Source organism: Thalassophryne amazonica, unplaced genomic scaffold, assembly GCF_902500255.1.
Source record: "Thalassophryne amazonica unplaced genomic scaffold, fThaAma1.1, whole genome shotgun sequence".
NCBI lineage: Eukaryota > Metazoa > Chordata > Actinopteri > Batrachoidiformes > Batrachoididae > Thalassophryne > Thalassophryne amazonica.
Genome location: NW_022986232.1, coordinates 223390 through 295478, shown reverse-complemented (window position 1 = coordinate 295478; position 72089 = coordinate 223390). Strand labels below are relative to the sequence as shown.

The 72089-nt window shown below is 40.7% G+C and overlaps 1 protein-coding gene and 2 long non-coding RNA genes across 4 annotated transcripts in view; all 3 read left to right on the top strand.

Moving 5' to 3' along the window:
* Positions 1 to 47, top strand: part of LOC117505623 — a 30891-nt gene extending 30844 nt beyond the window's left edge. For both annotated transcript variants that reach the window (XM_034165206.1, XM_034165205.1), the window contains one exon: positions 1 to 47. This exon is cut by the window's left edge and continues 12 nt beyond it. The gene's annotated coding sequence lies outside the window, so the exon portion shown is untranslated.
* A 39347-nt stretch (positions 48 to 39394) lies between these two features.
* On the top strand, positions 39395 to 39948 carry LOC117505633. The gene is made up of 2 exons (XR_004559187.1): positions 39395 to 39450; positions 39806 to 39948. It is a non-coding gene; the product is annotated as an uncharacterized LOC117505633 (long non-coding RNA).
* A 7181-nt stretch (positions 39949 to 47129) lies between these two features.
* On the top strand, positions 47130 to 69663 carry LOC117505626. The gene is made up of 3 exons (XR_004559178.1): positions 47130 to 47140; positions 52918 to 52923; positions 68919 to 69663. It is a non-coding gene; the product is annotated as an uncharacterized LOC117505626 (long non-coding RNA).
* Positions 69664 to 72089: the final 2426 nt, after the last annotated feature.

Genomic DNA, 72089 nt, shown 5'->3' with positions numbered 1-72089 from the left:
CATGTCTGAAGTACAGCAGCTGAGGGACATGTTGAAACTACAGCTAACACCTGCTGATGAAGGAATGATCACAGACCAGGAAGAAGAAATGAGCCATTTAAAAGAAGAGAACAAAAGAGGTAAAGGGCTGGGTGCTGTTTTTAATCCTGTTTTAAATCTCTTATACAGAACCGGTTTGTTCACTCAGCTTTGTTTGTGTTACTGATAATTTAGAACATGTTGTTGTAACATTCAAATATTTTCCTCATCTGTTATTCCTCCAGTAATTCTGTCAAGACTTACACAACAGGATGAGGAGGATTTTGATGAAAGATACATGTAAAATTCCTCCATATTGTGTAAAATCTCTGGATAATTTCTTCCTGAAGGAAAGTGACGTCACCACCCTCAATGTTTCGACTCCCTTTGTCCAAGATCAGCAGAGACTTTGAATTTAGAAATGAACAAAGGTAGCTGAAAGGATTCTGGTGGCAGTGGTTTGTGTATTCTGGCACGTAGAGGTTTGGTTTATTTTGATCCAGCACTTGGTACTAAAAGGTCAACATCAGTAACCTGTTGTACATGAGTAAGAGCAGCTCTGGTTATGAGCAGACCAAGAATAATTATCTTTGCTCCCAGAATTTATTCATCACTACAATATTAATTCAGACCAACATGACTTCATTGAATAAAATCCATTATTTTTCTACAGCTCCCAACAATCTGGTCTTTTAAATTCACCTCTGTCCTCCAGTTGTCTTTTTAATATCAGATGGTGCGTCTTCAGTCCTCTGTGTCACAGTGTTATGAGACAAACAAACAACAGAAATTTGGTGCTTCTTCTCAAATGTTCTCCACCAATGGTGTGACACAGTGTTTGTTAAGCTCCACCTCTGTCAAAGGTTTGTCATGTTTCGTGATGAACTTGACCACTTCTCAGCCTGATTTGGTGATGTTTTCATAAGTCCACTCGAGGTAAGCAGCTCTGCTCCCTCACTGAAAACAGTCTGATCTAAGAACTGCCTCAGTTTTCTGACTTGTCTGACTGTTTCTAAAACCCCTTTAAGGCCGACTGAAAGTCATTCTCTGTGGGCTTGGTTTCCTCCCACACCTACTCAGTTTGCTTCAACAACCACTGAGTTTCTGAGGAAAATCAAGACCGGAGTAGACAATCCATCGGTTTCCTGCTGAGAACCATGGCTTCAGACTTAGAGGTGCTGATCCTCATCCCAGCCGCTTCACACTTGGATGTGAACGGATCCAGTAAGTGTTGGAGGTCATCACTTGATGAAGCCAACAGGACCACATCATCTGCAAAAACCAGTGATGAGACCCTGAGCCCACCAAACTGGAAGCCCCCCTCCCTGACTACACCTCGATATCCTGTCCATGAATACCACAAACAGGATTGGTGACAAGCTGCAGCTCTGGCGGAGGCCAACCCCCACTGGAAATGAGTCAGACTTTGCTGCCGAACACCCAAACACAGCTCTCGCTTTGTGACTACAGAGATTGGATGGCGCTGAGAAGGGACCCCCTCACGCCATACCCCCACAGCATCTCCCACAGTATCTCCCGCGGTACCTGATCATACGCCTTCTCCAAGTCCAGAAAACTTATGTAGACTGGGTGGGCATACTCCCAGGCCCCCTCCAGGATCCTCGTGAGAGTGAAGAGCTGGTCAGTTGTTCCACGACCAGGACAGAACCCGCATTGTTCCTCTTTAATCAGATTCTCGACTATTGGCCGAACTCTCCTTTCCAGCACCCTGGAGTAGACTTTACCAGGGAGGCTGAGTAGTGTGATGCTCCCGTAGTTGGCACGCACTCTGGTGCCAACAGCAACATAACAAAATATTAATTAAATTAGTTGTCATATATTTTTAATGAGTTTTAATGTCACTATAGATTTGTTTGTGTCATATTTGATGAATTCTGACATGTTGTTTGAGTCTCGTTTAAGTAATAATCCATCCATCGATTTTCTATACCTGCTTACTCCAATTAAGGGTCATGGGGGGCCGGAGTCTGTCCCAGCAGTCATGGGGTGTGACGCGGGGTACAACCTGGACAGGATGCCAGTCTATCGCAGGGCCACATATAGACAGACACATTCACACTCGCACCAAGGGTCAATTTAAAGTTTTCCATGCACCTAATATGCATGTGTTAGGAAGAAAAGGCTCTGAAGGCTGCTGACTTCGTTTTCACCCTTGAGACACAGAGTCTGTGTCCAAGGACATGAGGAGGCACATAAGACTGAACAAGTTCGACAAGATAGTTGAGTTCGTGACCGTTTAGAGCCTTAAATGTCAGCAACAAAACCTTAAAATCTGCTCTTGGAGTCACATGGATCCAGTGAAGGGAAACCAGAATGTCTGTGATCAAACCTCGTTTTCAGCAAAACTCGAGCAGCAGTATTCTGTAAAATCTGAAGACATCCTATACTATTTTGTGGCTGTCCAGAAAATAAAACATTAATAGTCAATGTGAAAGACAAATATGTGAATTAAAATTTGTGAAACAAAACAAATCCTGATGTACTTTTCCAGTTTTCAGTTCCATCAGGTCAAACTCACCACTCTGATACTTTATTTTAATGAATGTTGTTCTAACATCCATCCATCCATCCATTTTCTTCCACTTATCCTAGGTTGGGTCGCGGGGGCAGCAGCTCAAGCAAAGCCGCCCAGACCGCCCGATCCACACACACCTCCGCCAGCTCCTCCGGGGGAACCCCAAGGCGTTCCCAATCCAGCTGAGAGACGTAGTCCCTCCAGCGTGATCTGGGTCTTCCCCAGGGCCTCCACCCGATGGGACGTGCAAGGAACACCTCTCCGGCAAGGTGTCCAGGGGGCATCCGGAAAAGATGCCCGAGCCACCTCAGCTGCTCCTTTCAATGTGGAGGAGCAATGGCTCGACTCCGAGCTCCTCCCAAGTGACAGAGCTCCTTACCCTATCTCTAAGGGAGCGCCCAACCACCCTGCGGAGGAAACCCATCTCGGCCGCTTGTGAGAGCGATGTGGGCCCGCCCTCCTGTGGGTTCACCACCTGCAGAGGGGGCCATGGGGGTCGGTTGCAGAGAGGACTGGGTGGCGGTCGAGGGTGGGTGGCCCGGCGGCCCAGTCCGTGCTCACAGCCTCTGGCTGTTTGGACATGGAATGGCACCTCGTTATTCTAACATTTATTGTTAATTTGTTTCTTTGCAGACATACAGCCGTTGTTGGTGATTAAAGAAGAAACTCTCCCTGAACACCTGGAATGGAATCTGAGTGTTGACCAGGAGGACATTAAAGAAGAAGAGAAGCTGTGGATAAGTCAGCAGGGAGAGCAGCTTCAGCAGCTGGAGGAGGCAGATCTCACCAAGTTTGGTTTCACTGCCGTCCCTGTGAAGAGTGAAAATGATGATGAAAAACCAGAGTCATCACAGCTTCATCAAAGCCCAAGTGATGAGAGCACAGAGGCTGAGCCTGTAGCCAGCAGCTCATCTGTACACAGAACACTGACAGCAGAAGCTGATGTAGAGGACGATGAAGGACCACAACCAGCCAGCAACTCAGGTCCAAACAGTCATTTACATCCAGATATCAGTGGCAGGAGTTCAGACAGTTCTGGAACTAAACAGAAGAACACTCAGCTGGATAATCCACCAGATCAGCATAGTTCTGATCCTGGACTCCAGCAACAACAGCATCAATGGGCCAAAAGAAACAAGCGAAACTACACCACAGTTAATTGGACCATTGAAGAGAAAAAAAAGATCTTTCACTGCTTCACTTACTCAAGGCATGAGAAGTGGGGCAGAAAGAAAAAAGCAGTATTTGAGGAACGCATAAAAGAAGCGGATTTACCTACACAAAAGAAAGAAGCCACAACTACCGCAAAACTAGAATCGATTGCCTCACAGATCGCAAAATATCTGACGACTGAGGAAATAAAAAAAATAAAAGAAGAAGCCCAAAAGGAAGCGATAAAAGACTATCAGTTGCTGGATAAAGGGAAGCAACTACAGTTTAAAAGGAGTCAGTGGAAGAGGGAGGAAGAATGGATACTGTTGTGGGCAAAAGAATATGCCAAAATAAAATACCCCAAAAATCAGACAAAGACATCCAAAGAATGGCAAAAAATATTCCACCACCACTGCCCAAGTAAGAAAGACATCACTTGTAAGAATCTCACAACCCAAAAATCAAACTTTATCAAACAAAAACATTTCTCAGATAATGAAATAAAAACAATGCAACAGGAGGTTGAGAAAATGATAAGAGAAGGCATCTGCCCTCTGACGCAACCCATTACACCACCAAAAAATGATTGCCCTCAAAAAAAGTTTATCCCCGAAAAAACAAACCATCCACTGCCTCCCGAAAAACCGAACCATTTATTGCCTCCCGAAAAAATGAACAAGTCATTGCCCCCCGAAAAAACGAGCAACTCACTACCCCCCGAAAAAACAAACCATTCACCGCCTCCCGAAAAACCAAACCATTTACTGCCTCCCACAAAAACCGAACAACTCAATGCCTCCCGAAAAACCGAACAACTCAATGCCTCCCGAAAAACCGAACAACTCAATGCCTCCCGAAAAACCGAACAACTCAATGCATCCCGAAAAAACAAACAACTCAATGCATCCCGAAAAACCGAACCACTCACTGCCTCCCGAAAAACCGAACCACTCACTGCCTCACGAAAAACCAAACCATTTACTACCTCCCGAAAAAATGAACAACTCACTGCCCCCTGAAAAAATGAGCAACTCATTGCCCACCGAAAAAGCGAACAACTCACCAGCTCATCTACAAAATAATTCACAGGTGCACACAGACCCAGAACAGCAGGAACTAGAAGAGGAATTGGCAAATAAGATTGAAGATACAAGAAAAATGGACATGAAAGAGCGCCCAAAGCTGACTAAACTAAAAGAGAATAAAAAATTCAAAAATATCCTTCAAAAAGTTAACATAGGACTGACCAAACTGGTCCCAAGAGGAGCCACATTGACAGAGTTAAACTCTGTAAATTATGGAGCGGCATGGTACATACAAAGTAAATTAGCCCCACAAGATTTGGAGAGAAACAGTACCACAAATAAGAAAAAGAATATCATGCCACGATGGAAAAAGAAATTACAACAAAAAATCAGCTGCCTAAGAGCAGAGATCTCCCAAATGGCCACATTTTTGGGAAACAAGAACCACAAAAAGAATCTTCTAAAAAAAATAAATCGCATTAAAAGAAAATACAATGTTGAAGACAAACTTCTAGGTGGAAGGCTGGCTGAACATCAAGCCTTAGTAAAAGCTTTTGCAGCACAAATTAGGAATAAAGACAAGAAAATACAAGCAAAACAGATAAACAAACTATTTGCAACAAACCCCAGACTAGTGTACAGAAAGCTGGCAAATGACACAATAGAAGTACAACAACCACCTGAGAGAAAGGAAATTGAAAAATTTTGGAGACCACTCTTTGAAGACCCAAAACAACACCAAGAGGCTGAGTGGATTGAAAAAATACAACAGAAAAACAAAGACAAACAACAAATGCCAGCAATTGTAATCAATGAAGAAGAGATCAGAAAGAAAATGAGTGAATACAGTAACTTCAAGGCACCTGGCATCGACAAAATCCCAAATTTTTGGCTGAAAAGACTGACAGCATTACACCAACATTATGCTGTGGCTTTCACAAAAATATTGAACGGAGAAGAGGACACACCAGACTGGCTAACGACAGGGAACACAAGCCTAATTCCAAAGACCAAGGAAACACAGCTTCCCAACAAGTACAGACCCATCTGCTGCCTAACAACAACATACAAATGGCTGACAGGAATCATAGCTGATGCCATTTATGAACATCTTGACAATGGTGGCTACCTGGAAAATGAACAGAAAGGATGTTCCAAAAGAAGACTAGGAGCTAAAGACCAGTTACTGACAGACAAAGCTATCCTGGAGGACTGCAAAACAAGGCAGAGGAACCTCAGCATGGCTTGGATTGATTACAAAAAGGCATTTGACAGTGTACCACACTCCTGGATCTTGAGGTGCTTAGAACTATACAACATCAATGAGAAAATAAGAACCTTCCTGAAAGCACAAATGAACAATTGGAACACCACCATCACCCTCAATCACACAGAGGGACAAATAACAATCCCAGACGTACGAGTTCAGAGAGGGATACTTCAAGGAGACAGCCTTTCACCTCTCTTATTCTGCTTAATCATGGACCCGCTCAGCAAGATCCTGAAGGAGCAAGACATTGGATATGACTTAAGTAAAGACAAAGGAAAGGAAAACCAAAAACTTGTGAACCATCTGTTGTTCATGGATGATTTGAAAATCTATGCCAACACAAAAAACGGACTCACTCAACTCGTGGAAACTGCCCATAAGTTCTCAAAAGACATTGGCATGGAATTTGGACTGGATAAATGCTCAAAATGCACAATGACAAAAGGAAAAAAGACAAAAACCGAAAACATACAATTGGATGAAGGGAGCTACATTGCAGACCTGGCTGCAGACTCCACATACAAATACTTGGGAATTGAACAAAGTAATTCAATCGAACACAAGAAAATGAGAACAAAAACAACAAAAGAATACCTAAACCGCTTAAAAAAGATCTGCAAAACACAACTGACACCAAAAAATAAAATCACAGCCATAAACCAGTTTGCAATACCAGTGGTGACCTATGGATTTGGCATAGTGAACTGGCCACAATACGAACTTAACAAATTGGACACAAAAACCAGAAAAATGCTCACCCTCCACAAAATCACATACAGAAATCAGTGCATGGACAGAATATACCTACCTCGCAGAGAAGGCGGTATGGGTCTTACTGAAATCAACCAGGCCTACAGAGCATCGATAATAAGTATTGGCCAGTACTTAAAGAGCTCTGAAGAAGAAATCATAAAAACGGTCACACAACACCACGAGGCCATAAGTGAACGGACCTCAATCACTAAACTGGCAAAAAACTTTGGCGGAGAACTTCTACAAGAGAGAAAAAGCAACAGTCTCACGCCTGCAACAAAACTTGCAAGACAGACCAGAGAACAATACTGCAAAAAAGAAGGAAAACATCGAGTGGAAAGATGGAAACAACACAAAAGAGCCGGACGTTTCCAAGAAGAACTCGAAAAGGAATACATCGACAAAGTTGGATCAATGCAGTGGCTAAAAAATGGAAAACTTGGTTTTGATGGAGAAAGAATTCTGATTGGAGCACAAGATCAGGGACTTCTAACTAATGGCTTCAAAAAAATGGCAGGGATCTCACAAAATGATAAATGCCGATTCTGTCATACAGCTGTTGAGAGTGTAAACCATCTAACATCAGCATGCCAGATCCTCATGGCAGATGGGCATTATACATCCAGACATAACAAGATCTGTCAATATCTCCACTGGAAGATCTGCAAGGAACTGGAGTTGGAAGTCAAAGAACATGTCTGGGAGCACGAGCCAACACCAGTCTCATCCAATGGAAAAATAACGATCTTCTACGACAAAGAGATCCCAGCAGGAAGACACATAGAAGGAGGTGCAATCAAACCTGATATTGTCATCTGGAACAAGCAGGAGAAAACAGCCAAAATCATTGATGTGACAGTCCCCAATGACTACGGCCTGAATCGAGCTGAAAGGGGAAAGATCTCAAAATACCAAGACCTAAAAAATGACCTAAGAACAACATGGTCATTGAAAGACATCGATATCATTCCAGTTGTGGTAGGAGCAACAGGCCTGATGAAGAAGAACCTGAAGAAATACCTTGAGGCAATCCCCGGTCACCCAAGTGCACATGAGGTGCAGTTGTCTGCGATTAAGGGAACGATCACCATCTTGAAGAGAGCCCTTGGATACAATGCCAGATCTGGTTAAGATAACTATAGAACCTAGGATGCAACTTTAGACCCCAGGTTTGGGGCCCATTGCATTCTACTAAAAAAACATCAAAGATAAATGAAAAAACAAAAGACAAAAACAGTTTGGCTGTCCTGAATGTGGTCAAAGATTTGGACTAAAGAACTACCTGAAAAAAACACTTGATAATTCATACAGGACAAAAACAGTTTGGCTGTTCTGAATGTGGTCAAAGATTTAGACTGAAGAGCTACCTGACAAAACACATGATAATTCATACAGGACAAAAAGCATTTGTCTGTTCTGAGTGTGGTCAAAGGTTTGGACAAAAGGGCACCCTGAAAACACACATGATAATTCATACAGGACAAAAAGATGAGAGCACAGAGGCTGAGCCTGTAGCCAGCAGCTCATCTGTACACAGAACACTGACAGCAGAAGCTGATGGAGAGGACGATGGAGGACCACAACCAGCCAGCAACTCAGGTCCAAACAGTCATTTACAACCAGATACCAGTGGCAGGAGTTCAGACAGTTCTGGAACTAAACAGAAGAACACTCAGCTGGATAATCCACCAGATCAGCATAGTTCTGATCCTGGACTCCAGCAACAACAGCATCAATGGGCCAAAAGAAACAAGCGAAACTACACCACAGTTAATTGGACCATTGAAGAGAAAAAAAAGATCTTTCACTGCTTCACTTACTCAAGGCATGAGAAGTGGGGCAGAAAGAAAAAAGCAGTATTTGAGGAACGCATAAAAGAAGCGGATTTACCTACACAAAAGAAAGAAGCCACAACTACCGCAAAACTGGAATCGATTGCCTCACAGATCGCAAAATATCTGACGACTGAGGAAATAAAAAAAATAAAAGAAGAAGCCCAAAAGGAAGCGATAAAAGACTATCAGTTGCTGGATAAAGGGAAGCAACTACAGTTTAAAAGGAGTCAGTGGAAGAGGGAGGAAGAATGGATACTGTTGTGGGCAAAAGAATATGCCAAAATAAAATACCCCAAAAATCAGACAAAGACATCCAAAGAATGGCAAAAAATATTCCACCACCACTGCCCAAGTAAGAAAGACATCACTTGTAAGAATCTCACAACCCAAAAATCAAACTTTATCAAACAAAAACATTTCTCAGATAATGAAATAAAAACAATGCAACAGGAGGTTGAGAAAATGATAAGAGAAGGCATCTGCCCTCTGACGCAACCCATTACACCACCAAAAAATGATTGCCCTCAAAAAAGTTTATCCCCGAAAAAACAAACCATCCACTGCCTCCCGAAAAACCGAACCATTTATTGCCTCCCGAAAAAATGAACAAGTCATTGCCCCCCCAAAAAACGAGCAACTCACTACCCCCCGAAAAAACGAACCATTCACCGCCTCCCGAAAAACCAAACCATTTACTGCCTCCCAAAAAACCGAACAACTCAATGCCTCCCGAAAAACCGAACAACTCAATGCCTCCCGAAAAACCGAACAACTCAATGCCTCCCGAAAAACCGAACAACTCAATGCCTCCCGAAAACCGAACAACTCAATGCCTCCCGAAAAACCGAACAACTCAATGCCTCCCGAAAAAACGAACAACTCAATGCCTCCCGAAAAAACGAACAACTCAATGCATCCCGAAAAACCGAACAACTCACTGCCTCCCGAAAAACCGAACCACTCACTGCCTCCCGAAAAACCGAACCACTCACTGCCTCACGAAAAACCGAACCACTCACTGCCTCACGAAAAACCGAACCACTCACTGCCTCCCGAAAAACCGAACCACTCACTGCCTCCCGAAAAACCGAACCACTCACTGCCTCACGAAAAACCAAACCATTTACTGCCTCCCGAAAAAATGAACAACTCACTGCCCCCTGAAAAAATGAGCAACTCATTGCCCACCGAAAAAGCGAACAACTCACCAGCTCATCTACAAAATAATTCACAGGTGCACACAGACCCAGAACAGCAGGAACTAGAAGAGGAATTGGCAAATAAGATTGAAGAAACAAGAAAAATGGACATGAAAGAGCGCCCAAAGCTGACTAAACTAAAAGAGAATAAAAAATTCAAAAATATCCTTCAAAAAGTTAACATAGGACTGACCAAACTGGTCCCAAGAGGAGCCACATTGACAGAGTTAAACTCTGTAAATTATGGAGCGGCATGGTACATGCAAAGTAAATTAGCCCCACAAGATTTGGAGAGAAACAGTACCACAAATAAGAAAAAGAATATCATGCCACGATGGAAAAAGAAATTACAACAAAAAATCAGCTGCCTAAGAGCAGAGATCTCCCAAATGGCCACATTTTTGGGAAACAAGAACCACAAAAAGAATCTTCTAAAAAAAAATAAATCGCATTAAAAGAAAATACAATGTTGAAGACAAACTTCTAGGTGGAAGGCTGGCTGAACATCAAGCCTTAGTAAAAGCTTTTGCAGCACAAATTAGGAATAAAGACAAGAAAATACAAGCAAAACAGATAAACTATTTGCAACAAACCCCAGACTAGTGTACAGAAAGCTGGCAAATGACACAATAGAAGTACAACAACCACCTGAGAGAAAGGAAATTGAAAAATTTTGGAGACCACTCTTTGAAGACCCAAAACAACACCAAGAGGCTGAGTGGATTGAAAAAATACAACAGAAAAACAAAGACAAACAACAAATGCCAGCAATTGTAATCAATGAAGAAGAGATCAGAAAGAAAATGAGTGAATACAGTAACTTCAAGGCACCTGGCATCGACAAAATCCCAAATTTTTGGCTGAAAAGACTGACAGCATTACACCAACATTATGCTGTGGCTTTCACAAAAATATTGAACGGAGAAGAGGACACACCAGACTGGCTAACGACAGGGAACACAAGCCTAATTCCAAAGACCAAGGAAACACAGCTTCCCAACAAGTACAGACCCATCTGCTGCCTAACAACAACATACAAATGACTGACAGGAATCATAGCTGATGCCATTTATGAACATCTTGACAATGGTGGCTACCTGGAAAATGAACAGAAAGGATGTTCCAAAAGAAGATTAGGAGCTAAAGACCAGTTACTGACAGACAAAGCTATCCTGGAGGACTGCAAAACAAGGCAGAAGAACCTCAGCATGGCTTGGATTGATTACAAAAAGGCATTTGACAGTGTACCACACTCCTGGATCTTGAGGTGCTTAGAACTATACAACATCAATGAGAAAATAAGAACCTTCCTGAAAGCACAAATGAACAATTGGAACACCACCATCACCCTCAATCACACAGAGGGACAAATAACAATCCCAGACGTACGAGTTCAGAGAGGGATACTTCAAGGAGACAGCCTTTCACCTCTCTTATTCTGCTTAATCATGGACCCGCTCAGCAAGATCCTGAAGGAGCAAGACATTGGATATGACTTAAGTAAAGACAAAGGAAAGGAAAACCAAAAACTTGTGAACCATCTGTTGTTCATGGATGATTTGAAAATCTATGCCAACACAAAAAACGGACTCACTCAACTCGTGGAAACTGCCCATAAGTTCTCAAAAGACATTGGCATGGAATTTGGACTGGATAAATGCTCAAAATGCACAATGACAAAAGGAAAAAAGACAAAAACCGAAAACATACAATTGGATGAAGGGAGCTACATTGCAGACCTGGCTGCAGACTCCACATACAAATACTTGGGAATTGAACAAAGTAATTCAATTGAACACAAGAAAATGAGAACAAAAACAACAAAAGAATACCTAAACCGCTTAAAAAAGATCTGCAAAACACAACTGACACCAAAAAATAAAATCACAGCCATAAACCAGTTTGCAATACCAGTGGTGACCTATGGATTTGGCATAGTGAACTGGCCACAATACGAACTTAACAAATTGGACACAAAAAACAGAAAAATGCTCACCCTCCACAAAATCACATACAGAAATCAGTGCATGGACAGAATATACCTACCTCGCAGAGAAGGCGGTATGGGTCTTACTGAAATCAACCAGGCCTACAGAGCATCGATAATAAGTATTGGCCAGTACTTAAAGAGCTCTGAAGAAGAAATCATAAAAACGGTCACACAACACCACGAGGCCATAAGTGAACGGACCTCAATCACTAAACTGGCAAAAAACTTTGGCGGAGAACTTCTACAAGAGAGAAAAAGCAACAGTCTCACGCCTGCAACAAAACTTGCAAGACAGACCAGAGAACAATACTGCAAAAAAGAAGGAAAACATCGAGTGGAAAGATGGAAACAACACAAAAGAGCCGGACGTTTCCAAGAAGAACTCGAAAAGGAATACATCGACAAAGTTGGATCAATGCAGTGGCTAAAAAATGGAAAACTTGGTTTTGATGGAGAAAGAATTCTGATTGGAGCACAAGATCAGGGACTTCTAACTAATGGCTTCAAAAAAATGGCAGGGATCTCACAAAATGATAAATGCCGATTCTGTCATACAGCTGTTGAGAGTGTAAACCATCTAACATCAGCATGCCAGATCCTCATGGCAGATGGGCATTATACATCCAGACATAACAAGATCTGTCAATATCTCCACTGGAAGATCTGCAAGGAACTGGAGTTGGAAGTCAAAGAACATGTCTGGGAGCACGAGCCAACACCAGTCTCATCCAATGGAAAAATAACGATCTTCTACGACAAAGAGATCCCAGCAGGAAGACACATAGAAGGAGGTGCAATCAAACCTGATATTGTCATCTGGAACAAGCAAGAGAAAACAGCCAAAATCATTGATGTGACAGTCCCCAATGACTACGGCCTGAATCGAGCTGAAAGGGGAAAGATCTCAAAATACCAAGACCTAAAAAATGACCTAAGAACAACATGGTCATTGAAAGACATCGATATCATTCCAGTTGTGGTAGGAGCAACAGGCCTGATGAAGAAGAACCTGAAGAAATACCTTGAGGCAATCCCCGGTCACCCAAGTGCACATGAGGTGCAGTTGTCTGCGATTAAGGGAACGATCACCATCTTGAAGAGAGCCCTCGGATACAATGCCAGATCTGGTTAAGATAACTATAGAACCTAGGATGCAACTTTAGACCCCAGGTTTGGGGCCCATTGCATTCTACTAAAAAGACATCAAAGATAAATGAAAAAACAAAAGACAAAAACAATTTGGCTGTTCTCAATGTGGTCAAAGATTTGGACAGAAGGGCAACCTGAAAAGGCACATGATAATTCATATAGGTCCGAAAGACCAAGGAAACACAGCTAACCAATAGGTAGAGACCCATCTGTTGACAAAGGGTATCATTTAAATGGCTGACAGGAATTATAGCTGATGCAGTTTATGAACATCTGGACACTGGTGGCTACCTTGAAAATGAAAAGAAAGGTTGTTTCAGAAGATTAGGATCTAAAGACCAGTTACTGATAAACAAATCTATCATGGAGGACCGCAAAAAGAGGAGGAGAAACCTCAGCATGACTTAAATTTATTACAAAAAGGCATTTCACAACGTGCCACACTCCTGGATCATGAGGTGCTTAGAACTCTACAACATCAATGAGGAAATAAGATCTTTCCTGAGAGCACAAATGAGAACACGGAACATGGAACACCATCATCACCCTCAGTCACACAGAGGGACAAATAATAATCCCAGACATACGAGTTCAGAGAGGGATATTCCAGGGAGACAGTATACACATACAAATACTTGGGAATTGAACAAAATGCTACAATTGAGCACAAGAAAATGAGAAAGAAAACAGCACAAGAATACTTAAACTGCTTAAAAAAGATCTGTAAAACAGAGTTGACACCAAAGAACAAGATCACAGCCATAAACCAGTTTGCAATACCAGTGGTGACCTATGGGTTTGGCATAGTGGACTGACCACAGCGTGAGCTTAATAAGTTGGACACAAAAACCAGGAAGATGCTCAGCCTCCACAAAGTCACATACAGAAATCAGTGCATGAACAGAATATATCTCCCTCGCAGAGAAGGTCTGGGTCTCACTGACATCAACCAGGCCTACAGAGCATCGATAATAAGTACTGGACAGTACTTAAAGAGCTCTGAAGAAGAAATCATGAAAAAGGTCACACAACACCACGAGAAGACCTTATCTGAACAGACCTCAGTCACCAAACTGGTGAAAAATGTTGACGGAGAACTTCTACAAGAGAGAGAAAGCAACAGTCTGACACCTGCAACAAAACTCGTAAGACAGACCAGAGAACAATACAGCAAAAGAGAAGGAAAACATCGAGTGGAAAGATGGAAAGAGCACAAAAGGGCTGCACAATTCCAAGAAGAACTCGAAAAGGAATACATCGACAAAGTTGGATCAGTGCAGTGACTGAAAAATGGAGAACTTGGTTTTGATGGAGAAATAATTCTAATTGGAGCAGAAGATCAGGGACTTCTAACAAATGTCTTCAAAAAAATGTCAGGGATCTCACAAAATGATAAATGCAGATTCTGTCATACAGCTGTTGACAGTGTAAACCATCTAACATCAGCATGACAGATACTTATGGCAGACAGACATTATACATCTAGACACAACAAGATCTGTCAATATCTGCACTGGAAAGTATGCAAGGAACTGGAGATGGAAGTCAAAGAAAACGTCTGGGAGCACGAGCCAGCACCAGTCTCATCCAACGGAAAAGTAACTGTCTTCTATGACAAAGAGATCCCAGCAGGAAGACACATCAAAGGAGGTGCAATCAAATCTGATATTGTCATCTGGAACAAGCAAGAGAAAACAGCCAAAGTCATCGATGTGACAGTCCCCAATGACTACGGTCTGAATCGAGCTGAAAGGGGAAAGATCATGAAATACCAAGACCTGAAAAATCACGTTCGAACAACATGGTCATTGAAAGACATCGATATCATCCCAGTTGTGGTGGAGCAACAGGCCTGATGAAGAAGAACCTGAAGAAATACCTCGAGGTAATCCCCGGGCACCCAAGCACCCACAAGGTGCAGTTGTCTGCAATTAAGGGAACGATCATCTCTCAGAGAGCCCTCGGATACAATGCCAGCTATGGTTAGGATAACTATAGAGCCTAGGATGCATCTTTAGACCCCAGGTCTGGGGCCCACTGCATTCTATTAAAAATAAATCAAAGATGAATGAAAAATGAAAACAAAGCATTTGTCTGTTCTGAATGTGGTCAAATATTTGGACTAAAGTGCAACCTGATCACATTCTGGACAAGAGCCTCGAGTGTCCTTGGTTCCACTGTGAAGGGGTTTGCCAGGAGAGATCTTGGTATGAGGTTTTTTTCAAAGTAAACAAACTCCACGAAGCGCCTTGGCACCAGGGCATGTGAAGAAAGCAATGGTGCAACTTCTTCCAGTTTTGCGGGGAGACATCTCTCCTGTGGCAACATTCAGCTCGGTCCAGATTCACCAGATCAGCTTTGTTCTGATCCTGGATCCCAGCAACAACAGCATTAAAGGGCCAAAAGAAACCAGTGATAGTACACCACTGTAAGTTGGTCCATTGGGGAGAAGAAAAAGATTTTTTTACTGCTTCGCTTACTCAAGGCATTAGAAGTGGGGCAGGAGGACAAAGACAGTATTTGAGGAGAGGAAAGGTCACATCTTGAAGAGAACCCTCGGATACAGTGTCAGTAATGTCAAAGGTGCAACTTTAGACCCTATGTCTCTTGCCCACTGCACTCTATTAGACGGAAATTCAAGACAAATGGAAAAAATGAAAAGATAAAAAGCATTTGTCTGTTCTGTGTGTGGTCAAAGATTACGACAATAGCGCAACCTGAACACACACATGATAATTCAGTGTCAGCTATGGCTGCGATAACTATAGAGTCTAAGTTGCAAATTTAGACCCCAGGTCTGGGACCCACTGCATTCTATTAAAAAGAAATCAAAGATAAATGAAATAACAAAGGCAAAACCATTTGGCTGTTCTGAATGTGGTTAAAGATTTGGACAAAAGTCACCTGAACAGACACATGATAATTCATATGGGTGATTCTTAGACTACGGGCACTTATTATGTCCTTTGATCATATTGTATGAAAAACAGAACAAAGGGGAAATTTCACACTTTTATAGTTATCTTTACAATGAAAGTGTGTTAAGAAATTTGTTCTAGTAGTCTATGATGACTCTTTCACCTTTTTTCAGCATCATTATATGCAAATATTGCCGTTTTGTGCTTGTCCCACACCCAGACTTTTGATCTTCAATGATAAAAATGAATGGTAAAGAAACGTTTTTTTCTAATGTTTTAAAATATCTCTGAATAAAATATCAGTAAAATAATCAAAACATAATTGGGGTATTCAATGTCATACAACTGTTGTGATTTTTTTTTAAACAAAATGTAGTTGTCCCACACTATTGCCGTAATTTCCACCACACCACTGTAATGTCCCTTTGAACAGTTTGTATGAAAGATTGTTTTGGTAGTTTCTATGGCGATAAACAGTGACATCAGAGCACATGTATATAGCGCCAAATCACAACAAACAGTTGCCCCAAGGCGCTTTATATTGTAAGGCAATGGTGTGGTGGAAATTACATTTACAAGATGGGGTGATTCTTTAACTACGGGCACTATTGGCCTTGTAAATGTAATGTGTGTATGTGTAATGATGTCACTGTTTATCTCCATAGAAACTACCCAAACAATCTTTCATACAAACTGTTTAGGGACATTACAGTGTTGTGGTGGAAATTACAGCAATAGTGTGGGACAACTACATTTTGTTTAAAAAAAAATCACAACAGTTGTATGACATTGAATACCCCAATTATGTTTTGATTATTTTACTGATATTTTATTCAGAGATATTTTAAAACATTAGAAAAAATGTTTCTTTACCATTCATTTTTATCATTGAAGATCAAAAGTCTGGGTGTGGGACAAGCACAAAACAGCAATATTTGCATATAATGATGGTGAAAAAGTCATCATAGACTACTAGAACAAATTTCTTAACACTTTCATTGTAAAGATAACTATAAAAGTGTGAAATTTCCCCTTTTTCTGTTTTTCATACAATATGATCAAAGGACATAATAAGTGCTTGTAGTCTAAGAATCACCCTCATATGACACGCACAAAAAATACCAAGATCTTAAAAATGACCTACAAGCATCATGGTCATTGGAAAAAAAAAAGATTCCTACCATTGCTACCACTGGCAAACAAGGGAACAGCCAAAGGGACTTATATTTTTAGGCGACATTGTGATTTAGATTATAGATCGACAACATTCAAGTAATAGAAAACAGTGCAATATAACCAAATACAAAAGTTGCAGTGCAAGTTTAACTCAGTCAGTCCCAATTCAATTTAATTTCAATTTATTTTGTTTATTCAGTGACAAATCACAACAAAGTTGCCTCAAGCATGGATGCTTATTCGCCGTCTTTGGATGGATTTCCATCTTTTTGCAAAATCTCACTGTCTAAAAGAACTACCAAAACATTAATTTTTATTTCCTCAAATCCATACATGTCAACCTATACGGATTGTCCATAAATTATACGGACTTTTCAGAGTCATACACACGTACAAATAAAGTCTTACGGATATTCAGGGTTTGGTCTGCAGCGGCTCTGTAATCGTTTCTGCAGCACGACTCCACTTTGATGCGTGAGCTAATAAAGCAAAGCTTCGAACCACTGGCTCGTGGTTCTTTGATTCGCTGCTCTTCAGAAGCGGTAAGTCTGCTTCTTAACTCCTGTCAAAGCCATTAAAATATCGTGAGTCGCTTTTGTGTGGAGTAAAGTCACTAACTGGGACTCTTGTCATGTTGTAGTCAAGAAACAAGAATCGTCCTCCGTTCCGTTGACACAAAATTGCCGCTTTAAATAAAATGACACCTCTTTCCAAATGCTGTAATACAGAAAATAAACTACAATCGACTAAAACGGTTTTTCTTTTCTTCCCAAAATGAGACGTCCGGTGTTCTTTATGAATTAAACTGATGCTGACGTTCATGCCAATAATGTCTGAAAGGAAATGCTTTTGACAAAAACTACAGATTCTGTTTATTTCTATTTATGTCCAGAGATCAAGGATCCACCATGTAGAGTTTATTATGTCCAAAGTTTAAGGATCCAGTGACCAATTTCATAATTATTTACTTTAAGACTCAATAAAATGTTGTTCAATTCAATTTCAATTTAATTGGCTTATAAAGCGTCAAATCACAACAAAAGCCGTCTCAAGGCGCCTCACATAGAACCGAATACATAAAAAAATAAATACAAATTAAAAAGTTCAAATACATAATTAAAAACAGAAGTAAAAGAATAAAACAGATAAAAAATAAAAACTGTTCATAAGAAATAGAATAAAAATAGGCTTTAAGGCTTGACGCTAAAAGTTGCTGTCTCTTAATTTACCAAGACTTTGGATTGCTGTCTTTTTTTCTTTTTTTTTTCATCCTAAGCCTCCATGCTCAAGGTGCTTCACACAAGTAACATCTAACCTTACTAACCCCTAGAGCAAACACACAGGCGACAGTGGTAAAAAAAAAAAAAAAACTCCTTCCGATGATACTGAGGAAGAAACCTCAAGCAGACCAGACTCAAAGGGGTGACCCTCTGCTTAGGCCATTCTCACAATGATACAGTTTTACAAACCTGAAGAAAAAAACAAAATCAAACATCATAGTGTTATAAAGAAGATGAGAAGTCCATGCAGGCATTAGCACCACAGGCAGGGGTCATCTGGCATTTCTTGCGCCGTCACGGGGCCTGTTCCTGTGACAAGGTCGCTTTCAAATGTAGCATACAGCACCTGCTTCAGGCCTTGATCTCACGATCAGTCCAGCATCTTGCAGTTTGGATCCATCAATCCCGCAGTCCTATGTGACGTTGTCTGTACCTCGGACAGAGAGAGAAAAAAACAGCAGAATCAATCAGCACTAAGTCGACGGGAAATCAGAGAAGTTACTACGGTGATCACCGGCCACTGGCCCTGAACTTCATTAACAGACCCAGACTTGAAATAAAGTTGAGGCCAAGACCTGTTTCAAATAAAATGACTTTAAAGGGATAGGAAGCATAGTACCATACTATGCCAGTCTGCTCGTCAGACGAGAGGGAGAAGAGACATGTCTCAAGTCTGGACTTGAGAGTCTCTACAGAATCTGTTTTATTGACGCAGGGAGATCATTCCACAAAATAGGGACACAATAAGAGAAAACTCTGTGACATGCAGACAGTCCCAATGACAGCAAATGTCCTTTTTTTTATAGCAACATAAATGAAATGGTGCTACGCTTAGTGAATCCTTTGTACTTGTATTTGTAACAATGGTCCTCATAGAACCAGAATGTGCAAACAAGACAACATAAAACTACTATAATGTACCACTGAAGCTAGTCGACCTTAACTGTCTACCTGTCTTCCTGATAACAACAGCAAGGAGGTCCAGCATGGTGCCAGGCAGCTCTGGTTCACATGAAATCTCTGATTAGCATTTCCAAATCATGAGTCATCTTCAACGGCTTATCCAGGATCAGGTCGCAGGATCGTCAGGTCGCGGGATAGACAGCTCCAGTAGGGGACCCCAAACTTGCCATTTCCCAGGACACATTGACCACCTCTGACTGGAGGATCCTGAGGTGTTCCCAGGCCAGCATGGAGACATAATCTCTCCACCTAGTCCTGGGTCTTCCCCAGGGTCTCCTCTCAGCTGGACGTGCCTGGAACACCTCCCTAGGGAGGCACCCAGGAGACATTCTTACCAGATGTCTGAACCACCTGAGCTGGCTCCTTTCAGTGTGAAGGAGCAGCGACTCTACTCCGAGCTCCTCATGAATGACTGAGCTTCTCACCTATCTCTAAGAGAGACACCAGCCACCCTCCTGAAGAAACACATTTCAACCCATACAGAGGGATTTACCCTCAATAAGTATTTTTAATTTATAGTCCTTTTTAAAATAATACACCACATACTCACAGTATTTGGTGAGTTTTGGCAAAATGACTTTATTCTTAAATATTACTGTTGGAGTTATTCTGTAGATACACTGTTTTATTTTATCATGCATGTTTTGTGTTCTCTGCTCTGGTAGAATGTAGTTCTCTCTGCTCTGATAAAGTGTACTGTACTGATGTGATGGGTGAAGGTTACTTAAGATATGTGACATGACGTGCTTCTGCAAGTTGTGGTATCTCTGTGTGCACGCTAAGCTCTTTTTCAGGACATGTGAAGATGACCCAGGCAGAATGCAGCCGTAAGCGGAGCAGTGAGATAAAGAATAGAGAATTGAATGTTCCAACCACAGTGTGATTATGATACATTAGTCCTTGTGTCAGAAGAAGTGTGATTAATCGTTAGATGTCTTAAACACATCTTAATTGAGCCCAAGATTAAAAAGGTTCTGAAAGTCCTGAATGTATTGTGCAATCAGCGGTTCTGCGGCAACAGCTCACGCGCTATCACTCCTCCCCTTAGGAGCTGTACCGCCCATGTATGTAGGGAAGTCCTTAATAAAAAGAGCGGGAGCGCAGGCCAGACTTTAGTGTAGCCTTGGTGTACAGCCTGGCCGCACTCCGCGCGTGATTAATTTGACTTTCTGTCTCACTGGTGTTTCTTGACTCTGTTTGTCTTATCAAAGGTTTTAAGAATGTTTGGAGGAGAAAATACCCAACATTGACTGGGGGCTCAGTCCGGGAGCTCAACAATACCGGAGGTGTCCAGCGGAGGTCGTCAAGTCCAGACGTAAATCCTTGGCCAAGGTCCGATCGATTGATCGTGTCTGCAATTGTCGACCACCGTTGGCATCGTCTGGTTGACGAGATTTTCCCGAAGAAGACAGACAGGAAGTCGAGTCAGTGAGTAAAATTTCTTTATAAACAGTACTGAGTGAGTGGTGATCAGATCACATAAAACAGTTGAATTCCGCAAGCGATGATACAGAATCGTCTGTTAATGCAAAGCAGTTAAACTCTGTAAGGAGGGTGCGGACTCCTCTGTTTATATACGCGTACCGTAGGGGATAAAAGTGATCACATAAAACAGTTAAACTCCGTAAGCGATGATACAGAATCGTCTGTTAATGAAACACAGTTAAACTCTGTAAGGAGGGCGGACTCCTCTACGGTTGCGAGGGACGCACGTAGTTAAATTCCGGAAGGAGGATACGGACTCCTCTGTTTTAATACGTAAAGGAAATCCCGGGTAGAAATACGTGCACTGTAAAAAAGCAGTTAAATTTGGCAGGGACGGCGGAGTCCCCTAATGCAGGACATTAGTTAAATTTCACGGGAGGGCGAGCTCCCCTGGCATAAGAATACGCGTACGATTATTAAAAGTGTTTCTATGTGTAAATAGTGTTTTGTGTAAGTGTAAATAACTGTGTGAAAGTGTAATACTTTGGACAACGTTAGTGACAACCGTGCGTGTGGAAGCAGAGGCAAGTGATTCCGCTTCCTACGGGGAGGTGAAAGGAATCAACCACACGACGGCTAATTAATTGTCACGTCCAAAGAAAGTGTGAAAACTTCAGATTTAGAACACCCTAGGTGTGCCCCCGTCTGAAGTCCAAATTATAACAAGGGATAATAAAAATGGGGGGTAAGACGTCTAAAAATAAGGAAAATTTATCAACTGACGACTGGAAATTTATGGAAGCAAAAAAAATCCAAAAGCAACAAAGAAATTGGAGACCTGGATAAATAAACATGACTTTGACGGACGACTGAACCTGATCAGTATACAGAAGCTAAAGAAGGAGTTAGAACAGCAACATAAAGGTGATGAGAAAAAGATGCAGAAAGTAGGGGCAGATTTAGTGGCATTTTGGGAGGAGGAAGCAGAGAACAGACAGAAGGGAGCAGAGAAGCGACGATTAGAGAAAGCAAGGAAAAAGAAAGCTGTAGGTAAGGCAGAAGAAGATGTGATAATTCAGCACAGAGAACCAGAACAGCCTCAACAACCACCGCCGGCTGGATCGTCGGTGACAACAACACCCTTATCTCCTCTACCAGAGGATGACGATGTACCGCCACCACAGTATGATTTGGCAGTAAAACCTAAGGTAAAAAGTGAAAAACCACAAACACGCAGTCAAGCGAGAGTGCCTACAGCCCCTCCCATGGTGGAACACAGTGACCAGGGAGGTGCCTATCCTATGATAGAAGTACCAAATCCTCGTGCAGGAACAGCAGGACATCGATCAACCATGCTCGTATATCGAACATGGAATGCTGATGATATCAAAGCAGCAGTCGACATGATAGAAGTTAGAAGTTCTTACCACCTTAGTGGACCTGAAGTCCAACAGGTGTGGATGAAAGCATGTGGCCCTAAAATGGAGTCAGATACGCGGAGACTGGAATCCTGCAGACCAGGATGGCGTACCATTGCCACATGATGATCCAGTCTTGAAAACAAGAGTGGAAGCTATGATTACACGTGCAAAAGGTGTGTTAGGACCAAAGATAAATTATACTGAAATTACCAGGACAACTCAGAAAGAAGGAGAGCCATGGATAGAGTTTAGATGCAGATTTGAGAGTGTATTTAGGGTCCATAGTGGCATATTGCCAGGAACACCAGTGTATGAAAACAAATTGAAAAACATTTCACCTGTGAAGCTGACAATGACCGATTTGATTCATGATGGCAACTCAACAGCTGTCATAACAGTGACAGGTGCCACTGAAGATGTTTTAAAATTGAGATTCACAGGTATGCCATTACATGTGTCACTTTGTAAGCCATATTTGACAGAATGGCAAGAATTGGGACTGACAGTCATAACAGCTTTGTCAGCCACTGATTGGAGCAGAGTTGGACCACGAACGGAGTTCAGTCCATCAACTAAATTGTATAAAGTGCCAGTTAATGTCTCATTGGTGCTGACAGCTGGAACACATATTGATGTGCCCACTTCACAATCCTGAGTGTTTCAGTTGAGTCCTGAAGAAGATGATCTTCTTTCTTCAGTACCATCAGGATTGTGGACAACAGGTCCTTCAGACGTAGGACTGATTAAAAATGCACAACCTGTAGTTATAAGACCAAAAACAGAATACAGACCATGTGTAAGACAGTATCCATTGAAACCTGATGCAATTGAAGGAATCAGGCCAGTAATAGAGAATTGACAGGAAGGAAGCAATTTTACACGCTCCAAAACCACAAACCAAAAAGCAGATGATGTCATTTCTTGGACTGACTAATTACTGCAGGGCATGGATTCCCTGTTATGCAGAATTGACTAGTCCACTTTCTGATTTGATGTACAAGGATGATATTTCAATGTCAACCGTGTTGGAATGGAACAAAGATGCTGAGGAAGCTTTTGTCAAACAGTTGATTGTAAGAATAAGTTCATGACTAGTGTTTTGGTTCAAGTGTATGGCTCAAAATTGAGGCCAGTTGCCTACTACTCATCTAAATTGGATGCAGTAGCAAGTGCTCTACCACCATGCGTACAGGCTGTTGTTGCAGCCTCTATGGCTGTTCAAAGTAGCAGTAATGTTGTTCTATTCCATCAGCTGACACTGAAAGTTCCACATGCAGTTTCTGCACTTCTGTTGCAGACAAACATGAGCCTTTTGTCCCCAGCAAGACATCTTTCGTGCATGTCCTTGCTATTATCACAACCACACCTTACGGTAGAGCGCTGTACAACATTGAATCCCTCCACATTGATACCTTTACCTGAGGATGGTGAGCCGCACAATTGTCTTGATGTAGCAACGGTCTGTACGAAAGCACGCCTGGACCTCCGGGACACACCCATCCCAAACAGTACAATTGTGTATGTGGATGGTTCTTCCACTAAAAATGCTTATGGACAAACGCAATCTGGATATGCTGTTGTCACAAATTCAGAAGTATTGGACTCTGCTTCATTGCCATCGTCATTTTCAGCACAAGCAGCTGAATTAGTTGCTTTAACTGCAGCTTGCTATCTGTTTAAAGGTACGGCTGTAACAATTTATACAGACAGCCAGTACGCTTTCAGCACAGTGCATGTGTTTGCAAAACTGTGGGAAGAGCGTGGAATGGTGACATCATCTGGAAAGCCAGTGACTCATGCCACACTCCTAACTGCACTACTGAAGGCTGTGAAATTGCCTAAACAAATTGCTATATGCAAATGTGCGGCTCACACCAAAGGCTCTGACAGTATTTCAAAAGGAAATGATTTTGCTGACAGAGCAGCAAAAGAGGCAGCAGCAGCTTCTTCTATTTTTGTTGTACAGGAAACCACTCCAGATTTGCATTTAGGTCATACACTGCTTGCTGACATGCAACAGCAGGCAACTGAAAGAAAAACAAATGTGGATAGCTAAAGGAGCTACGTATGCAAATGATTTGTACGTATGACCACAAAAGAAACCCATATTGCCAAAAAATATGTTTAAATGGGCAGCTATTATGAGCCATGGCGTGACGCATGTCTCATCAGGGGGTATGATATCGCAATTGCAATCTATTTTTTGTCTTTATGGGTTCGATGCATATGCAAAACAGCATTGTAGAGCATGCATGACATGTGCAAAACACAATTCACAAGGCAATTTGAGACCCCAAAGAGGCAAATTTCCAACACCACAATATCCCTTTCAAGTGATTCACATGGATTATATACAGCTGAGTAAACATGAAGGGAAGGAATTTTGTTTAGTTGTAATTGATGCCTTCTCAAAATGGGTAGAATTGTTCCCTACAAAACATGCAGATGCACTTACAGTGGCTAAGGCATTGTGCAAAGACATCATTCCACGATTTGGAATACCAGAAACAGTTTATTCAGATAATGGAGCGCATTTTGTTAATACAATAGTGCAATACGTAGGAGAAGCGCTACAGGTCAATCTCAAAAATCATTGTGCTTATCATCCACACAGTGCCGGATTAGTGGAAAGGACAAAGGGCGCAATAAAAATAAGATTAAGGAAATGTATAGAAGAGACAAAACGAACCTGGATTGAATGTTGGACCTAGTAAAATTGTATATGAGAATAACACCAACACCATCAGGGTTAACACCATTTGAGATACTTTATGGACGACCATATCGTCTACCAATTTTGACATGGATACTAAAACAGCAGATGAGGAACAAACATTAGCAAATTTTATGAAAAAGACATTAACACAGAAAGAGATAACTTAAACACATTTACTGCCGAATAATTTTGATCTTCCACAGGACGGCCTTCCAGTAGTCTAGCCAGGAGACTGGGTGTTCATCAGAGTGATTAAGAGGAAGAACTGGTCCAGTCCTCGTTGGGAAGGTCCATACCAAGTGCTGTTAACAACACCAACTGCAGTAAAGATAGCGGAGAGATCAACGTGGATACATCACTGTAAGATACAGCGTGTGTTGGCGGCCTCCACAGTGTAAGGGGAAGTCTGGCTACAAAGGGAGTCTATTTAATTAGCAATAGATTGTCTCAATGCCAGTGAAGCAGGGAGATCCTTGCACTATTAGGTGAGGTGGTTAACAACACTGTATCCTAGCAATCATGACTGAACTACAGCAGACCCCGGAGCGGCGTGCTCAGCGCCGCCGCTGCCAGACTGTTGGTAGGGCAGCCGGTTGCGTTGTGATCTTAGTGTGTTTCGTGGTCCTCGGATTCCTGGCCTGGTGGTTGACCCAAGAATTGCAGCTCACTGTGGACCGAGCCAGAGAACAACGCAAGCAACGTCAGAAGAGGTTTATTCATAATGTGAACGAGACAGATGGACACCCTCATATATACCATACTAATATGTGGTACAGATATGTTCATTTATTGGCTATGGAATTACGTTACTAATTGTTATGTTTGTTCGCAAATACCTATATCCTCAACACACCCAGCTCTGACGGCTAAACCGTACCCTGCTAGGGTGACAGAATGTCTTATCATACGGATGCATAATCAAACTGTATTTCGGGGGCAGCAGTTCTCAGCAAATCTGATAAGATGTAACACCACTTGCCTCAGTGCAACCACTTATATGATAGGGATTTCAACAGAGGACGTACAAGCGTGCCCAAGTGCTGCTCCATTGACTAGACTGAAGGGAAATGCAAAAATATCATCACGTTAAATTGTCATCACAACGGCCATTCCCAATTTGCTTTTACGGGACAGGGAATAAAACTGTAGGTAAAATTAAGAAACGTCTGTGTACCCAAACGTATGTTTTATCAAATAATTTAAGCCTAACCAAAACATAATATGTGGATGGTACTTATCTTCATCACATTGGACGGGGATGTAATTATACAGGCTCCTGTCCATGGGGAACGGATGAATCATGTGCTTATGTTAGTAAGTTTTTGCTACCACCTGTAAATGGTACTCCGGTGTATGATGACATCTATTGGCTTTGTGGTTCCAGACTGTACATGAGTCTCCCACCAAATTGGGGTGGTGTGTGTGCACCTACCCAGGTGACTGACCATACATATGTGGTAGGACCTCCACAGAGAAGAATGGCAGCACCAGACGGAGGAGATCGATATACCCAGATGTGTTACCACATGATCACGTGGGGCTCGGATGTACTAAAGGACCAAAAAATTGTGGTCTGTAGGAGATAAAATAGCACATTCATTGTTCCCCTGGATAGGAGTGGGAAAAAATTCATTAATGATTGAAACTCTGAATTATCGATTGGGTCTGTTCATGAATGTAACTAAAAAAATAGTAGCAGCTCAAAATACTGAAACAGATGCTTTACGTACCATGGTGATGCAAAATCGCATGGTTTTAGACTTGCTTACTGGTTCACAGGGAGGAGTTTGTGTTCTGCTGAACACAACATGCTGTACTTTCATCCCAGACTCCATTCATTCAGTGGATGTGCAGGACGCATTGGAAGAGCTGAATAAACTTCGTGATGCAATGCATAAAGACACCCTAGCCGTGAACCGGTGGAATCCCTGGTCCTGGTTGACTTCAGGACCATGTTGGCAGTTACTATTGAAAATGGTGACACCAGTTATTATAGTCCTAATTCTGATTGGACTTTGCATGTGTTGTGTGATCCCTTATATCAAAACAATGGTTGGCAAAATGGTGTCAAATACATTTGTACAGTGTAATCTGGCCTTCCAACAAACTATGCCAAAATATCAAGCATTGAAACAGTCAGACCTTAGTGGAGAAAACTATAATGACTGTACTGAGAATTATGATGATATTGAAAAACTCCCAACTCCAGTTCAAGCTTGAACTGTTGACGTGATGAGTTAACACACTCTTAGCCTATGAAGCTTTAGCTGAAAATGTAATAAGACAAGTGGTGTAGTCGAATAATACAGAAAAATGGTTCATTTATACCAGTCAGCCGAAGTGGCGTGTGGTGGTGGTGTGGAGATAATAGAATTTTTGACAGATTGCCTAGGAATGTGTCAGGCTACTGTGCTTTAGTGTCCCTACTCCTCCCAGTAAAAGCCATTCCCATTTTAGCCAAGGACTTGTTGACGCACCTAAAGTCTGTGGTGCCTGAAAATTGCAGCTGAAAATCTGAATAAGAAGTGGTTGCTTAGTAACAATTGTTTACTTTTAGGTGAAGCTGTAATACCGTTGGAATGCATGATAAACAGAGGGGAATGTTGGAGTTATTCTGTAGATACACTGTTTTATTTTATCATGCATGTTTTGTGTTCTCTGCTCTGGTAGAATGTAGTTCTCTCTGCTCTGATAAAGTGTATTGTCCTGATGTGATGGGTGAAGGTTACTTAAGATATGTGACATGACGTGCTTCTGCAAGTTGTGGTATCTCTGTGTGCACGCTAAGCTCTTTTTCAGGACATGTGAAGATGACCCAGGCAGAATGCAGCCGTAAGCGGAGCAGTGAGATAAAGAATAGAGAATTGAATGTTCCAACCACAGTGTGATTATGATACATTAGTCCTTGTGTCAGAAGAAGTGTGATTAATCGTTAGATGTCTTAAACACATCTTAATCGAGCCCAAGATTAAAAAGGTTCTGAAAGTCCTGAATGTATTGTGCAATCAGCGGTTCTGCGGCAACAGCTCACGCGCTATCACTCCTCCCCTTAGGAGCTGTACCGCCCATGTATGTAGGGAAGTCCTTAATAAAAAGAGCGGGAGCGCAGGCCAGACTTTAGTGTAGCTTTGGTGTACAGCCTGGCTGCACTCCGCGCGTGATTAATTTGACTTTCTGTCTCACTGGTGTTTCTTGACTCTGTTTGTCTTATCAAAGGTTTTAAGAATGTTTGGAGGAGAAAATACCCAACATTGACAAACAGTAAGCCAATGATAAACTAAGTCCATTTGGCTGGTGTGACTAGTCAATAAATAGATAAATAATAAGCATGCTGCAGAGTAAATTCATCCAACAGGAATGACAGTGTTAATGAAAAGAAGAGTTTGCATTTACACTCTGTGTCATGGTGTTAAAGTGTCCGGTGAAGCTCTGCTGTTCACATTAAAGCTACTGTGTGTAGATTTGTGAAAACTGCAGCAAATTAAGTCTTGTAAAACGTTTTTGGATGAAAAAAATCTAAAATTCTACCAGTGTATGTAAATGTATGAGCACAACTGTATATGGAACACAGTAAACAAACTGAAGGTCAGAGGGTCATATTGATAATCTGGGTCAATGAGCCAGTGACCATCAGAAATATGAAAGAGATGTTAGGAACCAAGTTTAAACTGAAAGAGCTTGATAAAAAACTTCTAGGCATTAATTTCACACAAAGAAAAGGTGAAATTAAATGAGTCAGGCAAGATACGAGGTCTGTTAGAAAAGTATCCGACCTTTTTGTTTTTTTCAAAAACTATATGGATTTGAATCATGTGCGCTTGCATCAGCCAAGCTTGAACCTTCGTGCGCGTGCGTGAGTTTTTTCACGCCTGTCGGTTGCGTCATTCCCCTGTGGGCAGGCATTGTGGGAGGAGTAGTCCAGCCCCCTCAGCAGATTTTCATTCTCAGCAAACAGCTGAGCTACTGCCGCTTTGCTCCATGAAAAGTTTTTTCAGAAACGGTGTCAGACAGCCAGGTGGAAACCATTTGGAAAATTCAGATGGCTTTCGGTGAAGATTGTATTAGCATCACACGGATTAAGGACCATTACAACCGTATTAAAAACGGCCCACAGTGGCGGAAGGCGCACGGCGCTCTGAGCAGCCATCAACAGGCTGGAACGACCAGATCATTTCCAAAGTGAAGGTTCTGTTGGTCCAGGACGTCGTGTGACTAGCAGAGAAGTATCAGAAGAGATCGGGATCAGCACTTTATCGGCACATTCCACTGTTAAAGGAGATTTTGTAATGAAAGACGTGCGGACGGATTTGCGCGTCAGGATGGAGCCGCAATGGCAGAGAACAAAAGCAAGTCTGTGTTGGAAGTCTCACAGGACAAGTTGGAACATGCCCAGCTGTTACACAATTTCTCGGATACTCACTCGACTGAAAAGCCACCGAAAGCCGTCTGAATCTTACAAATGGTTTCCAACACGGACTTGCTTTTGTTCTCCGCCATTGCGGCGCCGTCCCGACGCGCGAATCCGTCCGCACGTCTTTCATTACAAAATCTCCTTTAACAGTGGAATGTGCCGATAAAGTGCTGATCCCGATCTCTTCTGATACTTCTCTGCTAGTCACACGACGTCCTGGACCAACAGAACCTTCACTTTGGAAATGATCTGGTCGTTCCACCCTGTCGATGGCCGCTCGGAGCGCGGCGCGCCTTCCGCCGCTGTGGGCCATTTTTAATACGGTTGTAATGGTCCTTAATCAATCAATCAATCAACTTTTTTTTTATATAGCGCCAAATCACAACAAACAGTTGCCCCAAGGCGCTTTATATTGTAAGGCAAGGCCATACAATAATTATGAAAAACCCCAACGGTCAAAACGACCCCCTGTGAGCAAGCACTTGGCTACAGTGGGAAGGAAAAACTCCCTTTTAACAGGAAGAAACCTCCAGCAGAACCAGGCTCAGGGAGGGGCAGTCTTCTGCTGAGACTGGTTGGGGCTGAGGGAAAGAACCAGGAAAAAGACATGCTGTGGAGGGGAGCAGAGATCGATCACTAATGATTAAATGCGGAGTGATGCATACAGAGCAAAAAGAGAAAGAAACAGTGCATCATGGGAACCCCCCAGCAGTCTACGTCTAAAGCAGCATAACCAAGGGATGGTTCAGGGTCACCTGATCCAGCCCTAACTATAAGCTTTAGCAAAAAGGAAAGTTTTAAGCCTAATCTTAAAAGTAGAGAGGGTATCTGTCTCCCTGATCTGAATTGGGAGCTGGTTCCACAGGAGAGGAGCCTGAAAGCTGAAGGCTCTGCCTCCCATTCTACTCTTACAAACCCTAGGAACTACAAGTAAGCCTGCAGTCTGAGAGCGAAGCGCTCTAATGGGGTAATATGGTACTACGAGGTCCCTAAGATAAGATGGGACCTGATTATTCAAAACCTTATAAGTAAGAAGAAGAATTTTAAATTCTATTCTAGAATTAACAGGAAGCCCATGAAGAGAGGCCAATATGGGTGAGATATGCTCTCTCCTGCTAGTCCCCGTCAGTACTCTAGCTGCAGCATTTTGAATTAACTGAAGGCTTTTTAGGGAACTTTTAGGACAACCTGATAATAAAGAATTACAATAGTCCAGCCTAGAGGAAATAAATGCATGAATTAGTTTTTCAGCATCACTCTGAGACAAGACCTTTCTGATTTTAGAGATATTGCGTAAATGCAAAAAGGCAGTCCTACATATTTGTTTAATATGCGCTTTGAATGACATATCCTGATCAAAAATGACTCCAAGATTTCTCACATTATTACTAGAGGTCAGGGAAATGCCATCCAGAGTAAAGATCTGGTTAGACACCATGCTTCTAAGATTTGTGGGGCCAAGTACAATAACTTCAGTTTTATCTGAGTTTAAAAGCAGGAAATTAGAGGTCATCCATGTCTTTATGTCTGTAAGACAATCCTGCAGTTTAGCTAATTGGTGTGTGTCCTCTGGCTTCATGGATAGATAAAGCTGGGTATCATCTGCATAACAATGAAAATTTAAGCAATACCGTCTAATAATACTGCCTAAGGGAAGCATGTATAAAGTGAATAAAATTGGTCCTAGCACAGAACCTTGTGGAACTCCATAATTAACTTTAGTCTGTGAAGAAGATTCCCCATTTACATGAACAAACTGTAATCTATTAGACAAATATGATTCAAACCACCGCAGCGCAGTGCCTTTAATACCTATGACATGTTCTAATCTCTGTAATAAAATTTTATGGTCAACAGTATCAAAAGCAGCACTGAGGTCCAACAGAACAAGCACAGAGATAAGTCCACTGTCCGAAGCCATAAGAAGATCATTTGTAACCTTCACTAATGCTGTTTCTGTACTATGATGAATTCTAAAACCTGACTGAAACTCTTCAAATAGACCATTCCTCTGCAGATGATCAGTTAGCTGTTTTACAACTACCCTCTCAAGAATCTTTGAGAGAAAAGGAAGGTTGGAGATTGGCCTATAATTAGCTAAGATAGCTGGGTCAAGTGATGGCTTTTTAAGTAATGGTTTAATTACTGCAACCTTAAAGGCCTGTGGTACATAGCCAACTAACAAAGATAAGTTGATCATATTTAAGATTGAAGCATTAAATAATGGTAGGACTTCCTTGAGCAGCCTGGCAGGAATGGGGTCTAATAAACATGTTGATGGTTTGGATGAAGTAACTAATGAAAATAACTCAGACAGAACAATCGGAGAGAAAGAGTCTAACCAAATACCGGCATCACTGAAAGCAGCCAAAGATAACGATACATCTTTGGGATGGTTATGAGTAATTTTTTCTCTAATAGTCAAAATTTTGTTAGCAAAGAAAGTCATGAAGTCATTACTAGTTAAAGTTAATGGAATACTCAGCTCAATAGAGCTCTGACTCTTTGTCAACCTGGCTACAGTGCTGAAAAGAAACCTGGGGTTGTTCTTATTTTCTTCAATTAGTGATGAGTAGAAAGATGTCCTAGCTTTACGGAGGGCTTTTTTATAGAGCAACAAACTCTTTTTCCAGGCTAAGTGAAGATCTTCTAAATTAGTGAGACGCCATTTCCTCTCCAACTTACGGGTTATCTGCTTTAAGCTGCGAGTTTGTGAGTTATACCACGGAGTCAGACACTTCTGATTTAAAGCTCTCTTTTTCAGAGGAGCTACAGCATCCAAAGTTGTCTTCAATGAGGATGTAAAACTATTGACGAGATACTCTAACTCCCTTACAGAGTTTAGGTAGCTACTCTGCCCTGTGTTGGTATATGGCATTAGAGAACATAAAGAAGGAATCATATCCTTAAACCTAGTTACAGCGCTTTCTGAAAGACTTCTAGTGTAATGAAACTTATTCCCCACTGCAGGGTAGTCCATCAGGGTAAATGTAAATGTTATTAAAAAATGATCAGACAGAAGGGAGTTTTCAGGGAATACTGTTAAGTCTTCTATTTCCATACCATAAGTCAAAACAAGACCTAAGATATGATTAAAGTGGTGGGTGGACTCATTTACTTTTTGAGCAAAGCCAATAGAGTCTAATAATAGATTAAATGCAGTGTTGAGGCTGTCATTCTCAGCATCTGTGTGGATATTAAAATCGCCCACTATAATTATCTTATCTGAGCTAAGCACTAAGTCAGACAAAAGGTCTGAAAATTCACAGAGAAACTCACAGTAACGACCAGGTGGACGATAGATAATAACAAATAAAACTGGTTTTTGGGACTTCTAATTTGGATGGAAAAGACTAAGAGACAAGCTTTCAAATGAATTAAAGCTCTGTCTAGGTTTTTGATTAATTAATAAGCTGGAATGGAAGATTGCTGCTAATCCTCCGCCCCGGCCCGTGCTACGAGCATTCTGACAGTTAGTGTGACTCGGGGGTGTTGACTCATTTAAACTAACATATTCATCCTGCTGTAACCAGGTTTCTGTTAGGCAGAATAAATCAATATGTTGATCAATTATTATATCATTTACCAACAGGGACTTAGAAGAGAGAGACCTAATGTTTAATAGACCACATTTAACTGTTTTAGTCTGTGGTGCAGTTGAAGGTGCTATATTATTTTTTCTTTTTGAATTTTTGTGCTTAAATAGATTTTTGCTGGTTATTGGTAGTCTGGGAGCAGGCACCGTCTCTACAGGGATGGGGTAATGAGGGGATGGCAGGGGGAGAGAAGCTGCAGAGAGGTGTGTAAGACTACAACTCTGCTTCCTGGTCCCAACGCTAGACAGTCACAGTTTGGAGGATCCAAGAAAATTGGCCAGATTTCTAGAAATGAGAGCTGCTCCATCCAAAGTGGGATGGATGCCGTCTCTCCTAACAAGACCAGGTTTTCCCCAGAAGCTTTGCCAATTATCTATGAAGCCCACCTCATTTTTTGGACACCACTCAGACAGCCAGCAATTCAAGGAGAACATGCGGCTAAACATGTCACTCCCGGTCTGATTGGGGAGGGGCCCAGAGAAAACTACAGAGTCCGACATTGTTTTTGCAAAGTTACACACCGATTCAATGTTAATTTTAGTGACCTCCGATTGGCGTAACCGGGTGTCATTACTGCCGACGTGAATTATAATCTTACCAAATTTACGCTTAGCCTTAGCCAGCAGTTTCAAATTTCCTTCAATGTCGCCTGCTCTGGCCCCCGGAAGACAATTGACAATGGTTGCTGGTGTCGCTAACTTCACATTTCTCAAAACAGAGTCGCCAATAACCAGAGTTTGATCCTCGGCGAGTGTATCGTCGAGTGGGGAAAAACGGTTAGAGATGTGAACGGGTTGGCGGTGTACATGGGGCTTCTGTTTAGGGCTACGCTTCCTCCTCACAGTCACCCAGTCAGCCTGCTTTCCCGGCTGCTCGGGATCTGCCAGGGGGGAACTAGCGGCGGCTAAGCTACCTTGGTCCGCACCGACTACAGGGGCCTGGCTAGCTGTAGAATTTTCCACGGTACGGAGCCGAGTCTCCAATTCGCCCAGCCTGGCCTCCAAAGCTACGAATAAGCTGCACTTATTACAAGTACTGTTACTGCTAAAGGAGGCCGAGGAATAACTAAACATTTCACACCCAGAGCAGAAAAGTGCGGGAGAGACAGGAGAAGCCGCCATGCTAAATCGGCTAAGAGCTAGTAGCTACGCAACCTAGCGGATTCCTAAAAACACGCAAAGTGAATAATGTGTAAATAATTTAGAGGTGATTCAGCAGAAGGAGTGCTTTAGTTAAGGCACCAGACAGGCCATGAAGCAGCACAAGTAACGCACGGCAACAGCGAATGCACGACAACAGTGCTAAAAAATAAAATAAAAATAAAAACGAAAGCGTTAGCAAGCTAGTTAGCTTGCCAACGCTGATGAAAGTTAGCTGATAAAAGTGCTCCGTCGCGATGTTTCGACCGTTAGAGGTCTTCTTTAGGCGTTGGAGCACGGTGAAAAAGTAAAAAAAAAAAGTAAAAAAGTCTTGAAAAAGACTGTTAGTTCAAAGTCCAAAGCAGCAGGTAGCAGTCTCTGTGTAAACAGTTCCAACAGAGAGCCAAAATTCTGAGCCAAAATCCGTGTGATGCTAATAGAATCTTCACCGAAAGCCATCTGAATTTTCCAAATGGTTTCCATCTGGCTGTCTGACACTGTTTCTGAAAAACTTTTCATGGAGCAAAGCGGCAGTAGCTCAGCTGTTTGCTGAGAATGAAAATCTGCTGAGGGGGCTGGACTACTCCTCCCACAACGCCTGCCCACAGGGGAATGACGCAACCGACAGGCTTGAAAAAACTCACACATGCGCATGAAGGTTCAAGCTTGTCTGATGCAAGCGCACATGATTCAAATCCATATAGTTTTGAAAAAATAAAGGTCTTTTCTAACAGACCTCGTACATGACAAAGATCTTGGAGAGGTTTGATATGACCAACTGCAAAACAAGGTCAACCCCATGTGAAATCAAAGTGAAAGAGGAACCTGTTGATCCAAAGAGAAACCATGAAGTTGGTTCAGATAACATTTATCTGAACCAAAAGACAATATGTGTTGAGGTATTTAAAGGGAACTGTAAACCAGGAATTGTTACAAAAGAAGTGCTGTAAATCTCCAACTTGTAGCATCTAGTGATGCTGACTGGGCAGCAGATCATGATGACAGGCAGAGTACAGCTGGGTGCTGTTTAAGTTTATCTGAGACAGGACCTGTCCTTTCCTGGAGGTCAAACAGCCCGGCAACCAGCCCTGAACTGGGACAGATACTGGCTTGTATTTTGGAGGGGGATTTCTCACTCCTAAATGACCAATAGGAGAGCAGCACTCACGCAACACAAAAGTGAGGCTGATGTCAGTGTCTCGGCCGCCAACCAGTCACAGGCTAGGGGAATTCAGGGCCGGTTGTCGGGCTAGAAGTCAAAGAAACAACCCACAGTTGCTGTATGTCATCAGAGATGCAAATATGTTGATATCAAGTATCACTTTATCTGTTGTCAATAACGGGAACATTTCTGTTGAATGTTGTCCAACAGCGAACATGATGGAACATATTTTCACTAAGCCTATAACAAAAGCCAGGATTGAGAAGTTTGTGTGTTTTATGTTTTGGCTTAAAGAGTTAAACATGGGAATAAAACACCATGGCAACAGATGTTGAACCGTGTGAGTCCCCATCTGTGATTGGTGGATGGTCTCAGGGGCGGAAACAAAGCTGTGTGTTTTCATTAGACCTTTTCTGCGTAAACCACACTGTCGCATCTTTGACTTGGAAAGTTGTCTTTTCCAGCCCGACATTTGTCTTTTGGACATTTCTAGGGCGTCTTACAGCTGACTGTATACACAACCAACTGCAACACACACCGGGTGCACTGGTTTTTATTCTGGGTGACTTTAATCACTGTAAATTGGAACTATTGCTACCGGATTATGAACAATATGTGAGATGTGCTACACGAAATAACAGCATATTAGACAAATGCTACGGAAATGTTAAAAATGCCTATACTGCCACCTTGAGACCCCCTGTAGCCAACTCGGACCATAGCACTGTTCACTTATTATCTTCATACAGGACTGTATTAAAGAGCTCTAAGCCAAAGACAAAACGGGTAACATTATGGTCTAATGACAGTATTGAGACTCTAAAAGGTTGTTTTCTCAGTACAGACTGGAACATATTTCACAGCCAGGACCTTGACTCTGCTACAGAGGCAATTACAGACTATATTCATTTCTGTATTGAAAGTGTTGTCATAAAAAAGGATGTTGTTATATATCCAAATAACAAACCCTTCATTACTAAGCAAATCAAAGACTGTATTAACAGAAAGAAAATTGCTTTTAACACTCATGATAAGGCTGCACTGATATCAGCACAAAAAGAACTTAATCAGCAATTGTGTGTAGCAAGGAGAAAACAGAAAGAGCTTTTAGAACTTAATATTTCAGACACCAAGAGAGTCTGGGATTCTATGAAGGCTGTCACAAACATGAACCCTTATAAAAAGCATTTATATCACTTGATGACTCCAAAATGGCCAATGAGTTAAATGATTTTTATTTGAGATTTGAGACACATGATTTCTCTGAAAAGTGTAACAAGGAGCTGGACTCCCTACCCCCCTCTGATAATGCGTCACACAGACTGTGGATTGATCCACAACAGGTCGAACGTCTCTTTCAGTGTGCTCCGTTAAAAAAGGCTGCAGGGCCAGATGGGATTTCATCATTTTTGTTAAAAACATTTGCACAGGAGCTTACTGCAGCTTGGTGTCCTGTTTTTCAACAGTCTGTAGACACCCATACAGTCCCTGCCCTGTGGAAACGTTCTATGATCATCCCGGTGCCCAAGAAGGCAAACCCCAGCGAAGACAATGATTTTAGGCCTATAGCATTGACATCAGGTGTGATGAAATGTTTCGAGAAATACATTGTGAGCAGGCTGAAAATAGATGTAGATGGCAAATTAGATCCATTTCAGTTTGCTTACAGACGAGGGCGATGCACAGATGATACGATTTCCACCATCATGCATCTTGTTTTAAAACATCTCGATGATAAGTCATCATATGCCCGATTACTTTTTATTGACTTCAGCTCCGCCTTTAATACGCTTCAGCCATACTTACTAATTCAGAAACTTAAAGCGTTGGATGTCAACCCGTCACTTATACGGTGGTTTCACTCTGTCTTGACAAACAGAACACAGCAGGTTAAGGTCAATTCCAGCTTCTCCCAAATCAAAGACATCAGTACTGGAGCACCACAGGGATGTGTGAGCTCACCTCTCCTTTTTACTTTATATACTAATGAGTGTTCAGCCAAGCACCCTGGGAACTATATTTTTAAATATTCAGACGACTCAGCTCTTCTGTGCTTACTTCAACAGAATGATGATTTGAATATCTATCATTCAGAGGTGAGGCAGTTTGTTGAGTGGTGTGATTCCAGTTACCTTACTTTAAATGTTAAAAAGACAGAGGAAGTCATTTTTGACCCAAAGTTAGTTGGCAATCACAACCCTGTAATTATACACCAGCAACCAATCACACAGGTGCAATCGTACAAATATCTTGGTGTCTGTATAGACAGCTCCCTCACATGGAACACTCATGTTGACTGTTATGTTCCCGCTTGAATCAACGACTCTATTTTCTACGGCGTTTGCGTTTTCATGGAGTCGACCAAAAAATGATGTTACTGTTTTATCAGGCAGTTCTGGAAAGCATTCTAAGATATGACATAACCACTTGGTTTGGGAACCTTCCTGTGTCCCTAAGATCAAAATTAAACTACCTTGTTCTTACAGCAATGAAAATCATTGGTTTGAAACAGTATAACAATCCTCAGTCAATTTTTGATCAGTGCGTGATGAAGCAAGCGGACAGAATTCTTTCTGATCCCTCTCATGTTCTGCACACGCAATGCGAGTTGCTACCATCGGGTCGGCGTTTCAGAGTCCCCCATTGCAGACTGAATAGATATAGGAACTCTTTTGTTCCTATATCAATCATAGCCCTTAACAAATATCATAATAAACACCGCTAACAATCAAGCACATTAGGAGGTTTTAGTATTTGTATGTCTTTTATTTATTTATTTTTATTCTTTATTTTTATTTATTGTTATGAACTGTTTGTCTTGTTCTGTATCTTTGTATGGGTCATGATTTTTGAGGAGTCCAAGACAAATTTCCCCATGGGGACATTAAAAGTATATATCTATCTATCTATCTATCTATTATAGGATGATTCTTTAACTATGGGCAATATTGGCCTTGTAAATGTAATTTCCACCACACCATTGCCTTACAATATAAAGCGCCTTGGGGCAACTGTTTGTTTTGATTTGGCGCTATATACATGTGCTCTGATGTCACTGTTTATCTCCATAGAAACTACCCAAACAATCTTTCATACAAACTGTTTAAAGGGACATTACAGTGTTGTGGTGGAAATTACGGCAATAGTGTGGGACAACTACATTTTGTTTAAAAAAAAAATCACAACAGTTGTATGACACTGAATACCCCAATTATGTTTTGATTATTTTACTGATATTTTATTCAGAGATATTTTAAAACATTAGAAAAACATTTCTTTACCATTCATTTTTATCATTGAAGATCAAAAGTCTGGGTGTGGGACAAGCACAAAACGGCAATATTTACATATAATGATGCTGAAAAAAGGTGAAAAAGTCATCATAGACTACTAGAACAAATTTCTTAACACACTTTCATTGTAAAGATAACTATAAAAGTGTGAAATATGCCCTTTTTTCTGTTTTTCATACAATATGATCAAAGGACATAATAAGTGCCCGTAGTCTAAGAATCACCCTATAATGTGTATTTTGATCTCTTCGGTGGACCAGCCAGGCTTAAAACGACAGCAGTGAGCAATGTCATTGGTGCTTGTGCCCTCTGGTGGTATGAAGCTGTATAATCACGGAGGCACACAGACAAGTCTCCACACAGGTTCAAATTACAGATTTAACGCGGCAGGAGTGTAGCAAAAGTCACATGTAAGAGCACATCCAATCGAGTGGCCCGATTTTCACAGACACGGAAACAGATTTTTTACGCATTTGTGGATCTGTTTACACACACACCAAAATATGCATTTGCGAATACTTTTGCTACAATAATGGCCCCATAATCAAACAAACGGAAGGCTGTGTGAGTTTGTTCCTCCATTATGTTAAGACACTGTATAACAGTTCTGTGATGATGCAACGTCAACGTCGTGTTCATACTCCAGTCCAGTAGGTGGCGGTAACGAACCCATAAAGAACTGTTTCCTGTTGTGTTCCGAGGCTAAAGCTAGTTAGCTGGAGACGCTGGAAACTCTTGTGTGAACAGATCAAACTTCACTCTGTGATCCTCGAATATGTTTTTTGAAGAGCTCCAGAAGCACAAAGGTCGATAGTAAACCGGAAGAAGAAGAAAAGGCGAAGTTAGCGCGAAAAGGTAGAAGAGCTGAGAAGGTTGTTGAAACAGCAGCTAACTGCTGCTAATGAAGCCGAGATATTTGAGTTGGTAGAAACAAACAGATCGAAGAGCAGCAAGAAGAAACGAGTGGATTTAAAGAAGAGAAGAAACTAGTTTTCAAGCCTGAAGTTCGCTGATCCACAGCAGGTTTGTCCACTAAACTTTATTTCAGACCAACTCCACCACATCCAAATGATAGCTGCTAGTTTGTGTTGGAGTTCTGATTATAGACTGAACACCAAATATCAGCAGGAATAAATAAGACAAACTGTGACTTATCATGATAAATGAAGGACAGTTCAGCTTGGTGATGGACTGATGAAGACGATCAGTCGATGCTATTGATTACAGTTTATCCTCATGTTATACACTCAAAGATGTAACATTTGCTCACAGTTAATAAAATCTGAAGCTCATGAATCAACATCATGGTTTCACTTAAACCAGTTAGAATCAGACTTAATTTATCCTGAAGCAAACTGCTGATGTTCCAACTTCACAGATAAACAGAGATACAAGTCGACATGAAGAACAGGAGACTGGATCAGAAAAATAACCATCATACATCTGGAAAGTATCCACACCACCACAAAACCTTTTCCATATTTTATGTTGTAGCCTTATTTTAAATTTGTCCCCCCCCCCCCCCCCAAAAAAAAAATAAATAAAATCGACACACAATATCCTATAATTATTTTTTACATTTTTGCAAATTTATTAATTATAATAAAAATAGAAATTGCATGTACATAAGTATTCACACCCTTTGCTCAATACTTTGTTGATGCACTTTTGGCAGCAATTCCAGCCTCAAGTCTTCTTGAATATGATGCCACAAACTTGGTGCACCTATCTTTGGGTAGTTTGGTCCATTCCTCTTTGCAGCACCTCTCAAGCTCCATCAGGTTGGATGGGGAGCGTCGGTGCACAGACATTTTCAGATTTCTCCAGAGATGTTCAGTTGGATTCAGGTCTGGGCTCTGGCTGGGCCACTCAAGGACATTCACAGAGTTGTCCTGAAGACACTCCTTTGATATCTTGGCTGTGTGTTTAGGGTCATTGTCCTGCTGAAAGATGAACCGTCGCCCCAGTCTGAGGTCAAGAGCGCTCTGGAGCAGGTTTTCATCCAGGATGTCTCTGTACATTGCTACATTCACCTTTCCCTCAATCCTGACTAGTCTCCCAGTTCCTGCTGCTGAAAAACATCCCCACAGCATGATGCTGCCACCACCATGCTTCACTGTAGGGATGGTGTCTGGTTCCCTCCAAACATGATGCCTGACATTCACATCAATTGGTTCAATCTTTGTCTCATCAGACCAGAGAATTTTGTTTCTCATGGTCTGACAGGCCTTCAGTCAATTTCAGTTTCAATTTATTCATTTTATATAGTGCCAGATCACAACAGAGTCGCCTCAATGCGCTTCACACAAAACAATTCAGAAAACCAAAAAAAAAAATTAAAAGATTTTTAAAAAGCACAGTAAAAGTGTAAAAAAGTAAAAAGCATAGTAACATGTTGTCCATTCGACTGCTCCTGTTTTGTTCGGGGTTGCCACAGCGGATACAGCCAATTCCGCAGTGATGTTTTGGCACAAGTTTTACACTGGATGCCCTTCCTGATGCAACTCCAGTGTAACCTGGAAAAACACACACAGCCACTCGTGCTCCAAAGGGGTCTCCCATCCAAGTACTAACCAGGTCCTGCACTGCTTAGCTTCTGAGATCTGACGGGATCAGGCGAAAAAGCAGAGTAACATAATATGCCAATACTTTTCCTGTGAAGCTGTCCGTTCAGAACCGTGTGGAAAAGTTTGGTTCTTTAAGACGAATTTGGACTCTTTCTGAAGTACGGACTCTGATACTAATGCCGCATTGAAAGGCCAACCTTATGAACCATTCTGGCCTATTATTTTTCTTTGTGCGTCCTCTGATTAGACTATAGCCTGTTTGGTGGTGGCGGAACTATGAAGCAGGGTAGCTATCGTAGCGCATCCAACAGCGGGGCCACGCTAAAACAGCTGATTGCCACTGATCTTATTCTCAAAATGGCCTATCCAAAGAGACACCCCTCAGAGGAGAGTGATGATATTAAAAAGTCTCTTATTTCTCAAATGTAGTGCACAAGATATATAGAGGTCTCCAAAGCAAAACAGTGATCAGCTGATTCTATGTTTATGAATAGATTCTGTCTGGGTCGGTAGTGGGTCGAGTCGGCAAAACCTGAATTTTCAGTTCGTGTGCAGTGTAAGCTTCAGTTTTTCTTCCTTGGACACCAAAACCACGTTTTCACAAAACATCTTTCAAGGAATCAACACTGCAACAGGAAAAATAATCAAAGTCTCTGTCATTCTCGTTGCTCACGCAGTCAGTCATGATGCCTCCAGACTGCAGTTTACACCTCTTGACCTTTGACCTCATCAGACCCGGAAGTGAGCGAGACTGTTAAAAGGCTTATAGTGGGCAGGAAAGGTTATAGATCTATCCTGAAGCTACAAAAGCTCTTGGTAAGTTATTCACGTCAAAGTGTAAGGTCCTGTGCTTCTTCAAATAATACATTATCTCTGAAGCACTAAGGGAGTGGTCATTATTAATTAGGGAGGGGGAAATAGGGGTTGGGGAAGGGGTGAATTTTAATTCACAGAATGCTGGGGTGGTGGGGGTTCAAATCTGGAGAACTTTTAGTTGAAAACTCTCCAGAAGATACCAGATAAAAGCTTTCCAAGTCCCCCAAATTTTTTGTTTAAGCATATTGTCTCAAACATCAAATTTTGAGCAGATGTAAGATTGTAACATTGAGTTTGAGGGAGGGGGGCTGATTCGTGTGTGTGTGGGGGGTGGGAGACTTGTTTTTCAATGCACAGGATTTGGGGGGATGCATTTCAATTTGACGGTCTTGGCAAATTGTTCGACACAGTGGCAACACTTATTCATGGACAACCACCTGTAGTTCGCTCTCCTTTTACAGCACAAGATTTCCTGGATTACTTTGAGAAGAAAATAGAAGACATTGGGTTAAACATATCCCAGCATGCCTTAACCCAGCCACTATTAATTTAATTTAATTTAATTAGCTTATAATGCACCAAATCACAGCAAAAGCCATCTCAAGGCACCTTACATAAAACAAGTCACCATAAAATTGAATAAATAATTTAAAATGAATAAAAATTCAAATACTTAAATAAAAACAGAAGTAAAAGAATGAAACAAATAAAAATAAAAACTATCCATAAGAAAGAGAATAAAAATAGGTTTTGAGTCTTGACTTAAAAATGTCCACAGACTCAGACTGCCTCACGGTCGCAGGAAGACTGTTCCACAGGGTGGGTGCACGATACGAAAAGGCTCTTTGACCTGCTGACTTCTTCTTCACCCTGGGAACACAGAGAAGTCCCGCATCCTGCGACCGCAAAGCCCGGACCGGCACGTAAAGTTCCACCAGATCAGCCAGATAAGATGGCGCCAGTCCATGAACAACCCTATAAGTCAATAACAAAACCTTAAAATCTGCTCTCACAGAGACAGGGAGCCAGTGCAAAGATGCCAAAATGGGTGTGATATGTTCAGACCTTCTGCTACGTGTCAGAAGTCTGGCGGCAGCGTTCTGAACCAGCTGAAGACCCCAAATGCTGGACTGTGGTAACCCTGAAAATAGAACATTACAATAATCTAGTCTAGAAGAAACAAAAGCATGAATCAGGGTCTCAGCATCAGCCTTGGACAGGATGGGGCGGATCCTCGCTATATTTCTCAAATGGAAAAAAGCAGTCCTAGTAACATCCCTGATGTGGAGGTCAAAAGGCAACGTGGGATCAAAAATTACCCCAAGGTTCCTCATTTTGTCCGTATGATGTATGACACAGGAACCCAGGCTGAGCACCAGCTGGTCAAACTGATGCTGATGTCTCGCTGGACCAAGAACCATCATTTCAGTCTTATTAAAGTTTAAAAATAGGAAGTTACTAGACATCCAACTTCTCACTGATAGAAGACAGTCCTCCAGGGATTTTATGAGATTTCCCGCAGTTATCGGCATGTACAACTGAGTATCATCAGCGTAACAATGAAAGGCAATCTCAAAACTCTGCAGTATACGCCCAAGGGGTGCCACATACAGGTAGAAAAGCAAGGGGCCTAAAACAGATCCCTGTGGAACCCCAAATCTCATGTCAGCAAGGTCAGAGATAGTGCCATTATACAAGACACATTGAGAATGACTGGACAGATATGACGTCAACCAGGCAAGGGCACTTACAGTAATCCCAAAAAAATTCTCCAACCTATTGAGCAAAATATGATGATCCATGGTATCAAACGCAGCACTGAGATCTAACAACACCAAAACCATAGTGGTGTCTGAGTCCATTGCTCACAGAAGATCATTCACAACTTTAGTGAGCGCTGTCTCTGTGGAGTGATATTTCCTAAAAGCAGACTGCAGCGGCTCAAAAAGATCATTCTCAGTGAGGTGGTCTATGAGCTGCCGTGAAACCACCTTTTCTAAAATTTTGGAACAGAATGATAGATTTGATATCGGCCTGTAATTTTTCAACACACTAGGGTCAAGATTAGATTTCTTAAGTAATGGTTTAATCACTGCTGATTTAAAACATTTCAGAACAGATCCAGAGGTTAATGACAGATTAATCATTTCCAGCACAGTCGGCCCAAGAGTGGGCCACAGGCCCTTAAACAGTTTTGTTGGTATGGGATCAAATAAACAGGTTGTGCTTTTTGTAGACGCCACGAGTTTCGTCAGCACGCCCAATGAAATACTATTAAATTCTGTCAGTCTAGGTAACACCTCAATGGTAGCGCCCACCTCCATAGCAGGTCTTAATGGCTGGGCCGAGGCGTGCTGAGATATGCTTAACCTAATATCTTCTATTTTCTTCTCAAAATAATCCAAGAATCCTGTGCTGAAAAGGGAGAACGCCTAACAGGTGGCTGCCCGTGAATAAGAAATGCGACCGTGTCAAACAAAAACCTTGAGTTATGTTTGTTTTTACTGATCAAATCAGAGTAATAGGTCCGCTTTGTGGCCAGTAGTACATGCTTATAATCTAAAATAGCATCCTGCCACACAAGGCGGAACATCTCTAATTTGGAACAATGTCATTTCCGTTCCAAATCTCTAGCCTTCTGCCACTACACTAAAAAGTGGTGTCACAGCAGCTCGTGGACTATCTTACTGAGAATAATCTCTTTGAGCCACTGCAGTCTGCTTTAGGGATGGGACCGATCCGATCCCAGATCAGTATCTGGTTCCGATACTGATGTAATTCACTTACCGGAAAATACTGATCCAACCCGCGACATTTTCCGATACCGGAGAAGAGCCACTGTGAATCCTCTCAACTGCTGTTGTTTACTCTCTGCTTATTTACTGCTGAGCAGGAGGAGGAGGGAGGTTTTCTGAAGCCGGACTTTTTGAGAGAGCTCTCTTCCCCAGTCTTCTAGCTGTGGTTAGCGGCAAATTTCTGCTCGGCTCTTCCCACCCGGAAGCGAACATTTGCAAACATCAAACAAATGTTCATATAATGTTTGTTTACTGTTCAGCAAGTTTGCAAACGTTCATGTAATGTTCGTGATGTTTGTCTAATGTTTGCATGGAAGCGAAAATTTGCGAACATCAAGTGAACGTTCATAGAATGTTCATTTACTGTTCAGCAAGTTTGCAAATGTTCATATAATGTTTGTGATGTTTGTCTAATGTTTGCATGAAAGCAAACATTAGACAAACATGTAAGCAAACATTTGCAAAAATCAATCAAATGTTTATAGAATGTATGCTTAATGTTCAGTGTGTTTGCAAACATTCACATAATGTTCATGTTGTATGTGTAAAGCTCGCCTCTAAATAAATGTATAAATTAAATTATTATTTAATTATTACAATTATTTTGTAAAATTTCATATTACAGGAAAACATTAAATATCATTTACTGCCTACAGAAAGTTAATGTTGGACTCCATTTAAATTATGTGTGCAAACATAGGTAGAATGAACAATAGGAAATGATTTCAACACTCATGGTAACCAATAATATGTCGATTTATGATTTATTCAGACCTACTGAATATACGAGAGTAGGCTGAAAAGTTCTAAGGCTCCCCATGAAGGAGTAATGCATTAACTGCATTATAGTGAGCCTTAGAACTTTTCAGCCTACCCTCGTATAATTTCAAGATTACTGTGATAAACTGACAGAGCTAACTCAGAAACATGTCTTGGGGCAACTTGCATAAACATGCACTCTGTTAATTGGAATATTATTTTTGCAATAAAAAAATTACATCACTACAGACTGTGACTGTCAGCTACTGAAATATGTTTTTTTATGGAAACAGATTGCAATGGCAGCTTATTATCCAGAAGTCCGACAGACCTGAGTTACATACATTTTGCCATATTTTCTAAAAGCATAATATCTTTAGCATTTTTGGAAATAAGGAAAAATACATTAAAGGTATTAAAATTGATTTACAACATAATGTTTTCAACATGCATGAGCAGGAAACATTGACATTTAAATAAAACAGCTCATAGACAATATTTTTTACTGGTCACTTCACAACTTGCAGTTCAAACATTATCAGACATGTTTTTAAACAAACATGCTGAACATGAGATGAATAGTCACACATGTCACAGTCTAACAGTGTTTGGTGGGAATTATTACCATAACAACATATTTCTTCCTTTCTGATTCCTTTAATTTCAGCTGCTCAATTCATGTTTTCAGTGAGGCATGATATTATAATTATCCAGGGTAAAACATGTACATTGTACACATTATAACACCTGGATACAATCATTTCTGAATGTAAAATGCAACATTCTCATTCTGGTTAAAAAAAAAAAAAAAAAAAAAAAAAAAGCTTGTAGTGCTCTCCACCAAACAGTTGGTGGCAGTGGTGCACCGAGTTGGGTTAAAACCCGCTGTTTAACAAAGAAGAAGAAGAACACGACTTGGCTAACTAACAGTGCTGCATGCTCTCCGCTCTCTTTTGGCAAATAAAAGGTTATGTTCAAGACGTTAATTTGCCTGTTCAGTCTCTATACTACGATTAAGAGACCACTGAGAGCAGAAGAGGAGACTAACGCTGGATGATCATCGACTGGATCACAGAAAACCAACACAACCACGAGTTAGCAGCTAGCTTCAAATGGCGAGGCCTTCCTACAGTCATCACGAGGTAATGGAACCTGATGTGAGCACAAACCCATTTTAGACAGAAAAGACAGAACTTGCTTGAAGCTTGATTATGCCAGACATGGACTAATGAGAACCAAACCAGCACATTTTTGACTAGCACGGAGCTAACGTTAGCCACAGAGAGGCACAGGCCTAATTCATATTTTGTCCATGTTTTAATATATTCTGATATTAAGCCAGAAGCCTAAAGGTGTCAGTAAGGTGTGTGTGGGCATCTCACTTCCAAGGACATGCAGGTTGGGTGAATTGGAAACTTTATAATTGTCCAGGTCACTTATAAAAGAGGTCTCGATCTCAAAGAGACTAATTTGCTTAAATAAATGCTAAATTTAAAATATACATAACTTTTTATGACCATGACTAATATATACTCTGTCTTTAAGTTTAAGTAATGTCAGTGCCCAGAAAGAGACTTTATAAAGATAAGTTTGATAATATTTGTGGATTATTATTTGTCTCTCCCCACCACAGTAACCATGCCTGCTGCTTTAAGAGTTGTTAAATCACTGAATCCTCCATCTGACCAGTCGGTTGAGTGTGTGTCTGCAGTTGATTCACATCAGCCCGATCTTTATCCCGAGGTTTGTACTATAATGGTTAAATAAGATTGTTCAGTGTCTTGTGCCAGAAGATTCTAAAAATTCACATTCAGCAAGCAAAATATTCAAAATTTCTGGCAAGAAATATTCTGTTCTATTTGGGATATAATTTGAAAATACAGTAAAATCTGCCAGTAATGAAGTTGTATATACTAACTTTCCTTATTTAAAGAAATAATTTACAGGTCTTGTTACTTAATTGACATGTTTATTTATTGCTGATATAAAGTTACAGAATTCCTTTTATAAAAACTCAGTTTCTATGTCCCTTGCATAAAGTTTCATTTGCATAGTGTGTGCATACTGTCTATGGTACCATACACTTGAAACAGGAGGACTTGTATGCTATACTACTGAGGTTTACCACCTTATCTGGTGTGGGGAAAGTGATCTGTCCAAAAAAAACAATTTTTGAGATTCTTTTGGTGGGTAAATAGACCTGAGAAAGCACCAGAATTAGGGCTGAAACGATGAGTCGAGTAACTTGAATAATTCGATTACAAAAAATGTTTGAGGCAAATTCTGTGCCTCGAAGCTTCGTTTAATGTTGTAGCACATATGTCAGGCCTGTGTGTGGCGCTGCAACGTCCGCAGAAAAAAAAACAAAAGGCGAGCATAACAGCTAATCAAATTAGCAACGATAGCTACCGCTTTCCAACGTGACACAGAGTAAAATAAAGCCTTTTAAGAGAAAGATGGTCCACACTGATCATCTGAAATAGACTTACTGTGCATTTAAAGCGAAGCAGTGTGTTTGTCTATTTTTCTGCTCTACGTGGGGAGGGACTATTGACCCGGTGGCCAGCTGCTGTCTCTCTCTGCCCAGCTGAGGAGCTCTCAGACCGGGCGAGTCACAGCTCCGTCCCCGGCTACATTGACAAACAGCAGAAGTCCACTCTTTCTTCTGTGTTTACCTCAGACTCACACTGAGTGTTTCACTTTTTAATGATGCGTTTTTGGGCAACACACAACACTTCATGAACACGGTAACTTAAATAATAAAAAACTGACTGCGATGCTGCATGTTCAACCTCCAGCTGAAATGCATCTGCTGAAGAGAAAGAGGGATAAAAAAATCACGCAGGGACCCAGTCCATCAACCTTTATTTAAAAAAAAAAAAAACTTGGTTAATTTTTACAAATTGGACAAAACAAAATAGAAGGCTACATCCCATCGCCATTTCAGCAAAATGACAGTGACATTGTGCCATTGCTTATAGACAGCCCATTGATGTTGTTTAAAACGCAAAAGTACTTTTTATCCGATTACTCGATTAATCGCCAGAATAATAGATAGAATACTTGACTGCTAAAATAATTGATACCTACAGCACTAACCAGAATGCATTTGAGATTTCACATTTTTCTGGGGGACAACCACCTGACCAACCATCAGGGCCTTGCCAAGTTTTTTTTTTTTGTTGTTGTTGTTTTTTTCCTCCATGGCTCACTCTCATCACTGAGTGGTGGCCAAGTGGTTAATGCGCTTGGTTTCAGTGCAAAAGGTTCCGGGCTCAAATCCCACCCCTGCCACATTTCTCCATGTAATGTGGAGTTGCATCAGGAAGGGCATCCGGCGTAAAACCTGTGCCAATTCAACATGCAGATCCACCTCAGATTTGCTGTGGCGACCCCGAGTGCAAACAAGGGGGCAGCCGAAGGGACTTACCTACTTACTTTCATCACTCAGTTCATTCACAGATTTGTCCGTGCTGAAGATGAAAGGTCAACAGCATTGGTTTAATCCTTTGTGGAGCATAGGATTTAATGTAAAGTGAGAACTTCTGTATTAAGGTTGTAACATATGGATCTATATACATTTTGTGTTCCAGGAGAAGCAGAATGACATTCACAGTATCAAACAGCTAAATGACAGAGTTGGTGCACTGCATCCTTGGACTGTCCCTGAAAGTGTCGGTTCCCAGACATACCAGGAGAGAGAACAATGTGGACGCTGCTAAGATGATCATCCGAAGAATGGCCAGCTAAACCAGAAGTGTGGGCTTGAAACAATTCCAAGCAGTGCCTGGAAGTAATGGGCCTTCCAGTAAAGTTACTCAAAGAAGTGAGTTAATGTGTTTTCTGTTTGTTAGATCCTCATCACCTTAATAAAGTTTTGCTGTTTCATTTTTTTTACACAGTATATTATGAAACATGCTGTATTTATGGAAATATGGTAACTAAAGCCTTTCACATTGCATGCTTTATACGCATCAGGCAACGCGTCGCGTCAACGCCTCCCACACCCCCGACGCGTTCCGTGTGGCAAGGGGACGGAGACTTTTGCTTAGATGTTTTTTTTTTTTTTTTTTTTTTTTTTTTCTTCTTCAGAGGAAAGCTGAGTGATCACCATGTTGTATGTGCGTCGATGAACCACGAAAAAGTTTTAATACAGCAGTCAAATTAATTTTGAGGTTTAAAAAAACATTTGCAAGGATTTTTCTTCAGAAAACTGCTCTGTATAAATGATCAGTCCTGTGACACCTTCCTGTTTTGTAGGCATCAGTGGTTTCTGCCGCTAGTCTTCCATGTTTGGACCCGACACATTGTTTCTTTTGGACAGTGTGAAGCTTTGTCACAGTTCAGAGCGGCAAAAGTTGGATTGGGTTGAACTTTTACCACGTCAGCCTGTTGACAAGCAGGAATGTGCACACTCCCGGCAGAAGCGATGGTTTAGCTCGGCTTTTGACGTGACGCTTCAGACGCCTCTAAAAAGCAACGCGTTTCATTGAAAATCCTTTATAGACCGATTTGTGGCGCCTCTGATGCTTCCAAAGCATGTGGTGTGAAAAGTCCTTTACACAAATAACAGTGGGTACAGAGGATTAATCATTTTTGTCTGATCTGCTTTCACCTGTGTGGTATACCTAATTGATAACTAAATTGAGAAAATTCTGGAAGCAATATAAACAGCTTGTTAAAAATATAGGGCCTGTCCAATAAGGTGCTGAGTTGAATACCAGTTATGACCATGTAGCTCAAATTATACAATATCTGAACAGGAAAGTATATATAATTGCTTGTGACTAACAAAGGACATTTTCAACTTGCAGCTCAAGAGTACTAATGACAGACTTGATGGTGAGGACGAGGGAACCAGGCACCAGAGGAATGCCCTAATCAATACCTTAACTGCATACACCCCTGGAATGGAACAAGGGAAGAATACAGTAACAATCATTGTCAGGGGCGGCTTGAACGCTACGGCTCCTGTTTATCTTTGGCAGCCAGGACAAGTCAGGAACTGTCAATTGCCAGGGACGTGCCACAAATTTAGAGTTGTCATGGCAACTGCAATAAAAATCACATCAATGGACAGTACTACCATTATTTCTACAATTGTGCCATAATCCGAAGATGTCCTGTCCGAGCAGAATCAAAGAAGTATAGACGGGACCATCCTGAACTTTTTCCTGACCCAGATTACAGGTTTGAAAAACTAACAATCTTGCAAATCTGTTTTTTTTGGGGGGGGGCAGTCACAGTAGAGAGGCACCGTGACGTCTGGTCTCTGGCTGCGAATCCAACATGGCAGAATCTACTTCAAAACAGCTTCATTTCTGTGTAAATCTAACATGTCTATCATATATTATGTAAAAGCTACTGAAAAACACTTTGAAAACTGAAAACACTGTTTTCACAACCTGATAACACCTCTGCAGTGATTTACAAGGAGCCACCAAGACACCCAGACAACTTAGGAGAAGTTAATAGGCTTACGTGGCTGTGACTGGAGAAATTGTGCACAGTGCAAGCTTTGCATTTTGCATCACTAATCTTAGCTTTATAGTGGAGTAGAGCACAGAAGGATTTTCTTTCACCAAAACAGATCAAATCCAGGCATCTCAGGTGTATCTTCTGGCAATTTGTAGCTAAAGGTTCAGGTCTTCTTTTTAAAGAAAATCCTCCTCTATACAACTTCATCATGAAGATGGATAACTGGTGATACAAAATGCAAAGCTTGAACTGTGCATAATTTCTCCAATCACAGCTACGTAAGCCTATAACTTCTGGGTTGTCTGGGTGTCTTGATGGCTTTCCTCACTCTTCTTCTTGCACACTCAGGTTTTCAGAACTGTTCATGCAGATTTACCATAGAGTGCCATATTGTTTGTATTCTTCATAATTGATGTAAATAAAGTCCAAACCATTCAGTGGCAGCTTTACCCTCAGAGAGCCTCATCCACAACCACCACAAAAGACAGGCAGTACAAGGTATTAAGAGGAGGGGTATGTAATCTTTTGATCAGGTTAATTTGAGTAGTTTGTGTTGTCATTATGATTTGAAAAGAGTAAACACTGTTGTTTGCCGGTAAATGGCTTCACCCAACCATGAACCATGAGCGAAAAAAAAGTTTTTGTGTTATTGTTCATATTCTCTGAAAAATGGCCAAAAAAAAAACTAAACTTCTGCCAGGTTATGTAAACTTTTGGCCCCACCTGTATACATATAGATTCCAATTAAATAATTATTAAGAAAACTGCACATACGGCTGAGGGTATTTTATATGATATCGGGGTTTATATTCTTTAATATCAAAGCTTATGGTCAGATTAGTAGCATTACTTAATTTGCATTGTACATGGAATATTTTTGATAAAATTTAATTTTACCTCCAGAGAACCTTATTTGGGGATTAAACATTAATTTAAATTAATAATTTTGTATTATTTTTGTATATTTTTTTCATCGTGAATTTCCTCAGGAAATTTATTGATTGTAATATGTTTGTGTTAAACTGTTCAGTTTCGCTAACTGACTAATCTGACTAATGTCATACTGAGTCTTCAAATCTGCGATTAAAAACTTCCATAGGAATTTTCTCAGGGAATTTGATAGTAATGTTTGTGTTAAAACTGTCCACAGTTTTGCTCTTAAGTATGACTTTTATTAATTGTATGTAGATGTCTAAAAGATTGTTGTTGTTTTGTTTCAAGTGGTGATTTATGTTTAAGTTGAATTTATTTTTGCTCCTAAAATGTGTATTATTGGTTGTATGTAGATAAATAGATGAATTATTATTATTATTTTTTTAAGGTTTCATTATTAATTCTAGAAGAGTTATTCTTATATCTGAACATTTTTTTGGAGTAGCGTTTGGTTTACCGCTTAAGAAATGTTTTGTAACGTTGAAAATTTTTCATTTTCTGTGGTTTTTGAGCAATGATGTTTAATTCTGTAAAGATGAATTCCTTTATCAATTAAGTGATTTCAAAAGTTTGTCCATTACTTATTTTATATGTTCCACAATATAATTCCACATTGCAAGTCACTATTGAAATAAAACCTATTGAATTTTAAAACATTTATAAAGTTTGTTTTACTTATTTTTTTTTTTTTTAGTTCTCAATAGGAACAATCACAAAAATTGTAGGTAATTGAGCAAAAACATTGCACGAACATCATATGAACAAAGAATGAGGACAGGTAATGTTCGCATGCGAACACTCTACAAATGTTCATTTAATGTTCTGCTGCAACTGTTCATTTGGTGTTTGTGAACACTTGTGAACGTTTGTATAATGTTCATTGAATGTTCGCATGCAAACATTACCTGTCCTCATTCTTTGTTCATATGATGTTCATGCAGTGTTCATGCCACGTTTGCAAACGTTCTCATGCAAACGTTCAATGAACATTCAAAGAACATTTGGTTTCTGGGTGGGTTGAGTTCAAATTGTCTCTTCGTTGAGAACGGATTTTCCGAAATATTAACTGAATTGTTGCTGAAAGTGTGTGCTAAAAAGTTAGCTGCTTCACTGTCCCGAGGCTGTGAAACTATGAAAAACAGCTCAGCGTGCAGCCAAGGAGGAGCTGAACAGAGATTCTGTCCACTGAAAGGGAAAAAGTCTCCATTACAATCCTGCACGAGCGTCGATATTTATTTTACAGTTGAAAGGCTTTGTGTTTATCAAAAGTTCTAAATTAAACAGCACTGAACAGCGAGAGAAGAAAAAGAGAGAGACGGAGGGAGAGAGAAAGTGAGCGAGAGAGAGAAAGAGAGGGAGACAGGGAGTGAGAGAAAGCGAGAGAGAGCGAGAAAGAGAGCGATTCATCAAAACATTAACTCTCGGCTTTCATCTTAGATACACCTTCTGGCAAATTGTAGCTCAACGTTCAGGTCTCTTGTTGTCTTTTTGGCTGCTCCTATTTTGTTCAGTTGCCACAGCGGATACAGCCAGATCCGCATTGGTATTTGGCACAAGTTTTACGCTGGCTGCCCTTCCCGATGCAACTCCAGTTTTACCTGGAGAAACACACACAGCCCCTGGTGTTTGAAGAGGTCACCCATCCAAGTACTAACCAGGTCCCACACTGCTTAGCTTCTGAGATCTGATGGGATAAGGCTGACACAGCAAAATGGCTGCATATAAAATAAACAATAATATAATAATATTCAAGCAAACAGAGCTCTGGTATCGGATCGGGAAAGTATCGGTATCGGCAGATATACAAATTCAGGTATCGGGATCGGATCGGAAGTGAAAACTTGTGGATCGATGCAGGCCTAGTCTGCTTTTAGAAAATATCATTCCACAGAGACGACTCTCACTAAAGTGGTTGTCAGAGTTGAAATCTGTAAAAGAGCAACTCAGTTAGCTAACACAAAGAATGATCATGCAGGAGACTGAATGTCATTTCCTGATCAGGAGAGAGCGAACGAGCATGACCCCTCACCACAAACCGTCCGCGTACGCTCTGAAGGGTCTGCCCACTCTGCTCCTGGATTTATTTGAAGCAAGTTGGACACAGACATATTATAATACAACATTCAAAAGCACAGCCGTGTTTCTTCAGTCAGTTGATATTTGTATCACTTTGCACCTGAAGGTGCCTTGTGGTCTCCTCAGACAGATAGTAATTGTTCTTCAAATTGAAACATTACAGTGCCAGTCTTGAACTAGTGTACAGGTTGTGTTGTTCTCTGCTCAAGGCCAACTCGTTAATTAAAATGTACATCTGTGCTCAGCAAAAACATAGCTCTAGCAAAACAGTCTGCACATTCAGTAAGCCAAAGATCAAATGTTACTTTCTCGTGGGAGCAGTTCAGTGTATATAACTTGAACAGTTCAGTGTATATGACTGCTTTGACAATGAGTGATTTTAGAAGAATAATGGTGCATGAACTCTTACACATGCATATATGTATATATGGAAAATAGAGAACAGAATCAAAAACAAGATCAAAGGCAGTTCATCAAAGTAAAGGCATTAATATTTGATAATAATATTGATGATATATAGAAAACCCTGTCATTATTCCCCCCTGTTTATCGAATGTTAATGTCTACATTCTCAACATCCCTGTAGAAACATCAATAATCTTAGTGTTCCTAACCATCATTTTGCCCCGTCTGGATGGGGTGACATAATTCAGCACCCGATAGCAATAACGCAATATAGTCACGGTCTAGCAATAAGAAATCAGCTGTGGTGGAAATCATCCGTTGAGCCATTGATCAAGCACAACACTTAGTAAGCTAGTTACCCCAGTACTTTCAATAGTAAGAATTTAAATGAAGCACATTCATCATGCAACACAATTCAACATTTTCCATCAGATACATATCCGTCAAACACCATTTCTTTGTATAAATATTTAAACTGATTGATATTTGGATATCGTTGGAGTTTCTCAGGTAGCTTATTCCATTTTCTTTTTTTTCCACAAATAGACACACAGAAGCATTTCCTGGTCGTCCTTGCGCCCTCTATTTTAAAATGATACGAACCCCTTAAATGCTATATTCCTTCTCCTTGCATAAAATATCCTTGAATTCTAAGAGGTACTCGCTTATTTTTTTTATTTATTTATTTTTTTTTACTTTATACATCAGTTGAACAGTCTTAAATGAAATCATGTCATGGAGTTGTAAAATCTTTGATGTAATAAACAGTGGATTGGTATGATCCCGATAACCTGCATTATGAATTTTTCTTACTGCTCTTTTTTGAAGGTTGAATAATGGTTGTACTGTAGTTTTGTAGATATTGCCCCGTACTTCAGCACCATAAGTCGAGTAAGGTGCAATCAATGTGCAGTACAGAGTATGTAGTGATTTACCATCAAGAATGTGCTTTGCTCTGCTTAATATTGTCATACTTTTTGATGCTTTCTTTTGACTATTTTCAATAAGAAAGTAGTAATGATCCAGCCCTAACTATAAGCTTTAGCAAAAAGGAAAGTTTTAAGCCTAATCTTAAGAGTAGAGAGGGTGTCTGTCTCCCTGATCTGAATTGGGAGCTGGTTCCACAGGAGAGGAGCCTGAAAGCTGAAGGCTCTGCCTCCCATTCTACTCTTACAAACCTAGGAACTACAAGTAAGCCTGCAGTCTGAGAGCGAAGCGCTGTATTGGGGTGATATGGTACTACGAGGTCCCTAAGATAAGATGGGACCTGATTATTCAAAACCTTATAAGTAAGAAGAAGAATTTTAAATTCTATTCTAGAATTAACAGGAAGCCAATGAAGAGAGGCCAATATGGGTGAGATATGCTCTCTCCTTCTAGTCCCCGTCAGTACTCTAGCTGCTGATTTAATGCTTCGATCTTAAATATGATCAATCTATCTTTGTTAGTTGGCTATGTACCACAGGCTTTTAAGGTGGCAGTAATTAAACCATTACTTAAAAAGCCATCACTTGACCCAGCTATCTTAGCTAATTATAGGCCAATCTCCAACCTTCCTTTTCTCTCAAAAATTCTTGAAAGGGTAGTTGTAAAACAGCTAACTGATCATCTGCAGAGGAATGGTTTATTTGACGAGTTTCAGTCAGGTTTTAGAATTCATCATAGTACAGAAACAGCATTAGTGAAGGTTACAAATGATCTTCTTATGGCCTCGGACAGTGGACTCATCTCTGTGCTTGTTCTGTTAGACCTCAGTGCTGCTTTTGATACTGTTGACCATAAAATTTTATTACAGAGATTAGAGCATGCCATAGGTATTAAAGGCACTGCGCTGCGGTGGTTTGAATCATATTTGTCTAATAGATTACAATTTGTTCATGTAAATGGGGAATCTTCTTCACAGACTAAAGTTAATTCTGGAGTTCCACAAGGTTCTGTGCTAGGACCAATTTTATTCACTTTATACATGCTTCCCTTAGGCAGTATTATTAGACGGTATTGCTTAAATTTTCATTGTTACGCAGATGATACCCAGCTTTATCTATCCATGAAGCCAGAGGACACACACCAATTAGCTAAACTGCAGGATTGTCTTACAGACATAAAGACATGGATGACCTCTAATTTCCTGCTTTTAAACTCAGATAAAACTGAAGTTATTGTACTTGGCCCCACAAATCTTAGAAATATGGTGTCTAACCAGATCCTTACTCTGGATGGCATTACCCTGACCTCTAGTAATACTGTGAGAAATCTTGGAGTCATTTTTGATCAGGATATGTCATTCAAAGCGCATATTAAACAAATATGTAGGACTGCTTTTTTGCATTTACGCAATATCTCTAAAATCAGAAAGGTCTTGTCTCAGAGTGATGCTGAAAAACTAATTCATGCATTTATTTCCTCTAGGCTGGACTATTGTAATTCATTATTATCAGGTTGTCCTAAAAGTTCCCTAAAAAGCCTTCAGTTAATTCAAAATGCTGCAGCTAGAGTACTGACGGGGACTAGAAGGAGAGAGCATATCTCACCCATATTGGCCTCTCTTCATTGGCTTCCTGTTAATTCTAGAATAGAATTTAAAATTCTTCTTCTTACTTATAAGGTTTTGAATAATCAGGTCCCATCTTATCTTAGGGACCTCGTAGTACCATATCACCCCAATAGAGCGCTTCGCTCTCAGACTGCAGGCTTACTTGTAGTTCCTAGGGTTTGTAAGAGTAGAATGGGAGGCAGAGCCTTCAGCTTTCAGGCTCCTCTCCTGTGGAACCAGCTCCCAATTCAGATCAGGGAGACAGACACCCTCTCTACTTTTAAGATTAGGCTTAAAACTTTCCTTTTTGCTAAAGCTTATAGTTAGGGCTGGATCAGGTGACCCTGAACCATCCCTTAGTTATGCTGCTATAGACGTAGACTGCTGGGGGGTTCCCATGATGCACTGTTTCTTTCTCTTTTTGCTCTGTATGCACCACTCTGCATTTAATCATTAGTGATCGATCTCTGCTCCCCTCCACAGCATGTCTTTTTCCTGGTTCTCTCCCTCAGCCCCAACCAGTCCCAGCAGAAGACTGCCCCTCCCTGAGCCTGGTTCTGCTGGAGGTTTCTTCCTGTTAAAAGGGAGTTTTTCCTTCCCACTGTAGCCAAGTGCTTGCTCACAGGGGGTCGTTTTGACCGTTTTACATAATTATTGTATGGCCTTGCCTTACAATATAAAGCGCCTTGGGGCAACTGTTTGTTGTGATTTGGTGCTATATAAAAAAAAAATTGATTGATTGATTGATTTTGAATTAACTGAAGGCTTTTCAGGGAACTTTTAGGACAACCTGATAATAATAAATTACAATAGTCCAGCCTAGAGGAAATAAATGCATGAATTAGTTTTTCAGCATCATTCTGAGACAAGACCTTTCAAATTTTAGAGATATTGCGCAAATGCAAAAAAGCAGTCCTACATATTTGTTTAATATGCGCATTGAAGGACATATCCTGATCAAAAATGACTCCAAGATTTCTCACAGTATTACTGGAGGTCAGGGTAATGCCATCCAGAGTAAGGATCTGGTTAGACACCATGTTTCTAAGATTTGTGGGGCCAAGTACAATAACTTCAGTTTTATCTGAATTTACAAGCAGGAAATTAGAGGTCATCCATGTCTTTATGTCTGTAAGACAATCCTGCAGTTTAACTAATTGGTGTGTGTCCTCCGGCTTCATGGATAGATAAAGTTGGGTATCATCTGGTAACAATGAAAATTTAAGCAATGCTTTCTAATAATACTGCCTAAGGGAAGCATGTATAAAGTGAATAAAATTGGTCCTAGCACAGAACCTTGTGGAACTCCATAATTAACCTTAGTCTGCGAAGAAGACTCCCCATTTACATGAACAAATTGTAATCTATTAGACAAATATGATTCAAACCACCGCAGCGCAGTGCCTTTAATACCTATGGCATGCTCTAATCTCTGTAATAAAATTTTATGTTCAACAGTATCAAAAGCAGCACTGAGGTCTAACAGAACAAGCACAGAGATGAGTCCACTGTCTGAGGCCATCGGTTAGCTGTTTTACAACTACCCTTTCAAAAATTTTTGAGAGAAAAGGAAGGTTGGAGATTGGCCTATAATTAGCTAAGATAGCTGGGTCAAGTGATGGCTTTTTAAGTAATGGTTTAATTACTGCCACCTCAAAAGCCTGTGGTACATAGCCAACTAATAAAGATAGATTGATCATATTTAAGATCGAAGCATTAATTAATGGTAGGGCTTCCTTGAGCAGCCTGGTAGGAATGGGGTCTAATAGACATGTTGATGGTTTGGAGGAAGTAACTAATGAAAATAACTCTGACAGAACAATCGGAGAGAAAGAGTCTAACCAAATACCAGCATTACTGAAAGCAGCTAAAGATAACGATATGTCTTTGGGATTGTTATGAGAATTTTTTTCTCTAATAGTTAAAATTTTATTAGCAAAGAAAGTCATGAAGTCATTACTACAACCCCTGGCAAAAATGATGGAATCACCGGCCTCAGAGGATGTTCATTCAGTTGTTTAATTTTGTAGAAAAAAAGCAGATCACAGACATGAAACAAAACTAAAGTCATTTCAAATGGCAACTTTCTGGCTTTAAGAAACACTATAAGAAATCAAGAAAAAAAAGATTGTGGCAGTCAGTAACGGTTACTTTTTTAGACCAAGCAGAGGAAAAAAAATGGAATCACTCAATTCTGAGGAAAAAATTATGGAATCACCCTGTAAATTTTCATCCCCCAAATTAACACCTGCATCAAATCAGATCTGCTCGTTGACATTGACCCTATGTGTCTTTTTGCAAGGAATGTTTTTGCAGTTTTTGCTCTATGGCAAGATGCATTATCATCTTGAAAAATGATTTCATCATCCCCAAACATCAGAAAAGTGTCCAAAATATCAACGTAAACTTGTGCATTTATTGATGATGTAATGACAGCCATCTCCCCAGTGCCTTTACCTGACATGCAGCCCCATATCATCAATGACTGTGGAAATTTACATGTTCTCTTCAGGCAGTCATCTTTATAAATCTCATTGGAACAGCACCAAACAAAAGTTCCAGCATCATCACCTTGCCCAATGCAGATTCGAGATTCATCACTGAATATGACTTTCATCCAGTCATCCACAGTCCACGATTGCTTTTCCTTAGCCCATTGTAACCTTGTTTTTTTCTGTTTAGGTGTTAATGATGCCTTTCGTTTAGCTTTTCTGTATGTAAATCCCATTTCCTTTAGGCGGTTTCTTACAGTTCGGTCACAGACGTTGACTCCAGTTTCCTCCCATTCGTTCCTCATTTGTTTTGTTGTACATTTTTCGATTTTTGAGACATATTGCTTTAAGTTTGCTGTCTTGACGCTTTGATGTCTTCCTTGGTCTACCAGTATGTTTGCCTTTAACAACCTTCCCATGTTGTTTGTATTTGGTCCAGAGTTTAGACAAAGCTGACTGTGAACAACCAACATCTTTTGCAACATTGCGTGATGATTTACTCTCTTTTAAGAGATTGATAATCCTCTCCTTTGTTTCAGTTGACATCTCTCGTGTTGGAGCCATGATTCATGTCAGTCCACTTGGTGCAACAGCTCTCCAAGGTGTGATCACTCCATTTTAGATGCAGACTAACGAGCAGATCTGATTTGATGCAGGTGTTAGTTTTGGGGATGAAAATTTACAGGGTGATTCCATAATTTTTTCCTCAGAATTGAGTGATTCCATATTTTTTTCCTCTGCTTGGTCTAAAAAAGTAACCGTTACTGACTGCCACAATCTTTTTTTCTTGATTTCTTATAGTGTTTCTTAAAGCCAGAAAGTTGCCATTTGAAATGACTTTAGTTTTGTGTCATGTCTGTGATCTGCTTTTTTTCTACAAAATTAAACAACTGAATGAACATCCTCCGAGGCCGGTGATTCCATAATTTTTGCCAGGGGTTGTAGTTAAAGTTAAAGGAATACTCGGCTCAATAGAGCTCTGACTCTTTGTCAGCCTGGCTACAGTGCTGAAAAGAAATCTGGGGTTGTTCTTATTTTCTTCAATTCGTGATGAGTAGTAAGATGTCCTAGCTTTACGGAGGGCTTTTTTATAGAGCAACAGACTCTTTTTCCAGGCTAAATGAAGATCTTCTAAATTAGTGAGACGCCATTTCCTCTCCAACTTACGGGTTATCTGCTTTAAGCTGCGAGTTTGTGAGTTATAATGTGAACGCTCATGAGCAGGCTTTCATAACGCATTGATGACCAATGAAGTGCTTATTAATTATTATTTGATGTATGCAGATTAAGTTAGGCCTTAAAGGATAGAGATTGTTTTTCACATGATTATTGTCCATCCTGAACCATAGTTATTCCTCCGAACCAAACATTGTTTATGTTTCTGATTCTGTCATTATTTCTCTTTATTATTGGTGTTTAAGCATTGATTAATCCAACAGATCTATTCTGGGATAAATTGCTAAAAGATACTTCAATTCACTTTCAATGATCCTGTATGTTTAATGTTCTGTGCAATCAAAACTGTTTTGACATGACACCTCTTAATGGGTGTTCCCCCACCCCTTGGAACCCCTGCCCAGTATGGAAGCCTGCGAGCCCATGACGGGTAAGATCCCATCTTAAACCCTGGGACAACCTAAGGCAGTCACGATTACTACTACTTAATAATAATGTTAGAAAAATGTTTTATTTTTTTGTGTCGATCTGTATTCTGTAAAGTCATGACTTCAATTTTACTGCGTGAATGCTCTGTCATGATAAATATTGCAACATTCATTTAGCGATTCAATTAGACATCTCATAAGTCTCAATGTGTCACTTTTTAATTAGTCTCGACTTTTTTTTCCTGCACATCAGGTTTTCCATCCTGAGATTTCCTGTAAGAGCAAATTCTTAGACTGGAAATGCTTTTTCACTCAATTTGTTGGGTCACATAACAGTCGCTATATTCTGCTACGAATATAAGAAGATACACGAATGAGATGAATTTCTCTGATATATTCTATATTGCTTTCAGATCCCGTGGAGTGGAGTGCACACGATCGGAGTTAACAAACACTTAAGTACCAACATAAGTGTCTGGTGTCGTTCCAAGCAGTTATCCCCACCAAGAATTGCATCCCCATTTGAGCGCTGCGTAATCGTGGCGCCGCAGGTGGTTTAAGAGCCGTCTTTAATATTAATATCTTTTAATATGATGCGAGCGTGCAAAGCTCTTAGTTTCACTCCTGATTATTTAGATAGATAGATAGATAGATATGAACTTTATTGTCAGATCGTAGATCTGAAATTTTTTTCGCCTGTTCAGCAGCTCCGTATAACACAAGGACAATACACATCATACATTAAAACAATTACATCACACAAAGAAAACAATAAACAATCATCCATTTGCCTTCACACTCTGACTCTATGAACTAAGCTCCTCATTTAGTTTCAAGATAGACTGATGTATATATGCGTTCTTAAGCCTGACTTTGTTATAGTGGCACACAGTAGCGTCGCCCTGATGGTAAGAGCACATATTCAGAGTTTAGAACATGGCTGGGGTCAGAGGCGATGTTCTTTGCTAACCACATCATGTTGTTGTGATATGCAGCTTCATACTGACCATCCAGAGACTGTCCCACTATCTTAGAGCAGATTTTAAGCAGTTGTCTAAGCCCAGATTTAGCAGTGACGGACAGACACACAGCGTTACAATACTGCAGAACACTGAGGATGATGGAAGTGAAAAACAGCAACAGCATCTGATGAGACGCCCCAAAAGACCGCAGGCGACCAAGGAAATAGATTTACCATTTTTAACTGCACAATGGAATGAATTAAGGATCAGAGTGTCGCGCCAGACATAATGTGTTTATAAATGTTTCTGTGCGACAAACTGATGGTATTATTTTCAATCTTGATAAAGATAGTGACTTCAGTGGTCATTATAGTATGAACAAAATTCAGAACTCCAGGTGAACTCTTCACAACATCTGGACTGGGACTAACAAATTAATTCAAGTCAATAATGTAAACAGTCTGATCCTCTTCTGTATTTGTTTTGACAAATAGTGGCTGTACAAATGTGGGACTGAGTTTGAATAAATGTAATAGCACGAAAAAAAATGCAGATTTATGGTGAAACTTACTTAAAAACATTGATCATGTCTACATTGATTTCTGTTGATGTCTGGTTGTTAAACATTAACCAAGATGGCGGCGCTCTGGCAACAGCCAGTAAATGGGCAGATCGCCGCAGTCCTCCATCTACTGAGTAAATGGGAATTGATGGTTAGATCTCAGTGCCACCTTTGATACGTGGATCATCATATTCTACTCAATAGGCTGGAGAATCATTTTGGGATTACTGGGAGTGCCCTTGGATGGTTGATGTCATACCTGACCAGTCCTTCTCACTGTGTTTTGTACAGTAACACTACCTCTAACCTTAATGGCATTAAAATGTGGGGTTCCACAGGGGTCCATCTTAGGCCCCCTGCCTTTCTTCCTTTATTTAACACAACTTGGGCACATATTGTGGAGTTTTGAGATTACCTTTCATTGCTGTGCTGATGATAATCAGTTATACATGCTGTTAACTGCTGGTAATCTCATCCACATAAAATGAAGCAGTCTTCTGTGATTCCAGAAGTGTTTTCAACATCCAAGGTTTGACAGAAAATGATTAATCCGCTACAAAATAATCATTTTATATACAGTGTCTGGCGCACAAAGCAGGTGGGATTGTAGTGCGTGAGAGGGCTGTGCCTGTCAAAAATAGCCTCTCAGGTCCTCATAGCTGCCAGGCAGAGGTGGGACGAAGTCACCAGCAAGTCACTTTCAAGTCATGAATTAGAAAGTCACAAGTCTGAAGTCAAGTCTCAAGTCATAATGACCACCAGTTGTTTGCAAGCTGACTTGAGACTTGCCGATTCATGACTTGAGAATGACTTGACAGTGACTTCGTCCCACCTCTGCTGCCAGGTGCTCGGATAATGGGCTATTAACAGCCTCGTCCCTACCAAACACGCCTCTATAATCCTTGTTAGTTGTCGTAGTAACTTGTATTCAAACTGCCCAACGGTGTTGTTGCTAAATTTTGAACATCTTGAAATTAGTGCCATGCTCAGAGGTGAGCCTCGTTAACCGGATATACTTCCTCTAATAAGAGCCTAATAGAGCCACCATTCTCCCATGATAGTTATTAGATATTATTCATCCTTCATTATTTGGTGGGACCGGAGCTTTAGCAACAACAGTGTGGGGCCGTTTGTGTACAGGTTACTGTGAGAACTAACGAGGATTATAGAGGCATGTGTGTGGTGAGGACGATGTGCTAAAAGCGCCTGGCAGCTACGAGGACATGAGAGGCTTTTTGGCTCAGCCCTCTTGCCCATAATTCGACTTGCTTTGTGCGCCAGATGCTGTATATATTATAATTATTTTTACAGCAGATTAATCATTTTCTGTCAGAGCATGGATGCAGAAAACACCTCTAAATGCTTCTGGAATCACAGAAGACCGTTTCATCTGGACCCTTTTTTCCTCTCTCCTCCATGAGGAATGTATTTTGTAACAGCTTAAAGGTAACCATTTGTAATGTTTTAATAGCTTGGTAAAACAGTTGCATGTTCATTCCTAGCTGTAAAAGTATGTTTATGATAGATTTAACATCTTGTTAATGGATCAGATGAGGCGCACTCAGTGCGCGCTGACGCAGTGACTTGACTGGCACACAAGATGAGCATTTACACAAAACGTCAGCTTGCAAAAGAGTGATTTTGCAGTCAATAATGGACAAACACAAAGTTAAAAGTTGGATCACGGTGTCAAAGTGGTTTAAAGCCACAGAAGAAATAACACGATTGAAGCCACGATGGTAAAGAAGCCAGCAAGGAGGAGCGCAGAGCTGTCCGGGAACGTAGAACGAGAGCATGCAAAAGAGTGATTTTGCAGACACAACACAAATTTAAAAGCCAGTGAAGAAATAAATCATTTTGGGGGGGGGGTTGATCCACACAGTTGCGGCAGCAGGTGTAGATAATTAAAGCGGCCACCATATTGTGGTGTCTTTTTTTTTTTGTTTTTTGTTTTTGGTTACAGAGGGCTGGTCGAGACCCATTATCTGACTGTCTCACGGCTACAAGGACTAGCATGTCTCCTGAAACAGGGCAGGTTCCACTCTGAGAAAGTCCTTGTAGCATTTGTAGCGCATGGTCTTGCTTTGTCATAATTAAATAAATACACTAATACTTTCTCAACAAAAACCTGAGGTTTTGAACTGAGGACAGACACTGTTGTGTTTTCACACCTAACTGGAAAATTCCTAATTCCATCTGTAGATAAGCTTTGGAGACACTTACGTGGGCTTCCACTCTGTCCCATCATCACAACAGAACTGTGACTCAGCTTCAAAGGAGCCCTTGCTTGTTTATCAGTTAAATTCCGGTCACTGTGAATTACATGACATTATAATTGCTTCACTTTAGTAACTGAATTTCCCCAGGCCAGGAGAATCCACCTTTTATGGCCTCATGCCAAGGCCAGCAACTCTCCAGAGGTGGAAAAAGAACTCTTCCATGATAAGACATGGCCATAAACTTTGAGCCTTGACAACCAGCTATTACTTCTAAGTGAAGAAAAAGGAGACCTTTGTTTAAATAGGAATGCAAGAGAACAGTATTTTATTTTATGCATATATAAAATTCTAATGTTTGTGTTGATTATCCAAACAAAATGCTTTGCATATAATCACTTCATTTAAATGACGTGTTCTTTGTAACTGCTGCTGTTTAAAGGTGATGTTTTTTTCTGACTTATCCATGTTTTGATAATGGAATATTCTATTAACCAAATGTATGTGTAGGATGTGTTTAAGCCTTTAATAAGTTTGCTCAATTTGTCTGCCTCTCTAGCATGTGATGTTTTCTGTGAAGTTACTCATCCACGTAGGTGGGGTTTAATGGCGTAAGCCCCCTTTAAAAGTTTCAGAAAGGAGCCCTTCTGCTCTGAAGCTCTCTTCTCTCTTTATCTCTCTTAAATGCTTATATTTATTTTTTGGGGTCAACAAGGCCCCCATGCTAGCCTAGCTAAGCTACCATGTGGCTTCATTCGTTATTTCATTCTTTGATAACTTTTAACAAATTAATAGCCTGACATTTTTAAGGTTCATCAAGTGACTTTCCTTTTCTGTACTTTACAACACTGCTCTTAAAGTTTTAACTTTATTTTCTAAATTTACAAAGACTTTTAATCTGGCTCCAACAAACTTTTTAAAAGCTACTGGAACCCATTTTCAACAAACGCCTTCCACCTCTGGGGTCAAGCAAACTAATGACGGACCTGACTGTAAAACATCAGCCATCCTGTCAGTTAAACCAGACAACACTAAAGCCTTGGGATTGCCAGGAAGACCGCTGGTTTAAACCCTGACCCAAGTGAGCTCACACTGCAAAGAGCCTAACACATCGACGGACGGACGGTTCATCCGAACTGTCTCTTCAACGGGTCAGCTAAGTGACCCAGTTAAAGGTTCCAGAAAAAGGATTTTGTTGTCAAGGGATGCACAGTGGCTTCTTTTTAAACATATTCATATATTTGTTTAATAAATTTCTTAATAAATAATTGGCTTCAAATTTTATCACTAAATTCAAATCAGATTTATTTACTTAAACGCTTTAAGCTTTATCTCACTACTTTCTTTCAACGTCTCATGAGTAAGTAAATTGTGTCCGTAAATGAACTTATTTAATCACTGTCCACTCAAAATGCCAGTAAACTTTTCATTTCTTGTACCGTATTTTCAGCACCATAAGGCGCACCTAAAAGCCTTAAATTTTCACCAAAATCGGCTGTGCGCCCTATAATCCGGTGCGCCTTATGTGCACACTGAATTCCAAAATCTGTAAAAACGACCGACGTTGTCTTTGACCGTCGGAATATCGGACCATTTCCCGCTGACACAGGGACATAATACGTAAAGTACGTACGCTGGCAGCGTAGAGTACGTACCCTGGCAGCGATAAACCAATCAGAGAACATTACGTAATACGTAAAGTACGTACGCTGGTAGCGTAGAGTATGTACGCTGCCAGCGATAAACCAATCAGAGAAGAGTCCGTGGTACGTACACTTACCTCCGCCACTCCTCTGGTAGTTACCGTATACTACAGGTATCCTGCAAAACAACATTTGTTTGTCTAAGGACTCCGGAAGATGGCGCCAGCGAAGAGACATGCTTACGAGGCACAATTCAAACTGCAGACTATCAGTTACGCGGTTGTTCATGGGAATAGAGCAGCTGCGAGAGGAAACAAGAAAATGAACTGCGCCAAGTTAAAAAGACCAAACGGAGTTTCCGCGGAAACAAAGTTGGCCACAGCTAGAAGACCAACTCGAACAATGGGTCATTGAACAAAGAACAGCCAGGAGAAGCGTCTCTTCAGTCACCATTCGGCTGAAGGCAAAAACGATAGCGATGATGTGCGGGAACCTGGCGTGTTTGATGGCGAAATTACCCAGCTGTTCAATTCAGACACAGAAGATGAGGACTTCGATGGATTTGTGTCAGAACCATAATAAAAAACAATGTGAGTACCATATTGTTGAATACCGGTAGTTCAAAGTTGTTAAAAAGTTCAAATAAACTCACCGTTTTGCTTCCATGACCTTTTTTTTTTTTTTTTTTTTGTAGACTATATGTTTTAGCATGCGCCTTTTGTAAGGGTTAAGTACCCGCTAATTGAGGGCGCACCTTATAATCCGGTGCGCCTTATGGTGCAGAAAATATGGTATATTTATAAATAAAAAGTATTTCTGCTGTGGTTCATTTTGCGTTCAGAAGGAAACCCTTGGTCATTCGTATTGTAGAATTCAGACTTTCAGACCTGAGACTGATTAATTTAATTGAGACTTATTAATTTGAGACTGATTATTTAATGGTTGTTTAAATTAAAGTACCTATGCTTTAAATAGGTGGTGCCCTGCGGTGATTAGATATTATTCTAATTAAATAATTATTAAACCTTACAATTGTTAATTATTTTGGTAACCCATTAAATGAGGTCTAGGCCAATTTAATTCAATTTGGGAGTTTAACAATACTTCAATTTATTTTCACAACATATTTTTGGTGCTCTCCGTGAAGCCAATGAAACATTGCGAGGCTTAACTACTTGTTCACTACACTAAGTTGGTGCCTCCATGTGAGGTGCCATTTATTCCAAATAAATTAATTTGCTACACCTTTTGCATCTGTTTTCTGGAATTCCTTCAGAAGAACATCATAATGTCCATACTGTGGCCTAGGCAGGATCCACTGTCTGACCCACAACCTCCTCTTCTTTTTTTTCTTCCGTTGTTGTTCTTCCTGGATGTTGATTTCCCTCTGCAGCAAAAAACCAGCAGCAGCTATAGTGTGGGTGATGTTCTGCAAAACAGTCATGACGTTCCTTCGATATAACATCTTGAATGGGACCAGGTGTGGGAGGGGTGGAGGGTTGGGCCAAGTCCATGCCTAAATGTGCACCAAAGTCACAATACATGGCTCTACATGGCTAGACGTGGACCATACGTGGTGACATTCAAGGCTGGACAGGGCTCAAATGACAGGTCAGTCGTGGGTCATTAGAGGTTGATACCTGGGACATGTGAGGCACATGAAGACTTCTTTGTAGCGGATATGTGATAGGTTCATACGTGGATAATTATTCGAATAATCGCTGAAATTTTCTGACACATTCATACGTGGCTCATAATTCGTGGCTTTATTTGGTCTGACCAGGGCTTTACTGTTGTCAGGTCAAACTCACCACTCTGATGCTTTATTTTAATGAGTGTTATAACATTTATTGTTGATTTGTTTCTTTGCAGACATGCAGCCGTTGTTGGTGATTAAAGAAGAAACTCTCCCTGAACACCAGGAATGGAATCTGAGTGTTGACCAGGAGGACATTAAAGAAGAAGAGAAGCTGTGGATAAGTCAGCAGGGAGAGCAGCTTCAGCAGCTGGAGGAGGCAGATCTCACCAAGTTTGGTTTCACTGCCGTCCCTGTGAAGAGTGAAAATGATGATGAAAAACCAGAGTCATCACAGCTTCATCAAAGCCCAAGTGATGAGAGCACAGAGGCTGAGCCTGTAGCCAGCAGCTCATCTGTACACAGAACACTGACAGCAGAAGCTGATGGAGAGGACGATGGAGGACCACAACCAGCCAGCAACTCAGGTCCAGACAGTCATTTACAATCAGATACCAGTGGCAGGAGTTCAGACACTTCTGGAACTGACACCGATGACAGTGATGACTGGAAACAGACCAGAGAACTTCGGTCACATTTTAAGTGTCGAAAAAATACATATATTGTTCGTTCAGGCAACACTAATGAGAAACAATTTAAAGGCTCTAAACATGGAAAAATGTCTGGTCACATGAACAACTCAGAGCAACTAAAGGAGCGGCAAGCAAGAAGAAAACCATTTAGCTTTTCAGATCAGAGTAAAAGACGAGAACAGAAGAGCACTCTGAACAAACACATTAGAATTCAGAGAAGACAAAAACAATTTGTCTGTTCTCAATGTGATAAGAGATTTAGACTAAAGAGCCACCTGAACATGCATATGATAATTCATACAAGACAAATGAAAAAAAAAAGACCAAAAACATTTGACTGTTCTGAATGTGGTCGACGATTTGGAGGGAAGAGCAACCTGAAAAAACATATGATAATTCATTCAGGATTAAAACCATTTTTCTGTTCTGAGTGTGGTCAACAATTTGGACTAAAGAGCTACCTGAAAACACACATGATAATTCATACAGGACAAAAAGCATTTGTCTGTTCTCAGTGTGGCCAAAGATTTGGACAAAAGAGCCACCTGAACACACACATGATAATTCATACAGGACAAAAAGCATTTGTCTGTTTTGTGTGTGGTCAAAGATTTGGACTAAAGAGCACTCTGAATAGACATATGATAATTCACACAGGGCAAAAACCGTTTGTCTGTGCTGAGTGTGGTCGAAGATTTGGACGAAAGAGCCACCTGAACACACACATGAGAATTCATTCAGGACACACCACCCCAACAAATTAGGAGTCATTCACTACCTCAACAACAAAACAATATACAGAAGCACCCAGACCCAGAGCAGTGGGAATTAGAAGAGGATTTGGCAAACAAGATTGAGGAAACAAGGAGAATGGACATGAAAGAGCGTCCAAAACTGATCAAATTCAAGGAGGATGAAAAGCTTAAAAGTACGCTACAGATAGTTAACCTGGGATTGGCTAGACTGGTCCCAGAAGGCACCACATTGACAGAATTAAACTGTATGATTTATGTAGCAACATTGTCCAGACAAAGTAAATTAGTCCTACATTATTTGGAGAACCAGAATTAAGAAAAAGAATACTTAGTTTCAGTGGAAAAAGACATTGCAACAAAAATCAGCCACTTAAAAGCAGAGATCTCCCAAATGACAACATTTTTGGGAAACCAAAACCATAAAAGGAATGTCCTTTAAAAAGTCAATCGCATTAAAAGAAAATCCAATGTTGAAGATAAACAGCTGGGTGGGAGGCTGAACATCAAGCCTTAGTGAATGATTTTACAGCACAGATTAGGAACAAAGACAAGAAAATACAAGCAAAACAGATAAACTATTTGAAAAAAAACCCAGACTAGTGTACAGGAAGCTGGCAAACGACACAGTAGAAGTACAACAGCCACCTGAGAGAGAGGAAATTGAAAAATTCTGGAGACCACTCTTTGAAGACCCAAAACAACATCAAGAGGCCAAGTGGATTGAAAAAATAAAACAGAAAAACAAAGACAAACAGCAAATGCCAGCAACTGTAATCACTGAAGAGGAAATCAGAAAGAAAATGAGTGAATACAGTAACTTCAAGGCACCTGGCATCGACAAAATCCCACATTTTTGGCTGAAAAGACTGACAGCATTGCACCAAGGTTATGCTGTGGCTTTCACAGGGATGACATTTTTCGCGGATCGGCGGATTACCGCGGATTTGACAGTCCCGGGGGTCGATTTTGTGAAACGTCCAAATCCGTTGAGAAAATTTTAGGGGGGGGTAAGAATGGAAAAAAAAAAGAATGCCAGGAGTACCTTTGTTTAATAAAATTGTCGTCCATTCAGAACACTAAGTGGTCTTTGTTTGTTATTGCCGGCGCAGCAAGTTCGATCAGTCCGTCAGTCAGCCAAACGCGGAAGTAACGCTGTGCTGATCAGTGACCAGTATGAAGTAGGTGCACAATGAGCATGTAGTGTAAGGGAGGTAACTGTGTAGTCTTTCAAGTTCCAATATTCGTTAGGTTTCCCTCCAACAAATCATAAAAACCGTGACGGTATCGAAGCGCAGTCGAAGCTATTACTTACGCACATTTTCATTGGTTATTACAAAGCTTATGACCAATCAGCGCAAAGGTTATATATGCGTTTCTCCTGCCCTTTCTTCGGTGTTGCAAATGCAAAATGGCAAACTTAATTCCAAGAGGCGAAGAATCCGCGGTCCTAGAAATTGATGAAGAGGTGAAGAACAAGTTCCGATGGGCATGGCTGGACAAAACAGTGACATTAACTGTGAAAATAGGCAGGAAAGAGGAGAGCATAACAGAGAAAGTGGGTGATTACATAGGCAAATGTGACCTTCCCGGGAAAGCACAATGTCTGTATTGTTTGGATCTAATCGCATATGGATCTCGTGGATGCGTCGCCCTCATTACACATGCAAAAGGGAAGAAACACTGCGAAAAAGTGTTGTTGCAACGCAGCAACTATTCGTTGGGATCGGCGTTTAAGATCGGAGGTCCAGTGGACACACGAAGTCAAATTTCTCAGCTCGCAACCGCAACATCATCGGAGTCGAAACCAGTGGTTCCACTAGGCGATAGAGTTGTCAGCTCGGAGGTGAGTGAGCAATACTTAAAATATACATGTAGGAATGAGTTGTGAAGTGTGATTATTGGATGTGTGTGTGTGACCTATAATATTGATTGTAAAGTGGAGAATGCTGAAAATCAAGTAAGTCTAGTTATGAAAAAATATTTTGGTCACAAAATATTCACATGTACAGTAGATGGTCTTCGTAAGGGTTTACAGTTTGAATTGGCATTTATAGTAGTTTTTAATATCATTTTAGTGCAATTTACATGTTTTAAAACAGCAAAAATGCTTTGGCTTCAGACCCCCTGTTCAGGGCTCTGCCCTGGACCCGCCGGGACCTGCAGCCCCTGGACCCTGGCTTATTTTCCTCTGAAAATCAAATTTGCCCATCTCATCCCTGCTTTGACAAATATATTGAACGGAGAAGAGGACACTCCAGACTGGATAACGACTGGAAACACAAGCCTACTACCAAAGACCAAGGAAACACAGCTTCCCAACAAGCACAGACCCATCTGCTGCCTAACAACGTACAAATAACTGACAGGAATCACAGAAAGGTTGTTCCAGAAGAAGATTAGGAGCTAAAGACCAGTTACTGATAAACAGTGGAAGCTCCCTGAACAGGACTCCCAGGAAACCAGATGGACCTCGTCTTCTTCAGAGTTTTGTCCTCACTGTCTCGTCTCTGCAGGTCATCTCGCTCATCCGTGTTGGCGTCCACATTCTGGATGTTCAGGTCAGCATGTGATGAGGCTTTTGGAGACCAGAGGCCTCACAGGATTGGCCACTTTTAGAGTCTCAGATGATTTTGACAGTCAGACACAGAATTTTATTAATAATATATACATAATAATTATAATGAACAAATTTTGCATTTAATCATTTCTCCATCACTTTCATGACTGTGCGAAGTTTT